The sequence below is a fragment of the Oncorhynchus tshawytscha genome, linkage group LG22 (assembly GCF_018296145.1).
Source record: "Oncorhynchus tshawytscha isolate Ot180627B linkage group LG22, Otsh_v2.0, whole genome shotgun sequence".
Lineage (NCBI taxonomy): Eukaryota > Metazoa > Chordata > Actinopteri > Salmoniformes > Salmonidae > Oncorhynchus > Oncorhynchus tshawytscha.
Window position 1 is genome coordinate 21,556,031 of NC_056450.1, and position 64,128 is coordinate 21,620,158.

General features: G+C 44.8%; 5 protein-coding genes across 17 annotated transcripts in view; 2 read left to right on the forward strand and 3 right to left on the reverse strand.

Annotated features, from left to right (window-relative positions):
• pcmtd2a (protein-L-isoaspartate (D-aspartate) O-methyltransferase domain containing 2a) overlaps nucleotides 1-4,700 on the forward strand; it is a 7,354-nt gene extending 2,654 nt beyond the window's left edge. For all 6 annotated transcript variants that reach the window (XM_042303923.1, XM_042303924.1, XM_024384663.2 and 3 more), the window contains 2 exons: nucleotides 2,273-2,396; nucleotides 2,954-4,700. In XM_042303923.1, the coding sequence (XP_042159857.1) occupies nucleotides 2,273-2,396; nucleotides 2,954-3,393 (564 nt within the window). In that variant the 3' untranslated portion in view covers nucleotides 3,394-4,700. The remainder of the gene's footprint in view (nucleotides 1-2,272; nucleotides 2,397-2,953) is intronic.
• Nucleotides 4,701-4,825: 125 nt separating this feature from the next.
• Nucleotides 4,826-23,740, reverse strand: LOC112222063 (polycomb group protein ASXL1). Of its 4 annotated transcripts, none has more exons than XM_024384631.2 (13): nucleotides 23,132-23,740; nucleotides 19,820-19,902; nucleotides 17,705-17,707; nucleotides 17,435-17,552; nucleotides 17,073-17,283; nucleotides 16,327-16,457; nucleotides 16,028-16,112; nucleotides 14,997-15,119; nucleotides 14,125-14,291; nucleotides 12,322-12,418; nucleotides 9,428-9,533; nucleotides 8,299-9,280; nucleotides 4,826-7,989 (listed from the first exon to the last, which is right to left on the reverse strand). In XM_024384631.2, the coding sequence occupies exons 1-13, from the start codon at nucleotides 23,186-23,188 to the stop codon at nucleotides 5,302-5,304; spliced, it is 4,851 nt and encodes a 1,616-aa protein (XP_024240399.1). In that variant the 5' UTR covers nucleotides 23,189-23,740; the 3' UTR covers nucleotides 4,826-5,301. The 4 variants fall into 4 exon arrangements, with proteins under 4 accessions (XP_024240399.1, XP_024240400.1, XP_024240401.1 ...); XM_024384632.2 differs by having other exon boundaries at nucleotides 17,124-17,283; nucleotides 23,132-23,737; XM_024384633.2 differs by lacking the exon at nucleotides 14,997-15,119 and having other exon boundaries at nucleotides 23,132-23,739.
• Nucleotides 23,741-28,007: 4,267 nt separating this feature from the next.
• On the forward strand, nucleotides 28,008-32,776 carry LOC112222074 (zinc finger protein PLAGL2). Its single transcript, XM_024384662.2, has 2 exons — nucleotides 28,008-28,162; nucleotides 29,010-32,776. The coding sequence occupies exon 2, from the start codon at nucleotides 29,531-29,533 to the stop codon at nucleotides 30,803-30,805; it is 1,275 nt and encodes a 424-aa protein (XP_024240430.1). The 5' UTR covers nucleotides 28,008-28,162; nucleotides 29,010-29,530; the 3' UTR covers nucleotides 30,806-32,776.
• A 141-nt stretch (nucleotides 32,777-32,917) lies between these two features.
• Nucleotides 32,918-40,314, reverse strand: mylk2 (myosin light chain kinase 2). Of its 2 annotated transcripts, none has more exons than XM_024384646.2 (17): nucleotides 40,135-40,314; nucleotides 39,679-39,988; nucleotides 39,249-39,361; nucleotides 39,010-39,088; nucleotides 38,744-38,925; nucleotides 38,490-38,568; nucleotides 36,326-36,668; nucleotides 35,964-36,151; nucleotides 35,717-35,822; nucleotides 35,500-35,593; nucleotides 35,320-35,429; nucleotides 34,820-34,961; nucleotides 34,549-34,619; nucleotides 34,307-34,435; nucleotides 33,900-34,052; nucleotides 33,669-33,801; nucleotides 32,918-33,451 (listed from the first exon to the last, which is right to left on the reverse strand). In XM_024384646.2, exons 2-17 carry the CDS (start codon nucleotides 39,938-39,940, stop codon nucleotides 33,344-33,346), a joined length of 2,292 nt encoding a protein of 763 aa, XP_024240414.1. In that variant the 5' UTR covers nucleotides 39,941-39,988; nucleotides 40,135-40,314; the 3' UTR covers nucleotides 32,918-33,343. The 2 variants fall into 2 exon arrangements, with proteins under 2 accessions (XP_024240414.1, XP_024240415.1); XM_024384647.2 differs by having other exon boundaries at nucleotides 36,326-36,644; nucleotides 40,135-40,312.
• Nucleotides 40,315-48,462: 8,148 nt separating this feature from the next.
• On the reverse strand, nucleotides 48,463-58,722 carry LOC112222069 (targeting protein for Xklp2). Of its 4 annotated transcripts, none has more exons than XM_024384650.2 (17): nucleotides 58,583-58,722; nucleotides 58,127-58,262; nucleotides 57,337-57,477; nucleotides 57,103-57,238; nucleotides 55,157-55,243; nucleotides 54,993-55,034; nucleotides 54,605-54,709; nucleotides 54,198-54,307; nucleotides 53,186-53,331; nucleotides 52,846-53,017; nucleotides 52,576-52,714; nucleotides 52,029-52,248; nucleotides 51,541-51,807; nucleotides 51,117-51,263; nucleotides 50,805-50,916; nucleotides 50,158-50,324; nucleotides 48,463-49,518 (listed from the first exon to the last, which is right to left on the reverse strand). In XM_024384650.2, exons 2-17 carry the CDS (start codon nucleotides 58,239-58,241, stop codon nucleotides 49,408-49,410), a joined length of 2,217 nt encoding a protein of 738 aa, XP_024240418.1. In that variant the 5' UTR covers nucleotides 58,242-58,262; nucleotides 58,583-58,722; the 3' UTR covers nucleotides 48,463-49,407. The 4 variants fall into 4 exon arrangements, with proteins under 4 accessions (XP_024240418.1, XP_024240417.1, XP_024240420.1 ...); XM_024384649.2 differs by having other exon boundaries at nucleotides 50,158-50,345; XM_024384652.2 differs by lacking the exon at nucleotides 54,993-55,034.
• Between the last annotated feature and the right edge of the window lie 5,406 nt (nucleotides 58,723-64,128).

Below are 64,128 nucleotides of genomic sequence, written 5' to 3' on the forward strand. Positions count from 1 at the left end.
AGACACGTGATCATATACAAATGTAAGCAAGGTTTGAAATGATTATGTCTTTGTCAAACATGATCTGTGTGGGCTTCTTGTGGTCAATTTGCAGTCTACAAATTATTTGTAATTATGTTCCCGACCATCCCCTCAAGAAAGAAATCGTCCCGCGGCTGAATCTAGTTGATGATCCCTGAACTAGAATAAACTCATCTCTTCACCCAGTGCTATTTTTAGAACTTGAATCTATTCTGGTGTCTTGTGGTTTCATCTCCCCTGTCCCTTGCATTCTCTGTTGTAGAGTTTGTGTTGTCTCATCTTTCTTGGTCCTGCTCCTAGAAGTGGTTTTTATACCATTGATACATTTTGACACTTGTTTCCTTTGTGTGTAGCTAATGCTCTGTGCTTCATTTACGACTTGGGTTTAGAGAAAGGTTCCATATAAATGCACCTTTTTCCCCTTCTAATTATAGTGCATTCAGAAAGTATTCAGATCCCTTGACTTTTTCCACATTGTTACATTTTAGCCTTATTCTAAAATAGATCAAATTGTTTCCCCCTTCTCTATCTACACACAACACCCCTTATTGGCAAAGCAAAAACAGGTTGTTAGAAATGTTTACAAATTTATAAAAAATTAACTGAAATATCAGATTTACGTAAGTCTTCAGACCCTTTACTCAGTACTGTGTTGAAGCACCTTTGGCAGTGATTACAGCCTTGAGTCTTCTTGGGTATGACTCTACAAGCTTGGCACACCTGTAATTGGGGAGTTTCTCCCATTCTTCTCTGCAGATCCTCTCAAGCTCTGTCAGGTTGCATGGGGAGTGTCGCTACAGAGCTATTTTCAGGACTCTCCAGAGATGTTTGATCAGGTTCAAGTCCGGGCTCTGGCTGGGCCACTCAAGGACATTCAGAGACTTATCACGAAGCCACTCCTGCGTTGTCTTGGCTGTGTGCTTAGGGTCATTGTCCTGTTGGAAGGTGAACCTTTGCCACAGTTGGAGGTCCTGAGTGCTCTGGAGCATGTTTTCATCAAGGGTCTCTCTGTACTTTGCTCCATTCATCTTTCCCTCAATCCTGATTAGTCTTCCAGTCCCTGCCGCTGAAAACATCCCCACAGTATGATGCTGCCACCACCATGCTTCATTGTGGGGATGGTGCCAGGTTTCCTCCAGACATGACACTTGGCATTGAGGCCAAAGAGTTCAATCATGGTTTCATTAGACCAGGGAATGTTGATTCTCATGGTCTGAGAGTCCTTTAGGTGCCGTTTGGCAAACTCTAAGCGGGCCGTCATGTGCCTTTTTACTGAGGAGTGGCTTCCATCTGGCTACTCTACCATAAAGGCCTGATTAGTGGAGTGCTGCAGGGATGGTTGTCATCTGGAAGGTTCTCCCATCTCCTCCACTAAGGAACTCTGGAGGTCTGCCAAAGTGACCATCGGGTTCTTGGTCACCTCCCTGACCAAGGTCCCTCTCCCCCGATTGCGCAGCTCTAGGAAGAGTCATAGTGGTTCTAAACTTCTTCCATTTAATAACAATTGAGACCACTGTATTTTTGGGGACCTTCTATGCTGCAGAAATGTTTTGGTACCCTTCCCCAGATCTGTGCCTCGACACATTCCAGTCTGAGCTCTGCGGAAAATTCCTTCAAACTCATGGCTTGGTTTTACTCTGACATGCACTGTCAACTGTGGAACCTTTTTATATAGACAGGTGTGTGCCTTTCCAAATAATTTTCAATTAATAAAATTTACCACAGGTGGACTCAAATCAAGTTGTAGAAACATCTCAAGGACAATCAATGGAAACAGGGTGCACCTGAGTTCAATTTCGAGTCTCCTAGCAAAGGGTCTAAAAACGTATTTAAATGTATGTATGTATGTAGTTAGGTAGGTACTGTAGGTCCTTGAGCTGTTCTTGTCTATTGATGTTCTGTATTGTCATTCTGTATTATGTTTTGTGGGGACTCCAGGAAGAGTAGCTGCTGCTTTTGCAAAAGCTAATGGGGATCCTAATAAAATACCAAATAAGGTGTTTGTTTATTTTTGAGAAATTAAGCAAACATTTCTAAGAAACTGTTTTGTTTTGTCATTATGGGCTATTGTGTGTAAATTGAGACATTTTTATTTATTTAATCCATTTTAGAATAAGGCCGTAACAACATTTGGAAAAGGGAGGGGTTCTGAATACTTTCCCGAATGCACTGTAGATGTATTTATTAACCCTGCTTAATACAAACACATTTCAAGTACACATAAACACATCATTGTCCTTCCTCTCCTTAGTTGACCAAGATTACTCGAACAGGCTACAACAGCTGGGAGACCAAAAAGATCATTGCTGTGTCATTTGCCCCACTGGTGTTGCCCAAACACAGAGACAACAGTAAATCGAAAGCAGTGCCTTTACGTAAGTACTGTACGAGCATATCTGTCATATAATTGTCTTTGTAGCAGAGGTAGTTTTCAAAGTGAGCCTTTTGTGTGATGAGTAGCCATGTTGGAGTTCTGTACCCCTATTCGCAAAGCGTCTGAGTAGTGGTGTGCTCATCTAGGATAAAACATTTTATTTTAGATTATAAAGAATACAACAGGGGGACCTGATAGGGGAGGGAGAAGCAAGGCACTTAACCCTAATTGCTCCAGGGTCGCCGTTGATAATGGGTGACCCCATGACCCCACTCTCCGAGGGTGTCTCGGGGGAGTTAGGATTTGCAAAAAATAAGAAATATAGGCACTCTCTAAATTATTATTATTCTAGCTCAGCACTCCTACTCTGAGAGGCTTTGTGAATACAGGCCTTGCAGACTCAAGAGACTGGGGAAGGAGGCAGGAGGTGAAAGCAGCTGAACACTGTTGTCTCAAATGCATGTTGGAATAGTTAGAAAATGAGATTGCAGAACTTCCATCACTTACTATGTGGGGAGGGTGAAATGGTTTCATCGTGTGGTGTTTGTGCCTCCCCAGCGACCATGTTTGAGGTGCGGACTCTGCAGGACTTGGCTCGCATTTCTATCCGCCTGACGTTGAAGAAGACAGTGGCGGGGCCAGGGCCGTTGCCCAGGAGGAGGCTGGCCCACAGCGGGGAGCGGTTCCGACGGAGGCGGGCCCAACACCGTGGCTCCACCCTACTCTCCAACCGCTACGTATTCATGAGCCGCCTCATCCCCGGGCCGATGGACAACAACAACAACCGCTCTGGAACCGACACCGAAGAAGAGCAGGAGGACGAGGAAGTGGAAGAGGGGAACTGCAGGGTTCTAGGAGATCCTGAGGAAGAGGAGGAGAGGAGGGAGGGCGGTGCCCTTCTACATGAGGCTCCAGTGAACCTGCTAAGAGAGAGGATCTTGGGTCTGCCGCTCCCTGAGCCTCTGAAGATGTACCTGCTTCACTACAGAGAGAAGTAGGGAGGGACAGGAGACGTGAAGCTGTGCGCCCATTCTTTAACTTGTTCCCATCCCTATGTCCTTATTGACTCCCCTTTCTGGATTCAGAAGTAATGGATGTGTAAGAAATAGGCTGATAACTCCAGTGGAATGGCTAAAATGAGTTCCTACTATTTTTTATACAGCCTATCTAATAAGTTGCAAGTCAACAACTGGTGAATTTGAAATCAACCCCTAAAAACTTCATGTTGAAGTGAATATCTAGAATAATTGGATAAGTAGAAGCAATATGGTAATGGAACCATCTCCCCCTCCCCTGACAGCCCAGGTAAGCCTATCCAGAGGTGCCTAGGAGGTAACAGTTGAGTTGGAAAAACAAGGATGGCGAGTTAGGGATTGGGAGCTTACTTAGTCAGCCCCAGGGACGTCACCACCACCAGCCTCATAGGACTATCCCAACAACTCCTCTGAACACTCAATTCTCATAATCTCACTCAATTCCCTACCTGTGAACTCCATCTACCCATCTTTTGGGGTATCTTCGGTCTTGTGCCTAACCGGGGCACCCAGTCTCCAAGTCCTTCTTTATTCCCTTTGAATTTTGTAATTGTGATTGTTTGGAAAATTATACTTTTGACTGACCGAACAATTCAGTGGAGCTTTTGAGATGGACTTACAAGTACTAAAAGCCCCAAATGTTGTGAAAATATTTTCTCATTCTGTGTTCATATCTTACTGCATTGAATATACTTGGTGAAAGCAGGGGATTTGTTGAAGAGGCCATTTCTGTTCGGGCTCCAGGCATTAAAGTATAGTAACACATTTTTGCATACAGTAGGTATAGAAATGAAAGGACCACATTGTCAAACAATATTACCCAAATTCACTCGTTTTGTGAATTCTTTCATCACATCTTTTCAAATAATGGGAGACTGTAGAACACCCTTGGATTAGGGGTAAAAAGTGAATGAGTGTGGAATAGCAATTTACCATTGGGTTCTTAATGCAGAACTGTAGTCAAAGTAGTGAAGAATGTATGTATCCACCTGTGAAGGAATTTAAGTACTAATTGGTCTACATTGGAACTTCAGTGTAATGCTCTTTGATGGTGTTTATCGGTTGTTTATAAAATGTTTTGTCTGATGTTCTCAGTGCCAAACTTCTCCAGCACTGGCCGGCTCCAAATGTTTGTAGTTCCGTTCTACAATGTGTCAAGTTGTTCAGCGGAAGTAAAAATTTGTATTTAGAATAAATATCTACGTGTGACAAGATGTTTGGAAAAGAATTGTAGCGTGACTATCATTAAAATAAATTAAACTATACTGCAAGCAAATTAAAAAGTTGTATTGCTTAAGACCAGACTGCTCGATTAGTTTTGAATATTGTGCTTAGCTGCAGAGTAGTCTTCACTTTGTGTGGGAAAAATTAAAAGAAAGCAATTAGAAAAAAAAAATGTAATTTATGCTTGCTTTAATGATTTAAAAAAATATTTATTTGCAAGAAAGACTAGAACAAATTCCCCAGAGAGGAAAACAAAAACAATAACAAAACAGCCACCATTTTCACACTGAACTGATGACAGGTGTCAAGATGAGGTAAATGTTTTTTGGAGAAAAGAAAAAAGGCACAATTTACAAATCAACCGTGCCAAGTAAATTCACATTAATAATTATAATACAAAATAATAATCATAAAGGCATTAGAAAAAATAAGCAACAAAAAATACAGACCGATTGTATAATACAAGGCATCACCCTGCCTGTGTTCCACCCTCTTCCGAGGGTGGAACTTGTCAAAGCCTTAAGTCCCACACCCTTGTTTCTCTCAAGTCCTGGGTGTGTTAGGTTAGTTAACAGTTTATACATGGAGCAGGTATGCTGAAGGTGGCACACCAAACCACCAACACTGTAGCAACGTCAGAGAAAGCGCCTATCTGACCACCAAGCAGGATACACACAGTTTGGAGGGGCCGATGCAGTCGTCGTGGCAGAAGGCCCCGCAGCCCTGGCACATGATCATGGCCTTGAGGCGGCAGGAGCACTTGAGGGCCACCTCCTCAGCGGCGCTGTCTGCAAACGCCTGGATGCTGAGCGTGGCGCTCTGGCTGGCACTGTGGCGCTGACGCAGCTGTAGGACACCATCGGCGATGCTCCTCGAGAAGCCGCTGCCGTCTACCACAGACACGTTGGCAGTGTAGCTGAAGCCGGGGGCCGACACACCGCTGCCCCCGCCCTGCTTGGGCAGCTTACCGTAGAGCTGGAAAGGGAGGGAGGAGATCGAAGATGAAGAGGGGGAGGTGGAAGAGTATTGAGCTTTGCTTTGCGCCTCCTTAGCCATGCGGGCTAAAGACATCTCCATGTTCAGCAGTCCCTCCATAGCCCCACCTCCTCCAGTCAGGTAACCGTCCATAGAGTTCACTGCCTCCTTTTTGGTGACCACCACACCTGGCCCACTACCTACCATGGGGCCAGAGGGGGAGGTTTTGGCAAGAGCTTGACAAGAGGGCCGGGAGGAAACCTCGCTCTTCACATTGAGTGCAGGCGAGAGCTGCTGTTGGTGCGGGGGGTGGGGTTTGGAAGGGTGCCAGTTTATCTTGACAGTGGGGACCACCTCAGAGGGGCAGAGGTCGGGGGTGGCCCGGGTCTGAGCAATGTTGTTGTGGTGCCTCTCTGGAGACTCTCTGATAACGGCAGACTCTTGGGAGTTCCGTCTCGAGGAAGAGGATGAAGAGAGGGATGTGATGACGGGCACGGCCCCGAGGGGCACAGAGCCACCTGGCTGCTGGGACAGGTACTGCTGCATGGCTGTGGCCCGAGAGGAGGCCTCCTCCAGCAGGCAGGCCATGCGGGAGGGCACTGTGCCCAGGGGAGAGGACCCGAAGCTCCGGCTTGCTCCAGGGGAGCCTCCTCGGCCAACAGGGGACTTCTGCTGGTTCTGAGAGGACAACTCAGGGACCAGGGACTCCCCCGTATGGGCCTCTGTGGGGCCCCTGAAGCGAAGGCCCGGAGACCTGGTCTGTTGCTGCCAGTTGAGCTGGGACTGGGGGGCTGGCTGGGGCCCCCCTGGCAGGCGGTTAATCTCTAGCTTGCTGGACGAGTGCGTCTGCGGCAGGACTTTCTCCATCGGGAGGCTGCCTTGAAGCAGCTGGGTGACCAGAGGATTGTTGGCCTCCACTGTGGACACAGGCCGGGCCGAACTAGGGAGCCTCTTGGAGCCAGCGGTGGGGTGCATGGGAGAAGGCTTCAGCCCCAGCCTACAGTTCTCCTCAGCCGAGCCCCGGCTGGACGCTTTGTAGTCATCCATTGGGTCCGTTTTGTGCCCCCTCTGGGTTTGAGAGTGTGGCGCAGCAAGAGTCTGTTGGTCTGGGTGGGGAGTGCATTCAGGCTGTGGCTGCTTTTGGCCTGGCTGTATGAGACTCTGGCTGGGCAGGCCGTTGGGGAAGCAGGGCTGGATGACCGTTTGGCTGTGGCCATGATGGTTGGACACGTGAGTCTGGATGACCGGCTGCTGGATCTGCTGTAGAGGGGGGCTGCAGATCACAGGCTGGCCGTGGGCCTGCTGAGACAACCTTTGGAGGTGCTGGATGTTGCCGTTGCGCTGAGCAGGCAGGCGGTGGCTCCACATGCTCAGGTGGGGCTCTTCCTCCTGGCTCTCATTCTCGCAGTCGGAGGCGGTCTCCGTGGAATCGCTGTGATGCCCTGCTTCGTCCTCTCTGACTGAAGGTGGGAGACGAGGGACGGAGGCTGTATCTCTCCCCCTCTCCGAGGGCTGCGAATGCTTTTCGCTCTGGCTGTGGCCCTCTGTGGCTGGGGTGGGGGGGTTCTCTTGTGGCCCCACGTGGTGGGAACCATGTTGGATGACACCCCCTCCTCCCCCAGCCAGGGACCTGATCACATCCACTCCCTGGGCCCCGAACCTGGGCAGAGAATCTGGGATGGAGGTGGGCGCCAGGGGACCATTTTTGGTCATTGACCTGTCACAGTCATCCCCCTCGCCCCGCCCTCTGAGGTGGCTGGACACCGACTCAGGCTCCAGCAGCGCTGCCTTGTCCGAGAGTCCGTTGGAGGTGCCTTTGATTGGTGGAGGTGTTGTCCCCTCTTCCCCACTCAGCTCCCCTTGTCGCTCCTCCTGGGTGGTTGGGGATGGAGTGGGGGTCTGCGGGGGCTCGGAGAAGGACAGGGAGGGGTTGGAAGAGGTGGACAGGGAGGGGGATGAGGCAGCTGTGTTGGGGGTGGGGGTAGAGGGCTCTAATTTGGACTGCTGTAGTTGTGTTCCAGGCGGATGAGAGCCCGCAGGCGATCCCTGCTCCTCCTCGTCTCCTGCTCCTCCGGGCTCGACGGGTCCTGGGTGCTCTCGCGTTCGTCTTCCACTGCTGCGATCCTGTAGCCCAGCACCAGCCCTGCCCCCGCCCGGCCCTGGTCCGTCCCCAGTGGCTGCAACAGCAGCAGCGGCCTCGCGCTGGGCCCGGGCCTGCTGGGCACGGGCTTTGATGTCCGCCAGGGTGCGCGCCCCCGTCCCTGAGCGCCGCGAGCCCTCGCCGGGGGGCACGATGCGGGGACAGATCTGGTAGGTTGGCGGCCCTTTGACCCAGGGCGGTTTGATTCGGGAGAGTTGAATCTGGAGGGACACAGACAAGGAGAGCATATCAAACATGGATTTTACAAAGGCCATATAACAGACATTCGCATCCATTGCTTTGCTAAGAATCCCACACCGAAACCCAGTCAATCATCACTAATGATTTACCATCTTCAGAGAAGGAAGTTGGTTTTTGGCAACGTGGTTTGACATTTTTGGTGGAGACAATTCACAATAATCAAACTTACTTTACAGATTGTGGATTCCAGGTTGTCAGAAATTGAGTGCCTGCTACTGCACCACTACAGCCACAATAAAGGGTTACAATTACAAATGGTGACCTCATACCCGGATAGGTGGGACCTTGGGCTCCTCTGCTGTCGGCTGCGGCTTTTCCGTGTGAACCCCGTCGATTGTGGTACGAAAGGACTGACGATCTTCCATTCGCGGCCTCTTTTCGGGGAAGCTGCAGAAGGCCTGGGGCTCGTCTGGCCTCCTCTTCTGCTCCTTGGCGGCCTGGGCGGAGGTGGCGATGATGGGGGCGGGACTGGCTGCAGGGCTGCTCTCCCGGCTGCTGGTGGTTGTGCCCCCCGTGACTGAGGTGACCATGGAGGCCCCGTCGTCCAGTGGATCAGCGGTGGCAGCGGCCGTGGAGGAAGAAGAGGACGAGGAGGAAGAATCCAAGCCGGCGGTGAACCCCCCTTGTCTCTCTGAGTTGGAGGAGGGAGATGAGGAAGGGGAGGAGGACGAGGAGGAGGAGGAAGAAGACGAGGAGGAGGGAGAGGAGGTTGAGGCGACGGCAGGTGCAGGCTCTTCAGGGAGCAGGCGGGCGGTGACTTCAGGCTCATCGGAGGCGCTGATAGATACAGGGCTGGGACTGGGGGTCGGGGTGGGCACAGGCATGGTCACAGGCGGGAGCACAGGCACGGGGGAAGGGCAGGGCACGGGCTCTAGGGAGGCACACTGGGCCGGATCCTCCAGTTCACAGTCGGCCTGTAACACCACCTCTCCTCCCTGCACCGTGGTGGCCTCTGGGACGGGCAAGGGGACAGAGGCAACAGAAGCTGCATCTAAAGTGAGCGTGCCTTCCAGCTGCTTGGAGGACTGCAGGGTAGGGGAGTTGGTCTTACAGAGGGTGCGTTGCGCCCTGCGTCTCAAGTCTGCCCGCGTTCGCCGTCTCATCCTGCCATCACGCCTCCGCCTGCCCACATTGCGGCGCTTGGGCGTTCCCGCCGCCACCAAGGCCACCTTGCTGTCCAGAACGCTGGTGGCAGCATCGGCCGCTTCGCTCATTGTCAACTTCAGAGACTCTTCTCGGGTCAGGCCAGACCTGCAGCAAAAGAACATTAGTATAAAGAGTATATACACTGTTATACAGTGGAAATAATCAAGTCAATTTGCAAATGGTCCAAGGAATAAAAGGCAGCTTAAAAAAATAACAGCCGATGTTGTGGCTGTGGATGTTCAGAAGACTTACTTTTGACCGTGGTACTCCTCAAAGAACTTCTCCTTCCATGCCTCCACTTTCTTCTCTTTCTCCATCTCCTGGCGGAATCGCACCTGCATCTCATGGGTGAACTCCCCTGAGCAGGTCAAACAATATTAGATGAACATATAGAAAACTGGCTATAGTTTTATATATATATATATATATATATAATAACTTCATGTATTGACTGATTCTGTTTCCCCTGGTATTTGCATGGTATTTAGTAGGAAGCTATGTGATAGCATCAATGGGTACTTTCTGATACTGAATACCCAAGAGACAGTAATTCATGGGTTATTGTACACCCTGTTATTTCTAGAAAAATACCTGGCAATTTCTGTCGAGTAAAATAAATTGCTAGCGAATTAACTCCTGAAAGGAAAGAGTTCCCCACCTGTGTAGCTAGTCACGCGTTATCAGTGGGCTTCCATCACGTGGATTGGGAGATGTTTCGTATTGCGTCAGACAACAACATTGACGAATACGCTTATTCGGTGTGCGAGTTCATTAGAACGTGCGTTGAAGATGTCGTTCCCATAGCAACGATTAAAACATTCCCTAACCAGAAACCGTGGATTGATGGCAGCATTTGTGTGAAACTGAAGGCACGAACCACTGCTTTTAATCAGGGCAAGGTGTCTGGTAACATGACTGAATACAAACAGTGCAGCTATTCCCTCCGCAAGGCTATCAAACAAGCTAAGCGCCAGTACAGAGACAAAGTAGAATCTCAATTCAACGGCTCAGACACAAGAGGTATGTGGCAGGGTCTACAGTCAATCACGGACTACAGGAAGAAACCCAGCCCAGTCTCGGACCAGGATGTCTTGCTCCCAGGCAGACTAAATAACTTTTTGCCCGCTTTGAGGACAATACAGTGCCACTGACACGGCCTGCAACGGAATCATGCGGTCTCTCCTTCACTGCAGCCGAAGTGAGTAAGACATTTAAACGTGTTAACCCTCGCAAGGCTGCAGGCCCAGACGGCATCCCCAGCCGCGCCCTCAGAGCATGCGCAGACCAGCTGGCCGGTGTGTTTACGGACATATTCAACCAATCCCTATACCAGTCTGCTGTTCCCACATGCTTCAAGAGGGCCACCATTGTTCCTGTTCCCAAGAAAGCTAAGGTAACTGAGCTAAACGACTACCGCCCCGTAGCACTCACATCCGTCATCATGAAGTGCTTTGAGAGACTAGTCAAGGACCATATCACCTCCACCCTACCTGACACCCTTGACCCACTCCAATTTGCTTACCGCCCAAATAGGTCCACAGACGATGCAATCTCAACCACACTGCACACTGCCCTAACCCATCTGGACAAGAGGAATACCTATGTGAGAATGCTGTTCATCGACTACAGCTCGGCATTCAACACCATAGTACCCTCCAAGCTCGTCATCAAGCTCGAGACCCTGGGTCTCGACCCCGCCCTGTGCAACTGGGTACTGGACTTCCTGACGGGCCGCCCCCAGGTGGTGAGGGTAGGCAACAACATCTCCTCCCCGCTGATCCTCAACACTGGGGCCCCACAAGGGTGCGTTCTGAGCCCCCTCCTGTACTCCCTGTTCACCCACGACTGCGTGGCCATGCACGCCTCCAACTCAATCATCAAGTTTGCGGACGACACAACAGTGGTAGGCTTGATTACCAACAACGACGAGACGGCCTACAGGGAGGAGGTGAGGGCCCTCGGAGTGTGGTGTCAGGAAAATAACCTCACACTCAACGTCAACAAAACTAAGGAGATGATTGTGGACTTCAGGAAACAGCAGAGGGAACACCCCCATCCACATCGATGGAACAGTAGTGGAGAGGGTAGCAAGTTTTAAGTTCCTCGGCATACACATCACAGACAAACTGAATTGGTCCACTCACACAGACAGCATCGTGAGGAAGGCGCAGCAGCGCCTCTTCAACCTCAGGAGGCTGAAGAAATTCGGCTTGTCACCAAAAGCACTCACAAACTTCTACAGATGCACAATCGAGAGCATCCTGGCGGGCTGTATCACCGCCTGGTATGGCAACTGCACCGCCCTCAACCGTAAGGCTCTCCAGAGGGTAGTGAGGTCTGCACAACGCATCACCGGGGGCAAACTACCTGCCCTCCAGGACACCTACACCACCCGATGCTACAGGAAGGCCATAAAGATCATCAAGGACATCAACCACCCGAGCCACTGCCTGTTCACCCCGCTGTCATCCAGAAGGCGAGGTCAGTACAGGTGCATCAAAGCTGGGACCGAGAGACTGAAAAACAGCTTCTATCTCAAGGCCATCAGACTGTTAAACAGCCACCACTAACATTGAGTGGCTACTGCCAACACACTGTCAATGACACTGACTCTACTCCAGCCACTTTAATCATGGGAATTGATGGGAAATTATGTAAATATATCACTAGCCACTTTAAACAATGCTACCTTATATAATGTTACTTACCCTACATTGTTCATCTCATATGCATACGTTGATACTGTACTCTATATCATCGACTGCATCCTTATGTAATACATGTATCACTAGCCACTTTAACTATGCCACTTGGTTTACATACTTATCTCATATGTATATACTGTACTCGATATCATCTACTGTATCTTGCCTATGCTGCTCTGTACCATCACTCATTCATATATCCTTATGTACATATTCTTTATCCCCTTACACTGTGTATAAGACAGTAGTTTTTTTTTTGGAATTGTTAGTTAGATTACTTGCTCGTTATTACTGCATTGTCGGAACTAGAAGCACAAGCATTTCGCTACACTCGCATTAACATCTGCTAACCATGTGTATGTGACAAATAAAATTTGATTTGATTTGATTTGATTTGATTTATACCAACCATAGTATATAATTAAGTAAGTAGGTACTAACCCTCAGCAAGCCTTTCCTTCCAGCTCTGGGAGGCGTGAGTGAAGAATTCATTGTTGAGAGCCGAGTTACTGAGGCGAGCCAGACCATCAGGTCCAACCTGGAGAAGGAAGACAGGACATACTGGGTTACATTCACAGACAATATGGCACAGAAATGATGACACATTATGGGCTGGACTAAAAAGGCACACTCCAATGGAGAATCTCCATTGATAAATCTTTTTAGTCCAGGGAAAGGTTTAACCTGGGTCCGGGAATCTGTGTAAGTAGGAAGTTTACATACACTTAGACTGGAGTCATTGAAACTTATTTTTCAACCACTCCACAAATTTCTTGTTAACAAAGTATAGTATTGGCAAGTCAGTTAGGACATCTACTTTGTGCATGACACAAGTAATGTTTACAGAGATTATTTCACTTATAATTCACTGTATCACAGTCAACACTCAGTTGACTGTGCCTTTAAACAGTTTGGAAAATTCTAGAAAATGTCATGGCTTTAGAAGCTTCTGATAGGTTAATTGACATAATATGAGTCAATTGGAGGTGTACCTGTGGATGTAGTTCAAGGCCTACCTTCAAACTCAGTACCTCTTTGCTTGACATCATGGGAAAAGCAAAAGAAATCAGGCAAGTCCTCGGAAAAAAAATTGTAGACCTCAACAAGTCTGGTTCATCCTTGGGAGCAATTTCCAAACGCCTGAAGGTACCACGTTCATCTGTACAAACAATAGTACGCAAGTATAAACACCATGGGACCACGCAGCCGTCATACAGCTCAGGAAGGAGACGCGTTCTGTCTCCTCGAGATGAACGTACTTTGGTGTGAAAAGTGCAAATCAACCCCAGAACAGCAGCAAAAGACCTTGTGAAGATGCTGGAGGAAACAGGTACAAAAGTATCTACATCCACAGTAAAAACGAGTCCTATATTGATATAACCTGAAAGGCCGCTCAGCAAGGAAGAAGCCACTGCTCCAAAACCGCCATAAAAAAGCCAGACTACGGTTTGCAACTGCACATGGGGACAAAGATCGTACTTTTTGGAGAAATGTCCTCTGGTCTGATGAAATAGAACTGTTTGGCCATAATGACCATTGTTATGTTTGGAGGAAAAAGGGGGGTGATTGCAAGCCGAAGAACACCATCCCAACCAGCAAGGGGCGAGCAGCATCATGTTGTGGTGCTTTGCTGCAGGAGGGACTGGTGCACTTCAAAATAGATGGCATCATGAGGGAGGAAAATTATGTGGATCAGTCAGGAAGTTAGAGCTTGGTTGCAAATGGGTCTTCCAAATAGACAATGACCCCAAGCATACTTCCAAAGTTGTGGCAAAATGGCTTAAGGACAAAAATTTGTGGGCAGAACTGAAAAGGCATGTGCAAGCAAGGAGGCCTACAAACCTGACTCAGTTACACCAGCTGTGTCAGGAGGAATGGGCCAAAATTCACCTAACTTGTTGTGGGAAGCTTGTGGAAGGCTACCCGAAACATTTGACCCAAGTTAAACAATTTAAAAGGCAATGCTACTAAATATTAAGTGTGTATGTAAAATTCTGACCCACTGAGAATGTGATGAAAGAAATAAAAGTTGAAATAAATCACTACTATTATTCTGACATTTCACATTCTTAACATAAAGTGGTGATCCTAATTGACCTAAAAACAGGGAATTTTTACTAGGATTAAATGTCAGGAATTGTGAAAATCTGGAGTTTAAATGTAATTTGGCTAAGGTGTATGTAAACTTCCGACTTCAACTGTAAATGATGACTAGGATTATAAATTATGAACAAGCTCCCTCACCTGACGGTCAACCTCGGGGAGGAGCTGCAGGAGTTGCTGTTGGGAGTGGGCTGGGAAGGCAGAGAAGGTGCGCATGTTGATGAGAGCCCTGATGTTGGTGTTGACCAGGATAGAGCCGGGCGTTTCAAAGTCCACCTCCACCCCGCCTCGGCTCCTCTTCATGGGCCCTGCAGGCATACACAACCACAGGCCCGCAAGTGGCTAATGCTATCCAATGGATATGGTTTAAAACTCATTCATTCAACTAACAGCAAGCACAGCATGGCCGTTCCATTGCAAGCCAACAACTCCAGTTAAGATCCATCAACACAGTCATTCAGGCGTTTAGTTTAGCAGCCAACACAATCACAACAGCTATCAGTCAGTGAGCGGTTAAGTATGTCCTGGCCGGGTAGCCAGTGTTGGGATAGCTAGCCGACCCTGGCATTCAGTTAGAAACCTGCAATGCACTGCTGTTCAGTTAGCATTAGTGACCAATGCAACCCTGACAATGATAGCGACCAGCGTACTGTTGGTTAGCTACCAAATCACCCTGTCAGTCTGGGATTGACCCAAAGTCCAGGTTTGACGCTTATTCGTAGACAGCTGGCCTGTGTAGAAACTGAGACATACATCTAATAGTTCTACAGATTGTGTACTATCTTCTTTGACCTCTTCATTTGTGACAGCTAAATTCATAAGATATACAGATTTGTCAAGTTGTTTACAGTTCAGGTTCCATCAGGTATATCTCTTTGCCAAAGGTGTCCTGAACAATGATGAAAATAAACTGGGTTACAACTGGGAGAGTGAGGGGTTGGTGTTTTAGGGTTTACTGGAGGGAGGTTGGTTGGGTTGGTGGGTTTTATTATACCCGGGTCTAACCCCTGTACCTGAGTGGTAGCCACGCAAGCTCTTGAAGTGCTGGGGGCGTTTCCAGCTAGCCAGCTCGGGGCGGGCACGAAGCGTGGGGCCTGGACCCCCCCTAGAGTCTTCCCTGCGCCTCCCCGCTGCTCCTGAGGGGGAGAGGTGGGGGGAGGGGGAGCCTGGTGAGACACTCCGGTCACGTGGTTGAGGGGGACTTACGAGCGGGAAGGCGGGGGTGGGCAGGTCAGGCAGACAAGCCAAAAGGGGAGGCAGCAGAGCCCATAGCACGGGGTGGGGGGGGATTGGGACAGGTGAGCAATACAGACAAAGCAAAGGGAGCAGTTACCCAGTCCCACATTAACACAGAGAGAGGAGAGTGGGGGGTAGGGTGGAGCAGAAATCTCAGAAAGAGCTCCCCCACCTCATAGATAGCAATTGGGTTTACTGGGCAGCTAAATGTAAGGCGGGAGGGAAGGGCTGATATGAGACTGGAATTTCCAGGTGCACACAAAAAGAAGCAGGGAGGACAGAAGTTGTACTCAGACAATGAGTGGCTAGGAGGGTTATTCTGCACGCAGAGACTGACAGACAATCAGCCACAAGAGGGGAGGGTTTCAGGGGATCCTCAGAATGAGAAAGACTCTGGGTGCACGAGGAGCACAGTCAAAACTGCACACAGGTCACATTTCAGTCAACACGACACCTGCAGGAACACTAGCCATTCCTACACTTTCTTCCCATAGAAGCACTAAAACTGTTTTTTAGGCCACTCATGTTTTTGTTACCCAGAGCTTACTGAGAAACTTGTAGAGGTTACAGTCTAAGAATGCTGCTGCAAAAGTAAATAGGCAACACATAAATAAAAAGACTGTCAAAGCAGTAGAGGCCCATGCTGGGTGAGAAATGGTCCAAGCCCACTGTAGGAATATGACTCAGAGGTGTCTGTGTGTGTAATGCCACAAATTCCGCAACATTTTTTTGCCCAGGAAGAGGTTGTGTGTGGGCATAGCGAGATGAGGTTAGGGTAGCAAAGGGGTTAGCAGAGAGAAGTGCTCACCTGATGGGACGTGTTCACCATTGACCTTGAGTGGAGTGAGGACCACTCGCGGCATCATCACAGCCTTCTTCCTCTGTCTGCTCGACTGCAGCGAAATAGAAACGGACATGGTGAGAGGTAATAGAATGCTAAGGTTATCACTAAGCCAGACAAAGGCGATCTGCAATCATTTCCTATGCATGTAGTACTCATAAAAACCTCTTTCGACTCAACCTACACACACTATACACAACCACCTATAATATCCCTATTGAGCAACAGTACACATAGACAGCCCAGTTTGAGGGGGTAAAGTGTACCTGTCTGGATCGACTTAGTCGGGTCTGTGCCTGGGCCTCAGAGCGCACCTGTCCAGAGACTCCAGATCTACTCAGCCTGGTCTGGGGCTCTGTGGAGCATGAGGCACTGGACGAGCTCTCATCTATGGACGCTGTGAGGGGTAGAGGGGGCTATGGTCAGACACCAAATGGTTCTCTTTACTGGGTTCCAAATGGTTTAGTCGATAAATGCTCCATGGACCACTAACACTGACAATAAGGTTTTTCACACTGCACATGTTTTGGTTTCCGTTATCACAATTGGTGGGGTTTATCATCTAGCACTTTTCAGCCATGTACTCAGATAAACAGGAGCTCACCCAAATAAAATGTTTCTTAAAAAAAATAAAGATTTATGCCATGGGTTGGCAGTTTCATGTGCACCCGTAACCACAGCAACAATCACATCCTAAAAATAAGAAAAAATGTCTCTGGTTTGCAGTTGTTTAAAAACACTTCAATTTATTCTATCATAGGCATGCTCTTTCCACCTTTATCACGACACATATTCCTGTGTTGTTTTCAAAGTGCCTTTGAACAGGGCAGTCAGAGAGATTTAATAGTGATGTGTTAGATGTGTGTGCTTAATAAAGACCAGTGATGTAGTGGAATAAACAAACGGTGGATAAACTGTAAAAAGGAGGGTGATAAGATAGGCGGAGAGTAATGTAAACTTCAACAATGTTAATATACAGTGGAAGTAAACACCAAATAAAAAGGGCATTTACTCTCCACGAAATGATCACTGATGAAAGTATGTGGTGAGCACAACCACACACCATCGTTCTCTCCACTGGCTGCAACTGTTTCCATGGAGTCACAGCTCTCTTGCTCCGCACCTTCCGTTGGCCCTGCTGTTGCTGTGTTAGCAGTAGCCAGTGTGCTGGCTTCGGCTGTCTCCGCCTCCTTCGAACTCTTGGTCCACTGCAGAGCGTTCTTCTGCAGAGGGACAGTCAGAAGAGAGATTGCTATCACAAACATGCATGTGTGTGTATTCCAGATATGGGTTTGTATGAGGTTTATTAGGGGTAGGGATTAGAGGTACGTGCGTGTTTGAGATAAGGGTGTGTGGATTGGGCTGGTTCCATACCTTCAAGGTAAACAGACTCATCCTGCCAGGAAGCTTAAAGAAGATGCTGTTTTTTACTCTGTCCCCCCTCACCTGGGAATGCAGCATGGTCACCAGACAGGCCAGAGGGGCTGTGCCACTGGTGGACAGAGAGAGAGAGAGACAGGGTGGGGTGATGGAGAAAGAGTGGGGAGAAGATGACTGTGAGAAGCAGAACAATACCTATGGTATGCAAAGAGACAGCTAAACATAAAATGGAAATATTGTCCCTTTGTTCTTGTGCCATCTTACCTTCTGTTTTTGTTGAGCATATTGTGGATCAGGCCAGGTAGAGATCATGGAAGAATTGTGAAAAATGTGAGTCAAAGTTGAAACATTCCTTTCTCATGGATATTCTCGTAACATATTGACTTATTTTACATAAAACATGAGCAATTCCATTCTTGGTTTTGTTGCTGGTATACATTACCATAAAGATGGGCTTTAAAGGTATAATGGGAGATTCTGGCATTTAAGCCCTTGTTCTACAGTTGAAGTTGGAAGTTTACATAAACTGAGTTTAAATGTATTTGGCTGAAGTGTTTCAATTCCTGACCTTTATCCCTAGTAAAAATTCCCTGTCTTGGGTCAGTTAGGATCACCACTTTATTTTAAGAATCTGAAATCAGAATAATAGTAGAGAGAATGATTTATTTCAACTTGTATTTCTTTCATCACATTCTCAGTGGGTCAGAAGTTTACATACACTCAATTAGTATTTGGTAGCATTGCCTTTAAATTGTTTAACTTGGGTCAAACGTTTCAGGCAGCCTTCCACAAGCTTCCCACAATAAGTTGGGTGAATTTTGGCCCATTCCCCCTGACACAGCTGGTGTCACTGAGTCAGGTTTGTAGGCCTCCTTGCTCATTCGATTTTTCAGTTCTGCCCACAAATTTCCTATGGGATTGAGTTCAGGGCATTATGATGGCCGTTCCAATATCTTGTCTTTGTTGTCCTTAGACCATTTTGTCACAACTTTGGAAGTATGCTTGGGGTCATTGTCCATTCGGAAGGCCCATTTGGAAGACCCACGCTTTAACTTCCTGACTGATGTCTTGAGATGTTGCTTCAATATATCCACAAAATTTTCCTCCCTCATGATGCCATCTATTTTGTGAAGTGCACCAGTCCCTCCTGCAGCAAAGCACCCCCAAAACATGATACTGCCACCCCCGTGCTTCATGGTTGAGATGGTGTTCTTCGGCTTGCAAGCATGCCCCTTTTTCCTCCAAACATAATATGGTCATTATGGGCAAACAGTTCTATTTTTGTTTCATCAGACCAGAGGGCATTTCTCCAAAAAGTATGATCTTTGTCCCCATGTGCAGTTGCAAACCGTAGTCTGGCTTTTTTTAATGGCGGTTTTGGAGCAGTGGCTTCTTCCTTGCTGAGTGGCCTTTCAGGTTGTGTCGATATAGGACTCGTTTTACTGTGGATATAGATATTTTGTACCTGTTTCCTCCAGCATCTTCACAAGGTCCTTTGCTGTTGTTCTGGGATTGATTTGCACTTTTCACACCAAAATATGTTCATCTCGAGGAGACAGAACGCGTCTCCTTCCTGAGCTGTATGACGGCTGCGTGGTCCCATGGTGTTTATACTTGCGTACTATTGTTTGTACAGATGAACGTGGTACCTTCATGCGTTTGGAAATTGCTCCCAAGAATGAACTACACTTGTGGAGATCAGCTCTTGGCTGATTTCTTTTGATTTTCCAATGATGTCAAGCAAAGAGACACTGAGTTTGAAGGTAGGCCTTGAAATTCATCCACAGGTACACCTCCAATTGACTCAAATTATGTCAATTAGCCTATCAGAAGCTTCTAAATCCACAACATAATTTTCCAAGCTGTTTAAAGCCACAGTCAACTTAGTGTATGTAAACTTCTGACCCACTGGAATTGAGATACAGTGAATTATAAGTGAAATAATCTGTCTGTAAACAATTGTTGGAAAAATCCCTTGTCATGCACAAAGTAGATGTCCTAACCCACTTGCCGAAACTATAGTTTGTTAACAAGAAATTTGTGGAGTGGTTGAAAAACAAGTTTTAATGACTCCAACCCAAGTGTATATAAACTTCCGACTTCAACCGTACTTACCCAGAATCAGATGAAATTGTGGATACCATTTGTATGTCTCTGCGAGCAGTATGCTACTGTAGCAATGCTATTGTACCTGCAGACTTCCAGTCATTGCGCTAACACAAGTTAGCAGTAGTTTTGCAAGCCAATGCTAACTTCCTTCATACTGCCCGCAGAGACATAAAATGGCAGTTCATCTGACTCTGGTAAGTGGTAGAACAAGGGCTTAAATTCCAGAATATCACCCTTCCATTAAATGTGTGTGTGGTGGTTGTTGTTTACCTCATTTCCTTGAGCCCCTTGGTCTGAATAACATGCAGGATCTGCTTGGGCGTCATGGGGGCATCAGAGAAGTTCTCTAGAACCTGGAAAAATTACAGGTCAGTCATGAACATGTTATAGCCCATACAGATACAATTTAAGCTATACCTACAACTATACCATACATCCAGTAAGTGAATACAGCAGCTTCAGAAATATCTGGTGAAAAAAGGCAACAAAATGTGAATTCCATACCTTATGAATGGAAGACTCACAAAAGGCAGTGTATTAAACTAGCGTCCATTTATTAAAATGTTTCAAAACGCCTGAGTTAACCACTCAAGCTTCGTCAGCAGAAAGCATGTTGCTTTAATATCCACTAAGACAGTGAAATAGCACAACACACAATACACCCACAACTAGGCCTATCCCTCTAGGAGAACCAATTCATATAAACATACTATAACAATTTAAATAAGTGATAAAAAAATAAGTGGATAAATGCTGATTGCCAGCTGTGGTGTAAGTAATGCTCACTATACTTTCAAAGCATTTTTACGCAAAAGGTGGGTAAACACACATGCAAAATAAAAAGGTGTAAACCATGTTTATCCTCCACTACACCACTAATTCTAATAAAGTGACATCACTACATAGCCTAGCAGCATTTGTGGTTTTAAGTGCCACCTCCACTCCCTTAAAAATACAGTGAATTATTGATTAATTTCCATTAATAAGACCAGAGATAGGTGCTTGAGGTTGTGCGATCAATCCAGAGCCTCTCAGTGTGTCGTCATGACAGGATACATAAGAAGGAATAACACATAATACAGACTGGGTAGTAGAGCGCTCCTTCAAATTAACCCAAGGACACGCGTGCAGGAAATTGGAAGAAGAGGAAAGGGTATTTTGGTCAGGGAGACCAGCAGACAAAGCCGACTCCAAGCACACACTAAAGATGCACATCACAATAGAGCAACAGTATGCACCATGATTCGGTGAGGCGTTGATTACAGAATACCAAGACATGTGGCATTCAATGTAACAATTATGTTGTCCTTGTCCCTGCAGAAAAAGGAAACCGAAAACAGTCTCTGAGGAACTCAAAAGGCCAGATGGTGGATAAGTTAGACCTATCAGGGTTCTCTGCAATCTGTGGAGAAAAGAACCTGCTCAGTCATGCATGGAGAAAACCCATCACACACCACTACCAAACTCCTGATTTAATGCCAAGGCAGATAGATTATTTTGACTTACTGAAGATAGGCCTATATGAAAATGATAATCTAGCCTACACAGACTGTGCTTATGGTTGTCTAGGCAACATGACATTGTTGGTAATAGTATGAAAAGTGTCTTGAAGGTTCTCCTTTTTTGTATGTGGTGTTATGCAACCCTAAATGGATTTGTTCCATATGGTGGTGTGGGTGCAGTCGAAGCGTGTTCCTCTATCTCGTTGAAGATACAATTTCACACCGGCCCATCCCCATTTATCTGAATGCGTGAGCGTGCAAACTAGGTATGCGTGTTTCTCACTGGCGGTTCTCAGAACACGCTTGAAAGTCTGTATTTTTGTTTACATCTCTTATCACTAAATCGATCTGTTATTCCTGTATGCCCCAGAGAATAATGAGTAGCTAGCATGGCCTAGCACAAGTTTCGGAACACACTGGACTCACCTCAGCCTATGAATATTGTTTAGGCTCCCCAAAAGCTAGCCTAGCCAAAACATTCGCACCACAAGGATCTGCAGTGACATATGGGCTTCGGTTATAAATACATGCATTCCCCACACAGTGAAAACCAAAAATGGCACTGAGCTATGTAGCGCTGCCGTGGTGTGCAAGGATGCTGATAGGCAGGGAACAAAAAAGTAGGGTCTGGCAACAGAATAGAGCCCCACCCTAAGATTTAAGTAACTTCCACACCCATATTAGAAAGGAGAAATTAGCCGAAGTTGAGGTATAATGCATCTGCAGTATGCATGCACAATATAAAACATGGTAGGCTTTATAGCTATGTGTACTGAATAAAATGTGTCATTAACTGCATCCAGTTCTAAATCCTCAAGAAACACCAATGATACTGCTATGCAACACAGCCTCATCTGGCAGTTGAGTCGCAGAAGAGGGGTCTGCTTACCATTTAAATTAATGGACTGTTGCCGAATGCAGACCGTTTACAGCAGTAAATGGGCACTATGTGTAAGGGTTCTGCATAACTACACGATGTAGGTGCCTGATTATCCTACTCAACATCAAGACACAGCTCTGACTGGCAACCTCATGACATTCCCAATAGTATATCCCTTTTACACACAATTTTAATCCAAGTACTCTCTGATACAATATACATAATTTAATCTACCTCATATAGTAGACCTGTATATTTAGACCACTCTACAAAGCATAGAGAATAGGGTGTCTGTCTTGTTGCGGAAAAAAACCATAATGGAAAACTGAATTACAATAAAATGTTGCAATGGTCATTGAAGAAAGCCAAGAGGACTTGCATTACACAAGAACACAGACATGATTTGTATACCATTGGGTAGTAACGTTAGCTGGAAGCCTACAATAAACTTCTTAGCTGTCTTATTTATCAATATGGCTAAATAAAAACTTTACATGCATACACCAGCTTAGCTATCCAATAACCATTATGATAGCTACATAAAGACAACTGTATCCAACTTTGAATGGTTGTAGCTAGCTACCACCTAGATAACATTAGCTAAGGCTTGGGGTGGTATTCCCCTGACCCTTGCTCTGACCATAACCAGAGGGACCTGTCTAAATGTGTTAAAATATGAGCAGATAGTGTAATTAACGTTAGCTTGAGTGGATAACTCTGAAATAGTTATTTGTTTACATGTTCAGTGAATGGTGGCACCACTGGTAGTCTGGCTAATTTACCAATACAGTGGGTTATGCTAACTCGCTAGCTAGCAAACAAAGGGTCAAACTGGAAGGCAGACGTACCCGTATGTTAGCTATGCTCCTGTCAACAATGAGCGTTAGCTTAGATACAACCAGAGCCATCTAAATACACGACTCTAGCTACAACCACACTTAGAATGAGAAACGTTAATCATTTGAATAATAAGAGTATTTCGTTATCAGGGGCTCAGTGCATTTACTAATTTCACTGTTAATTAACATGCTGGCGATTTAGCTAAATTAATTTAGGAGATTAACCGAGCACTCCCTGCTAGCTAACGTGCAGTGCCAACCAGACAGCCCAGGCTCCGACTAATATGCGTTTGGTTGCTGAGTGTTCCTCTTCCGTCAGTACATTAGCTAGCTACTATATTACAACTAAAGATAGTATTACCATGCGAGCCGCCTCAGCCCACGTGCGTTCCTTCTTTCTCTTCTGTTTGTCCTTCATTTCCTCCCCTCTAGTAGCTAGCAGTTATCGGTTGCGCCTCCAGCAGCAGCCTAGCTTTTTAGCAAGCTAAATACGGTCGGTGGATCAAGAAACCCCGAACTAGCAAGCTAACGTTAGCTGAACTGTTTCTCTCCGTTTCGCTAGCCTTCCCACCACGTAGTTGCTAGTTCTCTCGCTCGTCTGGTGCTCGGTAGGCACGCCTCTTGTTGAGCTAATTCATTTAGCTATATAAACTATTGTTGTTCTACGCTAGTGCACGGTAACGCGCCTAAATGCTAGTAAGACGCTAGCTAGCTAATAAACACATACGGGGGGCGCCTCTCGTCTTGAAGCTACTACCACAGTTTCTAACCTAGAGGGCCCAACATCGCGATACTTCCCAAGACTCACTCCGTGGACTCAACGGACCAGACTGGGGTTTGGGAAGTGGACGATTCTTCCTTAAATTGTTAATTTTCTCGATTTCTGAAGGCACAACTTTAGTAGCTGATTGTGTTATAATTCCAACCTCAAACTGACACGTTTTAATTTTCGTCAAAAATGACTTTATATCGATGGACCGTTAGACCTGATGACGTGTTTCTGCGCATGAGCTTAGCTAGCGTCGCATACTAAACCATATTGTTGTATTAATAGTGGTTCACGGCGAAGCTATTGCTTATCTCTCCTGTATTCTTTTATTTTATTTTTCTTGACATGTCGAATAACTCAAGCATAAATGTGTAACTTTTTCTAAATTGGCACAAAGTAACTGGCACAGAGTAATTTGGTAAAAAATAATGTCACAGATTGGCCTACAGGTGGTGCTGTTATAAACAGTCTCACTTAACACACTCCAGCACAGTAGGTGGCGGCATGCAGACTAAACATTTGTTTGCTGACCGACATATTGAATGAAGAAGTCTCACTGAAACCGAAGATAGAACAATGAGCCAGATGTTTCACTGTAAATCTGAAGCATCCAGTTGGCGTTTCCACTCACCACCAAATATGGTGATGAGAGGAAGCCCAGTGGCCTGCATTGGAGAAGATGGCGCCAGATGGATTTTGGCCGACATTCTGCAAATGTTCTCATCGATGAAACATTTGATCTCAATACAGTTTTCTATTCCCAAAACTAGAATATGCAACGAACAGAGTGGACTACGTTTTGTAGACTTTACCCTTTGACAAAGTTTTTTTTTAAATGGCATTGTCTAGAAGGAGTGCACAAGCGAATTGAGTTATTGCACAGGAGCACTTCACAGACTAGGCTTCCCTAACGAAATATGCAAATACATGCTAGAACGCGCAAATAGGATCTCGCTTGCTCGTGCTTGGCTCTGCCTACCTCCTTGCCCACTATGATTCATTTGCTCGCATCGAAAAAATAGGCTGTTGTCTATCTTGGGTTAGTTATACAGACATTTGCTTAACCCAGATAAAACAAGGGTTAGTGCTATACAGTTTTCTGTTCACAAAACTACAATCTGTTACAAAAAAAAAGTCAAAGGGTCACATCTACAAAACTTAGTGGACTCTGTTCGTAACAGATTGTTCGTAATCAGTGTTGGTTTAAATGGGAGCAAATTAAGCATAGTTGTCAGAACAAGCAAGGAGGTGGGCAGAGCCATGCACGAACTAGCGAAAAACGATTGGTGTGTTCTAGCATGTATTTGCATATTACCACTAGGGAAACCCTTCTCTGTGAAGTGCGCGTGTGCACTCCTTGTAAACGATGAAACGGAAATATGCAAATACAATGCAATACAATTCTGACAACTATGCTTCATTTGCTCCCATTTAAACCAACACGGGTGACTAACTGTCTTGGGTTAGTTATAAATATCTTTGCTTAAACCCTCATATCCGTCACCCCATTTGGCATAGCCCAATAATGGATTTAAGAAGCCTAACGTTACTCCTTATTATCCAAGGATCTTACAAGTTCTGTTGTTAAGAGGCGAATTGGCTGTCAGCCAAAACAGCCAAATACTCCATCTAAACGTGAATCAATTCTCAATTGCGGTAAGGTTCTAAAAACTTAAAGCACTCTACTTTCATAACACATCAACAATAATTTCACAAATGCAAAATATACACTTTAACCGGTTTTAATAGTTGCAACCGACAGTATTTTTCAGTGACATCACGTTTGGGGTGTCTTCCGTTCACACTAATTAGCACAGGTAGTCGACTCTGTCTCCCGTCGTTTTTCCGTAAACAAGCACTGTATCATGGAAATATGGCCATGTGGAAACCATAACGAAGTTGGAGAAAAGCAAAGGGATTGGTTAAGAGATGGCGGAGTCATCAGGAAATCAGATTTTTACGCGTCCATTTAAATCCTTTGTAAATCCACTCCACAATGGCTTATCTACTTGTAACGTTTTAAGGTCATCAAAACCATTATCATGATGAACCGTGTTAAGTTTGGCATTGATATCTTAAAAAATAAGGAAACTATTAACAATTCACTTTTTTGACTATGTAACGCTAATACTTAAAATAATCATAAATAATATTATTCTCATGGACTAAATGTCAGATTCACTCCAAATCTGTTTTTTGGACTCATTACAATAGTCCCTAAAGAGTTTGCATTCAAAGTTGGCCACACTATACCAGTTGATGCATATTAGCACATGTGCAAAATATACATAAATCGAATAAAAAACACATTTGGAATTTACTAATAAAGGGATTGATCACAAGATGGCTGAGATATTGACAAATCAGATTTTACATTTCAATTTAAAACACTGTAAATCCACTCCTCAGTGGTCTTTCAACTTGAAACTTGTCATCGCCCTCATGGACGTCCCTAAGATTGACCACACTGGTATTGATAAGAAAAAACAAGGAAACTATGAACTTATTTTTTGCATATGTAATGCTAATGCTCAAAATCATCTGCAATCCTCTTCTCCTTTAATTGTTTTGAGAAAAAATATAGGTGCTGCATTCAAATATCTCGCACTGTACCTATAGATGCATGTTAGCACATAAGCTAATGCAACGTCTAGTTTTGATTTACATTCGGTTGAGCTTTCAACTAACGTGAAACGTCATTGGCTGTCCTGTAGGTTAAAAGTTGGGTGATTTTTTTTTTAAATGCCCGTACGCTGATTTTTTTGCAAATCCAATCAGTTTCCCACTTTGATTCAACGTCATCACAGGGGGGGGGGGGTGAAATGACGTGTTAACAATGTTGATTCAACCAATTTTTGCCCAGTGAGTCACTTTGGAATGCAAGGCAACAGAACACAACAGTGAGGTCAAGGGTCAAAACACTGCAGGAATGAAACACTAAACAACTCTCCCTACCCCCTCTCTCTCTCTAGTCACTCTACAAACCAACGCTAGTGGGAGAGAATTGACAGAGATCAAGCCATTCTGGCTCTGCTATCTGCAAAATTAGCCACAATCAGTGTTACACTTGGACTGAAATAGGTGCTGGAACTCATTTTGGGTGTCGGTACTCTCTATATTTAGGTGCAGAAGCTCCACAATACTTTTGAGCTAATATTCTCTAAGAGGAACAGGAGCTCAAGCAGTAGAACATTTTAGGTGCCGGTATTCAGCTCCAAGTCAAGCACGGGTCACAATGGCATCATGTAACCTGTCCATGGACGAACCTGGCCGAGATCAACCTGAAGGAAAACATGGAGAGGAAAAATCTTAGACCACCCCTGTGGGCACAGACGTCAATTCAATGTCTATTCCACGTTGGTTCAATGTTATTTTATTGAAATGACATGGAAACAACTTTGATTCAACCAGCGTGTGTCCAGTGGGACATTCTGTTTTGAGATTTTTAAAAATCCAAGAATAAATAAGATTTTTCTAGGCTACTATTTAATTGCATAAAGACATAATGGAACATAATTATATTTACTACAGCGTTAAGAATAAAATCCTAGGGCTAGCCATATTTTTCATTGTTGTTCCAGGACTCTAGTTTTCTTAGGGTGTGCAGTGCTGTTCAAATGACAGTGCCTTAACTGCCTATTTATTAGTGCACACAAAAATTGGGGTAAGGGGTGAATAAAATAATTTCGCTTATTATCAAACAAACGGATTATAGTCTGTAAAAAATTGAGTACTAGTCATTATGATTGCCTATACCCCCAAATAAAGTCACACAGAGAACATACACATGAATAAAAATAGGTACAATCTTGTCATTTCAACAGCCTGATCCTGCCACATTGTTTGGTGAACTGAGGGATGGGGCTGGGGAAATGTAACCACACATTTTGCAGCTGGAGCTATGAATGCAAACCTTAACAGACAGTCTGTGAGATTGACATGATATAGTTTGAAGCTATTGGTACAAGACAAATGACAAAAGCAGTAGGCTATGTAACCTTACTCCACAATCAATGCAACCTAAATCCATGTTTCAAATAGTTCCTCAATGAAGGAACTGTTTGAAACATGGATTAAGGTTACATTAGGATTTTTGGTCATTCTGAGACCTGACCAGAACCAGATAATGACCAGAAAATCTGATGGAGATGAGCATCTTCTCATACCAGTCGTAAGTGAGTCCGCTACCTCCATCCTCCTCTCTTCTTATATAGTGTCATGATGTGGGACCCATATGGCCATCCTCTTGTTTTTTGGGCGCACAACACCTTCAATTTAACAGTTTTAATTTTCTACAGAAAAAAGGAGTATATGCAATGATGTTATGGAATTCTCTTTTTCTAAGTTTTAAAATATTGTCCCATGTCTTAAGGTTTAATATGAAGTATGGCATACTAGGTCGCAGTGTTGGTGAACCTTATTTAGTTGGCAACCTCTACAAAAGTTTGTCAAAAAGTGGTGTGTCTGACGTCACACTCCCATAATGCAAGCGCTCTGCAACTCCAGCGCCGCGGAGGAAAAACCCAGGCCCCGAAAATAATAAAACTTTAAAAAATTGGAAAAATAGTTTTACAAAACATCTGAGAGAAAAGGACCAAGAACCGAATCGTGAAAGTTTTAAAGGTACGTTTACGACCATTTTTAACGGAAACGTCCCAAATATACGCCTGCCAGGCTGATAGTAAAAATCTAACGTTACTCATACGGATCAAATTCGGTGACATGAACTTGCTGAATTTCTTCAGCACTTTTCAAATAGTAGTGCAACATGTACATTTATTTTCATTACTTTATGTAATTAAGGAAAACATAACTGTTTTGTTAGCGCTCAACACATTTTCAGAATACAAACGTTTAAAAAAAATGTTTTTGAATGTTATCATCACGTCCTTATTTTCGTATTACGTTTCCCCATTCATTATTTTTCAATCATTGCTCATGAATTACACGAGTCTATTTATTGAGTTAAGTTAATTTACTTTGTGTTTTTAAGTTACTACGTGAATACGTTTTTGTGTGTTTTTGACTTCATATACATGCTGATCAGCGCGAGTTGATGATGAACCATATGTTCGTTGTATATAGATTCTTCCAAGTGAAACTCTCATACCTTGCTTTTCATTGTTCAGATCAGAGTGTCTTTTGTACAGTTGCCCCATCAAATGGTGTAAAAAGGATACTTTTCTAATATAGAATACAAGGCTCATATCATGCCACCCCAGGTTTCACTTGATTAATATTGATCTGCAGCACTTGCACAATTAGCCTAACCATAGTAAATCTTCAACTTTAAAAGCCAAGTAATATATATATATATTTTTAATATTACAGTATTGCCAAAGTTAAAATAATGTAAAGTGCATCGCTTTGGATGGGTGCTATACATGGGGTGTGTCCGGCATCAGCTTGACCCTGGTAATTTCATCACACAACAACTGTAGGCTGATCTTAACCTTGTGCTTCTTTATAGGACTGTGGTCATGCAAAATTGCCACTCACGTTCAACCGGTCCTCTGGGTCGTGTGGCTGGATGAGACAGGGAGAAGAAGCACACAACTTTGGGCCTTACCCAAGAATTACCCTGCGGAGACACGCACACATACACACACAATAACATAAAACTCACACAAGCTCAGGGATGCTCACCCATATCTAGTCCGAACCTTAGCAACTGAGTGAGTGACTCTGCTCTCTTTGCCCAGGCCCTATTGGGTTGCTATGGCAGCTGCTGCTGCAGAACCCCCCCATCTGATAGAAGCTCGTACTGGAAAGGGAGACAGGCGGACAGATCCTCACCTGGAGAGAATACGAAACACTCCACTAGCAGCATTCAGCAGCATTCAACACCCTATTCTCCATTAACGGTGCAGCCAATGGTGTCAAGTTTGAAGGTCCTCTCTTAAAATACCCCATGAGTGTTTTGTCCGTCTGCTCATGCTTATGGCCCGTCGCCCTCTGCAGAAGACCCAGCGCCGTTCCCTCTGCTAGAGCATGTTCCAACAGAAGGAGCACCTGAAGAGCCACTTGCAGGCCCACGACGCCAACAGGCAGGTGTTCCACTGCCAGGAGTGTGGCAAACAGTACAGCACTCAGTTGGGCTACCGGCGCCACCTGCTGGCCGCCCACGCCCCTGCCTCCAGCGCCACCATCCCTGGGGAGCTCCATTGCCAAGAGGGGGCGCCTGCCCTGCTGGAGCAGCTAGGGAGCCACACCGACAGGCTTCCGCCACTGGAGGTCACCGCCACCGTCAGGGAGAGGAAGTATTCGTGCGAGCGCTGCGACCGGCGCTTCTACACTCGCAAGGATGTGCGGCGTCACGCGGTGGTGCACACGGGCCGCCGTGACTTTCTGTGCCCGCGCTGCGCCCAGCGATTTGGTCGCAGGGACCATCTGACGCGCCACCTGAAGAAGAGCCACGTCCAGGAGCCCACAACCACCACCCCCACACCAGCCCCCACCACACCTGGGCCCGTAAAGGAAGAGCCAAGTCCGGTGCAATGCAGCATGGGACCCTCCTCCAAGGAGCATGTAGAGGCCTTCCCCATTGACATGTACAGCAGTTACCCCCTGCAGACCATTTCCAATCCAGGCATGGGCCATCAACATCACTCCCTCATGCAGGGCTCCCTGTCCACGGCCATGGGGGTGGGCCTCCACATGCCAGGCCCCTCTCCCCATCCCCACCACCACCTCCCCCAGCAGCAACAGCAGCCTTATGGCCACATATCCAGGTATCAGCATGGATCTACCTCATATCCCCGCACTGACATGGAGAGCTTCCTAATGGACCTGCAGAGCGGGCTGCCCCCACACCTGACCACAGCCTCCTCCTCTACCTCCTCCTCTGCCTCCCCTCAGAGGGAAGTGCTTTCAGAAACCCAGGGTGGCCCAGTGGCTGGGGACCCCCACCTTCTGTCCAGGAGCCCCGCTCTCTCCTCAGCCGAGCTGTCGTGCGCTGCTAACATGGACCTGGGTCCTCTTCTGGGCTTCTTGCCGTTCAGCCTGCCTCCCTACAGTGCTCATATGAGTATGGGAGGTCTGGTGATGGGCTACCCGTCTACCTCCACCTCCACTGTGCCGCCCTCCTCCTCCAGCCCCCTACCCTATCAGGCCCCAGGAGGACTCACCTTCCTGCAGCCCCCACAACTTCACGCACCCCAGGTCCCCGGAGCCCACAACAACAACCAGCTACCTCAGGGGTTCAGCAATCCTGGAATGAGCACTTCCACCTCCCTACCTCGCTACTACCAGACCTTTCAACAGTGAGCAGCCTGATACCATGTGACCCACGTGACCCCAGCACCAGGCCAAGGAACACTCCAAATATTCTTGAATAAAACCTCCCATAAAGGACGAGTGTCTCGAAAGTCTTGAATATACGAGTGATACATATAGGCATCCAATGTGCTTGCATTTATTTTTTTTATGGAAAAAAAATGGGAATTGTATTTTTTTAATGATGCTAATTAAGCTTTCAGTAGCAATAGTTTTTGTTATGATGATGTTGAACACAAAGAACCACTTCATCAGTATTACCTCATCCGATAATAAGAAACTTGAGCAGAAGGAGAATAGAAAGTGTTTATTGAAACCTGTTAGAAATAGGCCAAATGGTTGCACTTTGTTCAGAAAAGACTGCATAAGGTCTGTACAATGTGGACATAAGTGCTGCATGACACCTGCCACTCATCTTGTTTTCCAATAATGTTAGTCACTTATATGACAATGGTCATGTTAGATATTTAACAGCAGCTTACGTAAAAGTGTACTTGTGTTATCATGTTCTGCTTATTTATACAAAAACTAGAGATGTTTGATTTTTAAATCCCTTTAAAGCAGTTTCCCAAACCTCTATCCAGGACCCCCATTCCAATTATTTGGTCTGTTCCAGACAGTTATTAGCAATCCTGATTCAAGTAATCAAGAGCTTGATTATTAGTTGACCAGTTCAATCAACTGTGCTTGTTCTGGAATATACCAAGTAAGTGGAATGGCAGGGGGTACTTGAGGAGAGGTTTGTCAAACACTGCTTTAGAGAGTGTTACTGAAATGGGTTTCATATTACTGCATATCATTGACTGTATCCTTTATTCAGTGAAATGTTGCACCGATGTCTTAAAAAAATGCTACTGTTGTGCCTCTTGGGTGTCTACTCTATTGACTGGGTTTAAGCACTTAAGACATTATGAAAGGATAGAATTGATGTCTTATGAAATGTTTTGTTCCTTTTACCTCAACAACATGCTCTCCTAGATGAAGAGATTAATACAGAACTCTGTCCTTTGGGGTTAGGGTATATCATTTTAATCTCTTTCCTAGTTACTTTGGCTCTAACTTGTGCCATTAGATCTAAAGTGAAAATGTAGATTTTCTTAATCAAATTGCTTGTTTTGTTTAGATACAACAGACAGTGACATTGATTGACCCATAAACTCTCTACCTCTACCTTATCCTATTACAGTACACGTTTCTTTCTTTGCGTGGAGGTAACTGTTACGTAAAAATGAACAATCAGTACGGAATAACATCTCTCCTCCTTGAACATTGTTGTCTCTTTTACCAGTACTTATGTATTGTATCCTTTCCTGATATGTAGAGATCAGTTCCTCCATGCCCATGATGATTGTATATTTGTTGGCAGCGTTTTAGACAGACTACATTGCAGACGCCTGCCAAATCTCACAACACCTTCAGGTGTTTTAACATATCACCTAACCACATCATATGATATAGCAATCTGAGGCCTGACTGCGCAGTCAATTAAGTAGCATGCAACCATTGGTTGATGCAATGCAACTGTCTGAAATGTAGTCAGCCTGGAACGCGTCCTTTGACTACCTCAGAAAAGAGCAACTTGTAATTGCAGAGAAAACATTTGTGTAGAGTTTATTTTTGTCAGTTCAACGAACGCACACTATAGTAATAGATTTGTATTGAGGTTAGCTTAGCATATTGACGAAAGGATGTTATGCCCAATAGTTAAGTTCCCATCATATTGTATTGAATGAGGATTCCATTTAATTCAATTGCATTGTTGCCTGCAGTAAAATTAGCTGGAAGCGTTACTAGTATGCAGGCATCACATCCTCGTTAGCTCTTAGGACAAGGCTCTAGCTGTTTGTTCCATCACCCTATAGAAGAAGATACAAAACAAGAATTGCTGAACTGCTCTTATATTATCTTTGAAGCATTTTCTTATTGTATGAATGTAAACAATAAAGTACCTATTAGATTGGATTGGTTTCTCGTTATTGAGTTGCGCAGCGGTCTAAGGCACTGCACCTCAGTGCTTGAGGCGTCACTACACACACCCTGGTTCGAATCCAGGCTGTATCACATCCGGCCGTGAATGTGAGTCCCATGGGGACACAATTGGCCCAGCATCGTCCGGGTTTGAGTGAGGTAGGCCGTCATTGTAAATAAGAATTTGTTCTTAACTGACTTGCCTAATAAAATAAAGGTTACGTTTAAAATTACAAAACAATTTCACTATTTCCTTTATAGATGTAGTGTCAAATCTTTTGGCATGAATCCGCTTCCATACATTTCCACACAAGAAAAAATATTAAAGTACAAAATTGCTGTTCATTTTATGAGTGAAATTATGTTGTGTAGCCACTATTTATTCACACACTGTGTCCAGTTTTGTTTACACAGACAGACCATGACAAGAGTACCTTCTCTGACTGATTATGTGGGAGGTCTTTACAAGTATGCAGTTTGTCCAGTGTAGGTCAGTACAGATTTCACAGGGGTGACATTGTAAGGCGGGCAGTGCAGGTACTGTATTAATGGGTGACATTGTTACGTTGCTATAGGTATTGTATCCGTCTCCGTATCCAGAGAGGTCAGTTCCCCACCGCTGCTGATCTTCTTGAATCTGTTGGCTGCTGCTATCGCAATGTAGTTTTTCTGTCAACAAGCACAGAAGCACATTTACAACAAAGTGAGCAGGGCAGGAAGGTTGGATGCGTCTCATCAACAATGGTTGGCCGGAAACAATTGACATGACACAGCTGATTGCAGTGCAAAGAGGATAAAACTACCATAATGTGAACAATGTGCCTTCCAACTACAAAACCAACTAAATTAACCACACTGTGTGGTGCAGGAATTCTGTTTAACTGACCTTCCATAGTTTCTTGGCCAGGTATTTCTTCAGCAGGACCTGGGACTTCAGTACTATATTGCTGCCTTTGGCCTTCTCTGCAATGTTGTTGAGCCACGGATGTCTTAGACACTGTAAAGCACTCATTCGCTCTCTGGCCAAACAGGGAACATGGTAGAAGTATAACTAATAAACTGTAATAATCATCACAATCATGAGTGTTATGATCATTATTTCAGCTTTGGCCCTCACCCCCTCTCCTTGACCAGAAGGTGGGAGATAAAGTCCTTGGCCTCTGCTGAGATGTGCTCAAAGGCCTCATCCTCAAAAGAACAGTTGGCAGAGAGGACGTTGTTGAGGGTCTGGCTCTCATCATCACCCAGGAAGGGTGAAAGGCCACTTAGACTGCGGAGGATGAGAGGAAGGAAGTGCCGCATGCACATACACAGGGAAACAGGTCACAATGAAAGAGCATGCATGGTAGGGACATGGGGGGGGTGAATCCTAACTCCCACTTAAGTCACATTTTTACTTAGTCATGCATTGATGTCAATGGGACACTAAGTAATAATGTTACTTACGTGGAAGTAAATTTGCCCCATACAACTTACGGTTTAACTTAGATGTTAGGGAATATGAGGCTTATATTTTAGACTCACAGCATATAAGTGACAACCCCTAAGGTCCACATGTCTGTGGGAAAGGACACAAAATCAAAGTTGACCACCTCTGGGGCCAGAAATTCAGGGGTTCCAAAATTGACTCTGAGCTTCTCCCGCGGCCTGTATCTGATTCCGAGGAAGAAAGAAAATTATTTTTCAAGGTTCGTTTTGAGAAAGCTGCTACCAATGCTCACAATAAATCCCCCAAAATCACACCCACAGCTGAAGAGAGGCATTACCTTCTTGCCAGCCCAAAGTCGATAATCTTCACCTGATGGCCAGTTCGATTCACACAAAGGATATTCTCCGGCTGTGAACATCGGAGGGTGCAAATTCATTTGGATAAATTAACCATTGATTACTTTTCTTACAACAACACACATATGGATGCCTTTAAGTTACAGTGAGACTGACCACGATGTGCTTCAAGTGGTAATTAAAATGTGCCTGGCATTTGTGACGATGGTGAGCCTTGAAATCTGGAATGCACATCCAGTCCACCATACTCACTTTCAGGTCGAGGTGGAGGACGTACATCTGATGCATGTAGCTGACCCCTTCACAGATCTGCTTGACAAACACCATGGCGTCCACCTCGGTCAGTGGTGCGCTCTCATCCACAATCCTGTCAAACAGCTCCCCGCCCTCAACACTGCCACACACAGACATCAGGTTGACCAACTCCACTGCTCCTTTCTCCCCTTTCCATTGTGTACTTTTGATTGAGGAATACTGTATGTAATGCACTTTGTCTTTGTTTTAATAATGTATCCCTATTTGTGGTGATTCCGTGTTCCGTATCTATGTCTCAGAGTGTCTGTACTTTGTACTTTAGTGTCTGCTGCCAGCAAACCAAATCCCTCCTCAGGAGATCATTCAAGTATATTAATTAATTGTTAATGTATTGATCCCTGTTAAATGATTTGTAGAATGTTTAGAAGCACTACAGTGTAATGGAGATCTTGCTAACCAATGACACTGAATAGCAGAGTGGAATATGAGCCACTTACTATTCCAGAATTAACACCAGCTGGTGCTTGGCCTCAAAGGCCTCGTAGAGCTGGAGGATGTTGGGATGACTCAGCTGGTTCATTGCCTGCACCTCGTTATTTGCCCTTTCCTGAGAGAACAACACAGGCAAATGTGTATGTGAACATACAAATATGTACCTCACTCACTCACTCACTCACCTTTTCTTTAGCAGTTCGTGTGTTGATTATCTTAGCTGCAAGCTTTAGTCCAGAGGATTTTTCAGTGCATTTGTGCACCTTGCCAAAGCGTCCGCTGAGGGAAAAATATGTTTTTCTTAACTCATTAACACACAAACCCAATAGCTAGTAGATAACATCTGGGAGATTACTAGTTCTACCACTATTCCAGACCAGTAGGCTACAGATGTCAGTTTACCTCCCCAGCACCTCTCTGGTGTGGATGATGAAGGTGTCAGATGGGGGGTTGGATCGCAAAGACACACAGCGGTGAAGGAAAGGAGCTGGCTGCGGGGGAACATCATCTGAGAGATAGATCGAGAGAGAGAGATTGGGAGGGCAACACTCATTAGCACAATGTCAGTACATGTCTTTGTATAATAGCATACTAATCCCAAAATTATCAAACACTCTAAGGCCTTTTGTGCACGGAAGTCAACAATCACCTATGACCTTATGGAAAGTTTTGGTAGGGGACTTGGGCCAGGTCCTTTCTGCTGTAGTAGGGACTACTATGATCTGTATTCCACTGGCTGCAACTGGACTAGCCCCTCCCAAAACACTGCAGGTCTTCCCAACAGCAGGTCTACGGGCAGGGCAGACAGACTGGGGCTTGGGCCTTGAACTCTGGAGCCTGGACCAGAAAGAAGGCCAGCACAATCAGAGCAGAGTAGCATTTATAATTTGCATGGTGGAAAGCAATGTGATTGAAATTGGTGGTGGATGTGTTTTTCACATATAGATCCGATATCCAATCATTTATCATTTTTATTAGTATGTATGTTAGGTGATGAGTAAGCGCCTTTACCTCTGCAAGGACTCTGGACAGCTGTGCACTTGTCTGAGGGAGGAGCTTTCCACAGTTGGCATAAGGACAACCGACCCAGACTGCTTTTTTGGTGCGGGGGCGGGACTTGATGGAGCAGCTGCTTGGTTCTCCGCCACTGTGTTCCTCATCTCAGTCCTTGGAGTGTTCGCCATTGATGGGACAACCGCTACAGCTGGAACCTCTCTCATCCAACCCCTTTTAGTTTCACTCTGTCTGTGGGAATCTGCTGCCATTGGTTGACCTCTGACCCCCTGCTGGTTCCCTCCAATCCACTGCTCTCCAACACAGTCTCTTTGCTCTGCTCCCATACCAGCAGACACCCCTTAATTAATATACAGTTATAGTCGGAAGTTTACACACTCTTAGGTTGGAGCCATTAAAACTCGTTTTTCAACCACTCCACGTTTTTTTGTTAACAAACTATAGTTTTGGCAAGTCGGTTAGGACATCTACTTTGTGCATGACACAAGTAATTTTTCCAACAATTGTTTACAGACAGATTATTTCACTTATAATTCACTGTATCACAATTCCAGTGGGTCAGAAGTTTACATACACTAAGTTGACTGTGCCTTTAAACAGCTTGGACAATTCCAGAAAATGATGTCATGGCTTTAGAAATTTCTGATAGACTAATTTACATCATTTGAGTCAATTGGAGGTGTACCTGTGGATGTATTTCAAGGCCTACCTTCAAACTCAGTGCCTCTTTGCTTGACATCATTGGAAAATCAAAAGAAGTCAGCCAAGAACTCAGAAAACAAATTGTAGACCTCCACAAGTCTGGTTCATCCTTGGGAGCAATTTCCAAACGCCTGAAGGTACCACGTTCATCTGTACAAACAAAATTACGCAAGTATAAACACCATGGGACCACGCAGCCATCATACCACTCAGGAAGGAGATGCGCTCTGTCTCCTCGAGATGAACGTACCTTGGTGCGAAAAGTGAAAATCAATCCCAGAACAACAGCAAATGACCTTGTGAAAATGCTGAAGGAAACGGGTACAAAAGTATCTATATCCACAGTAAAATGAGTCCTATATTGACATAACCTGAAAGGCTGCTCAGCAAGGAAGAAGCCACTGCTCCAAAACCACCATAAAAAAAGCCAGACTACTGTTTGCAACTGCACATGGGGACAAAGATCATACTTTTTGGAGAAATGTTTTCTGGTCTGATGAAACAAAAATAGAACTGTTTGGCCATAATGACCGTCGTTATGTTTGGAGGAAAAAGCGGGAGGCTTGCAAGCTGAAGAACACCCTCTCGACCATGAAGCACGGGGGTGGCAGCATCATGTTGTGGGGGTGCTTTGCTGCAGGAGGGACTGGGGCACTTCACAAAATAGATTACATCATGAGGTAGGAAAATTATGTGGATACTGTATATTGAAGCAATATCTCAAGACATCTGTCAGGAAGTTAAAGCTTGGTCGCAAATGGATCTTCCAAATAGACAATGACCCCAAGCATACTTCCAAAGTTGTGGCAAAATGGCTTAAGGACAACAAAGTCAAGGTATTGGAGTGGCCATCACAAAGCCCTAACCTCAATTCCATAGAAAATTCGTGGGTAGAACTGAAAAAGCGTGTGTGAGCAAGGAGGCCTACAAACCTGACTCCGTTACACCAGCTCTGTCAGGAGGAATGGGCCAAAATTCACCCAACTTATTGTGGGAAGCTTGTGGAAGTCTACCCGAAATGTTTGACCCAAGTTAAACAATTTAATAGAAATGCTACCAAATACTAATTGAGTGTATGTAAACTTCTGACCCACTGGGAATGTGATGAAAGAAAAGCTGAAATAAATAATTCTCTCTACTATTATTCTGACATTTCACATTCTTACAATAAAGTGGTGATCCTAACTGACCTAAAACAGGGTATTTCTACTAGGATTAAATGTCAGGAATTGTGAAAAACGTTTAATTGTATTTGGCTAAGGTGTATGTAAACTTCCGACTTCAACTGTATGTCTATCCATTCATATGGCAATGCTTTATGTGTTCCTATCTATCATATAACTCATAAACACCCATCGAATCCATGAATGTTGGTCAGCTCAATCTAGCCAAATGTAGGTCTTGAGCTCACAGAGTATGACATGACTATAGTCATACCACTAAAATGGAAGTGAGTTACCTTTCTTTGCAGAAGCGATAGGAGTCTGTTGCTTTGTTTCCTGGTGTCTGTTCGTCTCAAACTGATTCAGGGTCTCAGCCTGAGCATGAGAGAAACAGAGGCAGCTTGAGCATATCACAAGGTGTGCCACTGACCAATCATCAACTAAAAGGCTTGTTTTATGTTTTGCCAATTAGAGATATGAAGTAGACACATATCCAAGCAATGTATACACAAAACCATTGACACAATGAAGAAACATATTATAAGAGTACCTTTTCCGTGCTTAATGAATCACTGACTGGCAGAGATGCTGTCCTAAGTGATTCCTCGATGGATGTCAACGCTTGGTTCTTCGTCACTGTGGTCCTTGTCTGAGTCAAAATCTTTTGAGTGTGCGCCATTGATGGGAAAACTGCTACTGCCAGCCGTGTCAATGTTTTCTTTGCATCCGTCTCTATCAAATAACACACCAATTGAATCCACCCTGGATTATGGTCACCTACATTTGGTCTGGAGCTCATTGAGTATGAATAGTTACCTTTCTTTGCTGGGGTGGTAGGAGTGTGTTGTGTCTTATCCTGCTGTCTGTTTGTCTCCAACTGATCCGGGATCTCATCCTGACCATGAGAGAACATAGCACCGGACAGACTAAAACAGTTGCTTTATGTTTTGTCATTTAGATATACATGTTTCCCTTGTTGACATGTATCAACATGGAAAAAGACAATGCAGTGTATACACAACCATTCACACAATAAGGAAACAGACTCAAAGTACCTTAGAAGTGACTAGTGAGGTCTTGGCTGGCAGATATACTGTTCTAGGTGATGGCTCAATGGGTGGGGCTGGGGCAGCTTCCTGGCAGGTGTGGGGGTTACTTTGCGCCAGACCTCATTTACAAGACAAAATGGAATTATCCTCAAAGGAAATTGGACACAATTCCTACAAGCCTCTGGCATCTTCACAGTAGCATGGATGTTGTTGTAACATCAACATTGTGTGAGCAAAATCATTGTAATTCATGTCCACTTCACAGTTATCAATCTCCTTTGAAATGCAGTTTGAAACTTTAATGCAGATACACGGTATTGGTTGAGACATTGAAATACTAAACCATGGGTCAATCCTGTAGTGAGCTCAGTCAAACTTAGCTTGTCAATAACAATACAATACTTCCATGTGTCATTTCAGATCGACTGAACGTTACCTTTGGCCAGGGCCTCTAAGGTCCTCTGCATCTCACCGATCTTCCTCTCAAAGTTCTCTAGCAGCCTGGACTGGGCCACAAGCTGCCTTTCTGTTGCCTCTGGCTGGCCGCTGTGCAGACTGCAGGTGGAGCAGATGGAACAGGAACCTATTTGTCTGGAGAGGAGCTCATCTAACTTGTGACTCAAGTCATCTACTTTGGCCTCTAGGACAGGTAGGTTTGTGGGGAGTGGGACAGGTGGCGTACACCGCACGGAACCCATGATGAACAGTGGTCCTCAATAGGCCTCCGCAAAACACAAGCCTCTAGACTAGAAGACATAGGCAGAGTTATCCTCAAGAAATGAAAAGGCTGGTTACAGATTATAAGTCAGTACAGTTGGTTACAGCTCCCTCCAAAAATATAAAGGTTGGCACTCTTCAGGCCTCCTCTCAGAGCTCTTAAAATTGTACCTACCTCTTAGATCAATGAAAGCTGTAGAAGGCAGAGTAGGAAGAATCTCAGATCAAGAAAGACCAGTATTGGTGAGAGTCAGAGAGTAGGGGTTGGTCCTGTCCAGAGAGCAGAATGCCGCAGTGAGCTGGTTTGCTCTGTTATCTCTTCCAGTGACAGCCTCATGGTCCAGAAATAGGCAAGCGAGGGGCAAGGGCGCTGAGGGTTGCGAAACAGTAGCAGATAATGAAGGTATGCATGTCAGGCCAGACAGACGTCAAGAGGACATACGCAGTTCCTCTGATGAAGGAGAGCATGTGCACACAATTCTTTTTTTATTTGGGCATAGAAGGCAGTGATCCAAATGTCTGGGTCTTGGCTAATCAAGTTGCAACCAATCCTTTCCAGGCTTGGACCAGACTCCTAAGTTGCATATTTATTGGCGTGTTAATAGTCTCACTAAAATATCAGATACTGTTCCCCAATTAAACTATTCCCAATGAGCTGATTACTGAAATGACACAGTTTGGCCTCCATCCAACCAGTCTCAACCTCTGGTCCCCAAGATGGTTAGTCTACCCAAACTTTTTATAGTCCCGTACCCCTTCAAACATTCAACCTCCAGCTGCGTACCCCCTTCTAGCACCAGGGTCAGCACACTGTCAAATGTTTTTTTTTGCCATCATGGTAAGCCTGCCCCACACACACACACTATACATTTATTAAACATAAGAATGAGTGTGAGTTTTTGTCACAACCCGGCTCGAATTGAGAGATCTTATTGGACCAGGGCACAAATAATAATATAATAATAATCAATAATTTTGCTTTTTATTTAGGCATCTTACATATAAAACCTTATTTGTTCATCAAAAATTGTGGGTGTGCTTGAAAGGATGCACATAAATCATTTTCCACACACAGTCTGTGCCTGTATTTAGTTTTCATGCTTGTGAGGGCCGAGAATCCACTCTCACATAGGTACGTGGTTGCAAAGGGCATCAGGGTCTTAACAGCGCGACTTTCCAAGGCAGGAAACTCTGATCTCAGCCCTATCCAGAAATTTTTCAATTCAGTTTTCACAGAACCGCTTGTTGCAATTTCGATGAGGCTCTCTTGTTCAGATATCAGTAAGTGGACTGGAGGCAGGGCATGAAAGGGATAACGAATCCAGTTGTTTGTGTTGTCCATTTTGGGAAAGTACCTGGGTAATTGAGCACCCAGCTCACTCAGGTGCTTCGCTATATCACATTGACATTGTCCGTGAGCTAAGTTAATTTGCACACAAAAAATCATGCAACGATGAAAAGACCTGTATGTTGTCCTTGTTAATACAGACAGAAAAGAGCTCCAACTTCTTAATCATAGCCTCAATTTTGTCCCGTACAGTGAATATAGTTGCAGAGAGTCCCTGTAATCCAAGATTCAGATCATTCAGGCAAGTAAAAACATCACCCTGATAGGCCAGTCGTGTGAGAAACTCGTCATCATGCAAGCGGTCAGACAAGTGAAAATTATGGTCAGTAAAGAAAACTTTAAGCTCGTCTCTCAATTCTTTAAAAACGTGTCAATACTTTGCCCCTTGATAAAAATCCAATCAAATCAAATCAAATTTTATTTGTCACATACACATGGTTAGCAGATGTTAATGCGAGTGTAGCGAAATGCTTGTGCTTCTAGTTCCGACAATGCAGTAATAACCAACAAGTAATCTAACTAACAATTCCAAAACTACTGTCTTATACACAGTGTAAGGGGATAAAGAATATGTACATAAGGATATATGAATGAGTGATGGTACAGAGCGGCATAGGCAAGATACAGTAGATGGTATTGAGTACAGTATATACATATGAGATGAGTATGTAAACAAAGTGGCATAGTTAAAGTGGCTAGTGATATATGTATTACATAAAGATGCAGTAGATGACATAGAGTACAGTATATACGTATACATATGAGATGAATAATGTAGGGTATGTAAACATTATATTAGGTAGCATTGTTTAAAGTGGCTAGTAATATATTTTACATCATTTCCCATCAATTCCCATTATTAAAGTGGCTGGAGTTGAGTCAGTGTGTTGGCAGCAGCCACTCAATGTTAGTGGTGGCTGTTTAACAGTCTGATGGCCTTGAGATAGAAGCTGTTTTTCAGTCTCTCGGTCCCAGCTTTGATGCACCTGTACTGACCTCGCCTTCTGGATGATAGCGGGGTGAACAGGTAGTGGCTCGGGTGGTTGTTGTCCTTGATGATCTTTACGGCCTTCCTGTGACATCGGGTGGTGTAGGTGTCCTGGAGGGCAGGTAGTTTGCCCCCGGTGATGCGTTGTGCAGACCTCACTACCCTCTGGAGAGCCTTACGGTTGTGGTCGGAGCAGTTGCCGTACCAGGCGGTGATACAGCCCGACAGAATGCTCTCGATTGTGCATCTGTAGAGGTTTGTGAGTGCTTTTGGTGACAAGCCGAATTTCTTCAGCCTCCTGAGGTTGAAGAGGCGCTGCTGCGCCTTCTTCACGATGCTGTCTGTGTGGGTGGACCAATTCAGTTTGTCTGTGATGTGTACGCCGAGGAACTTAAAACTTACTACCCTCTCCACTACTGTTCCATCGATGTGGATAGGGGGGTGTTCCCTCTGCTGTTTCCTGAAGTCCACAATCATCTCCTTAGTTTTGTTGACGTTGAGTGTGAGGTTATTTTCCTGACACCACACTCCGAGGGCCCTCACCTCCTCCCTGTAGGCCGTCTCGTCGTTGTTGGTAATCAAGCCTGTTGTGTCGTCCGCAAACTTGATGATTGAGTTGGAGGCGTGCGTGGTCACGCGGTCGTGGGTGAACAGGGAGTACAGGAGAGGGCTCAGAATGCACCCTTGTGGGGCCCCAGTGTTGAGGATCAGCGGGGTGGAGATGTTGTTGCCTACCCTCACCACCTGGGGGCGGCCCGTCAGGAAGTCCAGTACCCAGTTTCACAGGGCGGGGTCGAGACCCAGGGTCTCGAGCTTGATGATGAGCTTGGAGGGCCCTATGGTGTTATGCCGAGCTGTAGTCGATGAACAGCATTCTCACATAGGTATTCCTCTTGTCCAGATGGGTTAGGGCAGTGTGCAGTGTGGTTGAGATTGCATCGTCTGTGGACCTATTTGGGCGGTAAAGCAAATTGGAGTGGGTCTAGGGTGTCAGGTAGGGTGGAGGTGATATGGTCCTTGACTAGTCTCTCAAAGCACTTCATGATGACGGAAGTGAGTGCTACGGGGCGGTAGTCGTTTAGCTCAGTTACCTTAGCTTTCTTGGGAACAGGAACAATGGTGGCCCTCTTGAAGCATGTGGGAACAGACTGGGATAGGGATTGATTGAATATGTCCGTAAACACACCTGCCAGCTGGTCTGCGCATGCTCTGAGGGCGCGGCTGGGGATGCCGTCTGGGCCTGCAGCCTTGCGAGGGTTGACACGTTTAAATGTTTTCCTCACGTCGGCTGCAGTGAAGGAGAGTCCACATGTTTTGGTTGCGGGCCGTGTCAGTGGCACTGTATTGTCCTCAAAGCGAGCAAAAAAGTTATTTAGTCTGCCTGGGAACAAGACATCCAGTGCACTTCTGTACGTTGTAAAAGCGTTACATGGTCGCTGCCCATATCATTGCATAATGCAAAAAATACACGAGAGTTCAGGGGCCTTGCTTTAACAAAGTTAACCATTTTCACTGTAGTGTCCAAAACGTCTTTCAAGCTGTCAGGCATTCCCTTGGCAGCAAGAGCCTCTCAGTGGATGCTGCAGTGTACCCAAGTGGCGTCGGGAGCAACTGCTTTCACGCGCGTTACCACTCCACTATGTCTCCCTCTCATGGCTTTTGTGCCATCAGTGCAGATACCAACAGATCTTGACCACCAAAGTCCATTTGATGTCACAAAGCTGTCCTGTACTTTAAACATTTCCTCTCAGGTTATCCTGTTAAGTCTTCCTTAACCCATGTGTTGTCTTAAGGGTAAAAAAAATGATCCGCCACTAAGTTTAACAGCAGAAAAAAAAACTAAATGATATTTTTCAACTTAATATTTGATTACTTTTCCTAGAGTGACCCCAACATTAGAAAAAGTGAAACATTGCCTTTGTTCATATTTCCATGAAAACTGTGCACCACCAGGGTACAAAGTAGAGGTCCACCGATTAATCGGAATGGCTGATTAATTAGGTCTGATTTTAAGTTTTCATAACAATCGGAAATCGGTATTTTTGGGCACCGATTTGTCAATTTTTTGTTGTTGTTTTTTTATTTTGTTTTTATACCTTTATTTAACTAGGCAAGTCAGTTAAGAACACGTTCTTATTTTCAATGACGGCCTAGGAACGGTGGGTTAACTGTTAACTGATTCAATCTTGCAACCTTACAGTTAACTAGTCCAACGCAATAACGACCTGCCTCTCTCGTTGCACTCCACAAGGAGACTAACTGCACGTTACGCGAATGCAGTAAACCAATGTAAATTGCTAGCTAGCATTAAACTTATCTTATAAAAAACAATCAATCATAATCACTAGTTAACTACACATGGTTGATGATATTACTATATATTATCTAGCGTGTCCTGCGTTGCATATAATCTCACTGAGCATACAAGTATCTGACTGAGCGGTGGTAGGCAGAAGCAGGCACGTAAACATTCATTCAAACAGCCCTTTCGTGCGTTTTGCCAGCAGCTCTGCGTTGTGCGTCAAGCATTGCGCTGTTTATGACTTCAAGCCTATCAACTCCCGAAATGAGGCTGGTGTAACCGAAGTGAAATGGCTGGCTAGTTAGCGCGCGCTAACAGGTTTCACACGTCACTCTCTCTGAGCCTGTGGTTGTTCCCCTTGCTCTGCATGGGTAACGCTGCTTCGATGGTGGCTGTTGTTGTGTTGCTGGTTCGAGCCCAGGGAGGAGCGAGGAGAGGGACGGAAGCTATACTGTTACACTGGCAATACTAAAGTGCCGATAAGAACATCCAATAGTCAAAGGTTAATGAAATACAAATGGTATAGAGGGAAATAGTCCTATAATTCCTATAATAACTACAACCTAAAACTTCTTACCTGGGAATATTGAAGACTCATGTTAAAAGGGTCCACCAGCTTTCACATGTTCTCATGTTCTGAGCAAGGAACTGAAACGTTAGCTTTCTTACATGGCACATATTTTACATGGAACATATTGCACTTTTACTTTCTTCTCCAACACTTTGTTTTTACATTATTTAAACCAAATTGAACATGTTTCATTATTTACTTGAGGCTAAATTGATTTTATTGATGTATTATATTAAGTTAAAATAAGTGTTCATTCAGTATTGTTGTAATTGTCATTATTACAAATAAATATAGTTTTTTTTAAAAAATCGGTCGATTAATCGGTACCGGCTTTTTTGATCCTCCAATAATTGGTATTGGTATCGGCATTGAAAAATCATAATCGGTCGACCTCTAGTACAAAGATTGTCTTAGGGTCATTTTTGACCCGGCAGTTATAAAATAATTTACACACCACAAAAACACACACGCACAATGAGAAATTTAGATTATGTGTGCTACTGATTGAACTCAGACAAAACTAAAACTTTCTTGTGCATGTGCAGCACCTCCCCTCCATGACCCCACACATGACCCAAGTTCACAGACAAAATAAAACAAAATTTCCTTGTCACCATATGACAACCAGGGCAGGATGGCAGCACAAAATGTCATAAAGATGACCCCAGGGCCCACAAGACATGCAGTTGCCCATGCCCAGGACATCGCCTCAACATTCTACATGTTCATCACACTAGCCATCAAAAAAATCATCCTGGAGATTACAGATATGGAGGGTTTCTGTAAATATAGAGACAACTGGAAAAGGATGGATGAGATTGACCTGCATGCCTACATAGGGCTGCTAATCTTAGCGGGTTTGTATAGGTCCCAAGGCAAGGCTACATGTAGTCTCTGGGATGCCGAGTGGAAGGGCGATTTTCTGTGCCACGATTCCACTGAAAGTCTTTCACACTTTCTCAAGAATGCTATGATTTGATAACTGTGAGACAAGACCTACAAGACGTGAGATAAACTGGCGGCCATAAGAGAGATCTGGGAGAAGTGGGTGGAGTGTCTGCCATACCTCTACAACCCTGGGCCTGAAGTAACAGTGGATGAGCAACTGGTTCCCTTCAGAGGTACATTTTTATATCTGTAGTGTAAGTGATTGTCATTGTTCATTGTATTATGTATTGCTGTAATATTATTGATTTATGTGATTGTTTTCTGTGACACTGATACAAATTACTGATAGTAATCTCTTTTGTCAAAAGGTCACTGTCCTTTCCAGCGGTATATGCCCAGCAAGCCAGCAAAGAATGGCATCAAGATATGGGTGGCCTGTGACGCGCAATCCAGGTACACTTGGAAGATGCATTTCTACACAGGGAAGCCGACCAGTGGAGGCCCAGAGAAGAACCAGGGGATGCAGGTTGTGCTTGATGTGACAGATGGACTGAGGGGGCACAATGTCACTTGTGACAATTTCTTCACCTCTTATGAACTCAGCCAGCAGCTCCTTAAGATAAAGATCACCACGGTTGGCACAGTTAGAAAGAACAAGCCTGAGCTCCCCCTTCACTCCTCGCAACAAGGGGGAGAGACCTTCTCATCAAAGTTTGCCTTCACCCCCACCAATCTAGTTTCTTACCTCCCAAAGAGGAACAAGAATGTGGTCTTCCTTAGCACACTGCAGAAATGGCTGAGATCAGTGATCGTGAGTACAGGAAGCCAGCCATCATCCTGGACTACAACCACAACAAAGGAGGTGTGGACAACCTGGACAAGGTGATTGGAACTTACAGCTGCAGGAGGATGACTGCCCGCTGGCCCCTGGTCATCTTCAATAACATCATTGATGTGTCCTCATACAATGCCTTTGTGATATGGAACAAGACCAACCCTACCTGGATGCCTGATAAGAGGAACAAGAGGGTGTTCCTGAAGCAGCTGGGCACGGCACTGGTAACCCCACACATTCAAAGAAGGGAGCGCCTCCCTCGCACAGCAGACTCTGCAGCGCTTGTGAAAGCTGTTCAAGGTGTTGAATCTTGCGCTGGTCCACCTGAGGCTGCAGCTGGGGCAGGCAAGGAGATGCCAATTCTGCCCCCCAAAGGACTGTAAAACAAATACTATGTGCTGCAGAAATACATCTGCAAAGTCCATGCACGCACATTTACATACTGTCCTACATGTGCTAATTAGAGTTGATTGATTTATGTTCTTCACGTTTTTGTTTTGTATCTTATTCTCTTTTATACAGCTTGTGGGTGGGGGCAATGGTTAAAATAATGGAAGACTAGTATTTTGTAGTTGAATTCCTCATTGTACAGTATATATCACAATGTTGGCAACAAAGTTCAAGACTGTTGTTTCCCTTCAATAAAATGCTTTCAAAACGACTGCTACTTTCTTAGGCTATACAAGTGCTCTCTCTTGCAAAAAAATGTTTACACCTATGCAGTACCTTTAGCAATAATAATAATCCTCTACTTTAAAGAAAACAATGACAGGTGTGATGTAATAAATTAGTGTCCACTGATTAAACCCAGCTATTCAAAGTTTGATGAATGACAGGTTGTTTCGTCATACAAATTAGATTTGGGGTTTAACATTCAATTAATCCGCTTTATTTGAGGGGTTTAGTGAAAGGTCATTTTTGACCCTTAGGACAAGGAGAGTATACAGAATCTTTAGACTATACAGGGTTAATTGACGCCCCATAAACATAAACGGACATATACCAGGAGCTGTGCCCGGCCGGCCACGTCCGTCGTCTCATCCAGCTGTAACGCTTATAATTCACTGGCTTGTACACGAAGCAGTAATTGTTTCAAAACATCTCCTGCCATGCCCCCCTCCCCAGCATTGTCCCAGCCATATCCGCAGCAGCAGGAAGAATGAAATCCTCCACAATACTATGGAGCTTGTCTGTCATAGCCGCTCGGTAACTCACCGTTAGACGCTTCTAGCCCCTTACTAGCGGTATCTGTAGTTTATGACTTGTCTGCAGTTTTGCCACAACACAATTCCACAGACCTCTCATAAGAATGCAATTGGCATACTGACTGCAGGAATGGCCACTAGACCCGCTGCCAATTTAATGATAATTTCTGTACAAGTCGGTCATTAAGTTGGCTGTATGTCCAACCGGCCTCAACCGCAGTGCACGTCTATGGCGTCATATGGGCGAGCGGTTTGCCGATGTCATCCCATGGTGGAGGTGGGGTTATGGTATGGGCAGGCATAAATTACGGACACAATTGCATTAGTGATGGCACAGTCAACGAACAAAAATACCGTGACAACATCGAGGCCCATTTCTTTTAATGCACTGTATCTGTGACCAGATGCATATCTGTATTCCCAGTCATGTGAAATCCATAGATTAGGACCTTGTGAATAACATCTCATTTGACTGATTTGCTCATGAACTGTAACTCATTAAAAAAAATCTATGACATTGCTTTTTAAAATCTGGTTTAGTATGCAGATATTACTTCAAAAGATAGTAAGGATGTCAATTCTGGTGTATGAACTAAATCTTTACTACATTAAAAGTAAAAACTTTATTATACATAATTGAAATTGGACAGTAAATCAGAACAGGCCACGTACAATTAAGATGGGAATGAGAAATTAGTAACTACTTCTAATCCTTCGCTATACAATAACACGTTTGTGAATAGTCCCATAATAGCGTTACACTTTGCCTAGTAGAAAGGGGCCAGAAGCACATTTTCAAAACTTGTTCTTGACAATACCTTACTTCCAAATTGAGCACAAAAGCATATTGTTCAGTTGCAGGCGGTTCTCCAAAAGCAAGCAAATATTCAGAAAGATTACAACACATGTATTTTACATCACGCGAGAAATGCCTTGTGTAGAACTACGTGGCCACGTCACATAGAAATGTGTCATTCCATCTGAGGTTAGGAACTGCATGTCTGGTAGCTAAAATGGCAAGGGAACTCCTCACTAAGGGCAAAAACATAGGATTTCACCAGCTCTTGGGATTATTTTTTGTTAAAAACCACCTGCAACTGAAAACGTGTCAAATGTACTTTTCTGAATCAAGGATGAAAGTAGACAAGAACAGGGTCTGAATCCATTTTTCTCAACCTTTCGACGAGTCAAGGTATAACACTAGTGGACAAATTCACAACCGCAGTTAAATGTACAGCTACAAACTAATTAAAAAGGCAGACTAACTAAACAGAGCACAGAGCTATATACACAAAATCTTTCCCTCAGCCATTACATGCGGAAACGGTCAGAAAAGTTGGGGGACTGGGGCACAGTGAGTGTGACGTCGCTCTTCTTCAGCTCCAGCAGTTTGTAGCGTCTGATGGGCTGGGCTTTGTGGACCTGAGGGACAGAGGGGAGATTAAGACGCAGTTCAAACACCCACGCACCCGTTTACATCAAGGTCCAAGCAGGGCTTCTGTTCCAACAAGTCAAACATTATCACCTAATTCAACTATATCAAAGGGCCAAAAAGGCAATTAGTTGTATCAAGTGTTGGTGCTGGAGCAGACACCAGAGATGTATTAATTAGGGTAAACATTTAGTAACAGACAACTGTTTCATGAAGAGGTTCAGGTAGTCCCTCCTAGATTATACCCTAGCTTGTGCCCAAGGAATAATACCCAGGAGTGTGTGCTGGAACAAAAGCCAGCACCCCAGGTAGAGAAAATGATTAATTTCAATAGCTCTGGTTTATAAATGGTCTATGGACACCAAGTGTTACCACGCTGCAACAATTTTTTCCTTCTGTTTGGATTCCCATTAGCCATTTTACTGTAAATTGGACTAATAACCGGAAGGTTGCAAGATCAAATCCCCGAGCTGACAAGGTAAATATCTGTTGTCCTGCCCCTGAACAGGCAGTTAACCTACTCTTCCTAGGCCATAATTGAAAATAAGAATTTGTTTACCTGACTTGCCTAGTTAAATAAGTGTAAAATAAGTTATTGTAAGTGCCTGGTCTAAGGTTTTCGTAGTTACCTGCTCTTGGCGTAGCCTGGCCATTTTCTCCTTCTCGCACTCCTCCAGCTCCATCCGCTGCGCCTCCTCCACGCGAGCCCTCATCGCCTCCTTTTCGCTCACCGCCCGCTCAAACTCCAGCCGCTCCTTGGCACGGCGCTCTGTGGATAGCTGGAAGACCTCTGGAACTACGGAATTATTAATGTCTTCTAAAAGAGTGCCAAGGAAAAGGGTTTGGAATAGAAAGAGGGTGGGGGTGAAAAGGGTTTGGGTGGTGAGGTGTTCTCAAAGGTGGGAGAAAAATTGGAAAGAAAAAGGTGGGAAGCAAAAAGAAAAGGGTTAGGGGTGCAGAAGACAAGCTCAGTGTTTCCCAAACAAAGCCCATGTAAGGGAGTAGGCAACCCTGATCCAGCAATTAGAGACTTAAGAAAAAAAAGACAGTTATTTGTAGGGGTGGAAGAAATATGCTCCAGTTCAACTGATACATGAGCAGTTCTGTTGGATCATTACCCAGGGTGACAAATTGTTAGAATCCCTTAAATTAAAAAAAATGGTGGGAACTTTTCAGGGGTTGAATAAAGAAGTCTAACAGGTTCAGGACCAGGGTTGTCCATGGCCACCATAGTGCAGAAAGCAGAGGTGCGCAAGGCAGTTGTGGTCATACGTACCCAGGACTGAGCGGTTCTCTTTCTTGGGAATGAACGGCTCTTTGTGAATTGCTGTGTTTGGTCGAGCTTTGAAGGTGGCTGCCTCTGCCTGGTGCTTCTGTTCCTCCTTCATCTGAGAACAAAACAGAGGAAATACTGTATGGGGGGCAAGGAATAGGATTTTGTACTATTTGTTGTAAACATGCATGAAGACTGACACTCTGGTGCCAGAATCAAACAAGTTATTCCTTGTACTGTATACAGTCAAAGTATGAAAGCAACAGCATGACGTTTCAAACAGAAGATCATGAATTCAATAAAGAGTTGTCTTACCATCTGCTCCCAGCGGTCATTCTTGGCAGCTCCCCGCTCATCGAGGAGCAGCTTGAAGGGCTCAGGCTTGGTGGGCTCAGCCACCTTTTTCTCTGGCAGGACCACCGCATGGAAGTCTGGCAGTGGCTGGGCCTTGAACGTTGGCACCTGAGGGGTTAAGAACATTAATTAACAGACAACCATTTAGGCTACATTGTCAGACCAACACCTAGTTAGGACAACATTTCCTAGCTCTACAACCTGCAGCAAAAGGCTATGATTCTTTATCCCAAACAAATGATTGAGAAGTCTTACAAAGAGTTCCAAAATAAAAACCTCACCGCCATCAGTGACATCATTCATCAGGTCTACCCATAGATAGAATGTAAGGCAAATGATACGCGAGGAGAAATCTGAACAATTTTAAGGCAGTTAATGGGGCTACCTCTTCGTGCCTCAGCTCCTCCAGCCTCTTCTCTTTCAGCACCCGCCTCTCGCGCTCCCGCTCTTCAAAGGAGAAGGGGCACACCTCCACCTGGGTCTTGTCCTGGAGCTTAGGCAGAAAGGGCAGGCCAAAGTGGGGCACAGCATGGGCCTTGAGCGGGGCTGGGAGTTTCACCTCCTCCACCTTTCTGTCCATGCACTTCCTCTTCAGGGCCCATGCAGGGGACTCTGGAACAGTGGGACACTGCACCTTCTTTTCCGGGACACCCTGTGAACCAAAAGGTGTGGGTAGACCATTAATAACGGAGCCATCACATCTTATATACAGTCAGTGTTACACCAGTGCTAGAACGCCTCATACTACTAGCCTGGGTGCCCTTCTTCGGTTCTCCTTTGCTTGAAGAGCAGACATGAAACAAACTGTACAACAAATCCAGTGTAAAAAGTCATGACAATCCAGTAAAAACATGTTGGTCGTGTAGCTCTCACCACCACCTCCTCTAGGATCCTGACAGGCAGCGGGCGGGAGTGGAAGGTATGCTGCTCCTCAGGCTCATCTGGCTTCTTGCTGGCTTGCCGCTCCGCAAGTCTCTTGTCCATGTGCATATGGAATACCTCTGGGTGCGTGGACTCCTTCACAGTAGGCTTCTTGGGGTTTAGTGCCCCCTCCAGGATCTTCCTGTTCAGCCCCAGGGCCTTGAACTTAAACCTGGAATATACAGGACAAGGGTGGATTAATTTATTAAATGACAGTGTTCTGAACATTGCAAATAGCAATAGAATAAGTAGACAACTCCCTAGTCGAACAATCATATTGGTTCTACACAAAGTATTACTATCTGAAAGTTCTGTCCTTCTGAACAGGCCTCAAGCTGAAGGTTGTTGGACTATGGATGAGCTGGAGCACCAGTAAACATTTTGGCTTTGTTCAAGTCTCATTGGGAGTACACACAGGTAAAAGTAACCCAACAGTCTAATAACTACTATGCAGAGGGTAGAAGGATAGAGTGTGAAGAAGCCATAAGTGTGGATTCACTGTTGGAGTTTCTGGAGCTCCTCGGCCTCCAGTTCAGCGCTGCTCTTGACCGCCGTGGGACGGCTCCTCTGTCGGGTCATCAGCTGAGGGGTGTGAGGGTGGGTGATCTTAAGCTGCTCACTTTTCACAGGCGACGGGCCTGAAGGAGATGATAGATTGTAATTTGTTGCCACCCCCCTCCCCAACGTCACACTTCTCATGAATCCCAGCCATGCTATGTGAAAGCCACTCATCTGTAATGTACAACAATGCCAAAGCTACCATACGCACCCCTCTCTTGGCTCTGTCGACTACGAAGGTGGTAGCGGGTCGGAGTCCGTTTCTGGAACAGCTCGATCTGTTGGGCCATGGGCATGAAGGGGACAGGGTCCTCCACCTTCTTCTTGCTGCCAGTGGACAGGTTGAAGGGCTTGGGAACAGTGGCACCCTTTGGCGCCTTGGTCTGAGAAGGAAATAATTCAGGAGATGAATTAAAATAAACAAATAATCCAAAATATGTCTGGTGAATTATCAACCTAGGTAAGTGGAAAATTATATATTTGCTTGTATGAACCATCCTTTTTTAACAGCCATAGCAGCGATGTGGCCAAACAGAAGGCTAGCTACTTACGGGGGAGGACGGGTGCTTGCGGAGCTGAGCAGTGAAGTCCACCTCCCTGTCGGTTGATGCAGTGCCCGCCTTGACGCGTCCATCTGTGCTGAAGTTGAACTCTTTGGGTACGGTGGTGGCCAGAGCCAGCCTCTTAGGGAGCTGACCTGAATGACAAGATGAAATCCCTCTTAATAACAACTTCGGGATAGGGGGCAGCATTTTCACTTTTGGATAAATAGCATGCCCAAATTCAACTTCCTGCTACTCATCCCCAGAATATAAAGATATCTACTAATATGCATTTGGATAGAAAACACCCGGAAGTTTCTAAAACTGTTTGAATCATGTCTGAGTATAACAGAACTTATGTAGCAGGCAAAACCCAGAGGACAAACCATTCAGAATCATTTAAGTCACTGTCTATTCAATGAGTTTATTGGGAAACCAGATTAAGGGTATGCATTTGCAGTTCCTACCAAAAGTAGTTTGAAATGTTTTGGCAAAGTTTACAGGTAACTTCTGAGATGTTTTGTAGTGACATTTCGCAAATTGGAAGCGGTGTTTCTCTGGATCAAACCCGCCAAATAAATGGACATTATGGATATATTGCGACAGAATTAATTTAACAAAAGGACCATTTGTGGTGTTTATGGGACATATTGGCGTGCCAACAAAAGAAGCTCGGCAAAGGTAAAGCATGATTTACACTTTATTTATGCGTTGTCGCACCTGCAGGGTTGAAATAGGCTATTCTTTGTTTACTGTTGTGCCATCATCAGATAATAGCATCTTATGCTTTCGCTGAAAAGCCTTTTTGAAATCTGACATGTTGGCTGGATTCACAAGTGTAGCTTTAATTTGGTGTCTTACAAGTGTGAATTAATGAAAGTTTGATTTTTATAGTCTTATTTGGTGCTCTGCATTTTCCCTGGCTACTGGCCAAGTGGGACGCAAGCATCCCGCCTATCCCAGAGAGGTTAAGTCAGGAAGACTTGCAACACTTCACTCGTAGTAAGAAAGGGTTACTTACTGCCTGCCAAGGCTGCCCTGTAGCTGGCCATGTTCCTCTTCCGCTTGTCAGCCACCTCCTTCTGAAGAGTCTTGATGGTCACCATCTCCTGCTGCTCAGAGCTCTTATGCCTGGGTGAACACACAATCTAGGGATATTAACCTTCAAAGGCAGTATTCTACATTCCTGGTCCTAGAGAACTACTGGTTGTGGAGGCTTTTGTCCTAGCCATATGTGCAAACACTTGGTTAGTTGCATAAGGTGTTAATGCTAGGGCTATAACACTGTTGGATGTGCCCAGGGAAATGTAAACTCAAATTCCTTAACGTAGCCATGGACGAAAGGACTGACAGGCTTGTCGTCACCAATGTCAGGTCATGGTGCCTCCTTGGCTAATTGCTGAATCCATTAGAGATAGAATGCCTTACTGTGTGGTGTTTGCGGCAGCGGGCCGGGCCTGGTTGGCTGCTCTGGGGTTGAGTCGCACACTAGAACGGACACCACCACTGCGTCTGGGGGGTAGTAATAAGCTCCTGGGAAACGGACAAACCAAGACAGTCGGGTTACTTTTCTCCACAAGACAATTGGTCAAGGTTAATTATTAAACAGTCCTTACACTAAAAGCGTATTCCATGCAAAGGGGACAAAACTATCTGCATGTGAAAAAGCAATACATTGGCACAGTCATTATTGACCAACAGCCAATGTTTGTTGATAATGCCAATCCCAAAAATGAGGAGTTTCGACCATGCTGAAATAGCCCCCCCTAAACATTTTCACCATGGTGGAAAGGGGGAAGACCCTCCAGTTGTTTACCTTCGACGTGGGCGAAAGGTTCTTACAGCAGTTGGGTTTGAGCTGTAAACAGTTAGACTGATGACTACCATGATTACATCCAGGGCTGGATTTAATAATCCTAGGCACAAAGTTGCTCATGATAACAATAGACAGGTGGCAGGATAGTGCAAATGTTTACAGACCTTTTCAGCTTCTTAACAGGTGGTGCGGCTTCAGGGGCCGTGTTCTGTCCTTCCTCATTGCTGGCTGCATCTTTGCGTTTTAACACCCTTCAGTGAAGAAACAGGATTGCCACTTGGAAGCATACAGTTGGTCTAATGCTGACTAGTTACAGTGAGGGAAAAAGTATTTGATCCCCTGCTGATTTTGTACGTCTGCCCACGGACAAAGAAATGATCAGTCTAATTTTAATGGTAGGTTTATTTGAACAGTGAGAGAGAATAAAAATCCACAAAAACACCTGTCAAAAATGTTATAAATTGATTTGTATATTAATGAGGGAAATAAGTATTTGACCCCCTCTCAATCAGAAAGATTTCTGACTCCCAGGTGTCTTTTATACAAGTAACGAGCTGAGATTAGGAGCACACTCTTAAAGGGAGTGCTCCTAATCTCAGTTTGTTACCTGCATAAAAGACACCTGTCCACAGAAGCAATCAAGATCCTAAACTCTCCATGGCCAAGACCAAAGAGCTCTCCAAGGATGTCAGGGACAAGATTGTAGACCTACACAAGGCTGAAATGGGCTACAAGACCATCGCTAAGCATTTTGGTGAGAAGGTGACAACAGTTGGTGAGATTATTCACAAATGGAAGAAACACAAAAGAACTGTCAATCTCCCTCAGCCTGGGCCTCCATGCAAGATCTCACCTCATGGAGTTGCAATGATCATGAGAACGGTGAGGAATCAGCCCAGAACTACATGGGAGGATCTTGTCAATGATCGCAAGGCAGCTGGGACCATAGTCACCAAGAAAACAATTGGTAACACACTACGCTGTGAAGGACTGAAATCCTGCAGCCCCCGCAAGGTACCCCTGCTCAAGAAAGCACATATACATTCCCATCTGAAGTTTGCCAATGAACATCTGAATGATTCAGAGGACAACTGGATGAAAGTGTTGTGGTCAGATGAGACCAAAATGGAGCTGTTTGGCATCAACTCAACGTGTTTGGAGGAGTCGGGAATGATGCCTGTGGCCCCAAGAACACCATCCCCACCGTCAAATATGGAGATGGAAACATTCTGCTTTGGGGATGTTTTTCTGCTAAGGGACAGGACAACTTCACCGCATCAAAGGGACGATGGACGAGGCCATGTACTGTCAAATCTTGGGTGAGAACCTCATTCCCTTAGCAAGGGAATTGAAAATGGGCCGTGGATGGGTATTCCAGCATGACAATGACCCAAAACACACAGCCAAGGCAACAAAGGAGTGGCCCAAGAAGCACATTAAAGTCCTGGAGTGGCCTAGCCAGTCTCCAGACAGTAATGCCATAGAAAATCTGTGGAGGGAGCTGAAGGTTCAAGTTGCCAAACTTCAGCCTCAATGACTTAGAAGATCTGCAAAGAGTCGGACAAAATACCTCCTGAGATGTGTGAAAACCTGGTGGCCAACTACAAGAACCCTCTGATTTCCAACAAGGGTTTTGCCACCAAGTACTATGTCGTGTTTTGCAGAGGGATCAAATATTTCCCGCATTAAAATGCAAATCAATCTATAACATTTAACATGCGTTTCCTGGAATCTTTTTGTTATTCTGTCTCACTGTTCAAATAAACCTACCATTAAAATTGTCAGTGGGCAAATGCACAAAATCAGCAGGGGATCAAATACTTTCCCCCTCACTGTCAGTCAAAGACAACTAGAACTTAATTTATTCCTGGACTGGTCTACAGCTAAACAGGCAGAAGCTTTTTTCGGAACAGACAATACATTAGAGTAAACCTTTTTATCCTTGTGATCTTTCCTTTTAACTTTTGCAATAAACAAAATATTCTGAACACCCGTAAATGTAGCAGGATGAAAGCTGCAATAAATGATCTATGGGTTTGTGAAAACTCAACGTGGAGCCTCACAGAACTCTCAAACAAGATGTTAGCCAAGTGTTCTAGAAACAAAATACCGGTGTGTTCGGGCAGGCGGTCCCTTCTTTGGTGGGGCAGCTACCGGTGCTGGCCTATTTCCCCAGGATGTGACAATGTTGGAGTACGTGCTCTGAGCACCTGCTGTGGCGGGTACTGAGGACGTGCTTGGGGCTTCTATTGTGGAAACATGAGTAATTAGCACATTACACAATAGTCAGTCAACTTGTGAATGTATCTAGCCTAGATAGATCACAACTGTCTAAAGTACCAACCCGAGTCTGAGTTCTCTTTCACCCTGGGAGAGACAATCGCCCTGGGCAAGTGTGCTTTGGGGGTCGCACCAAATGGTATGTTGTTTCTGTTTGGGGTGGCAAGAAGGCCAAACAGTCTCTCATCCTGGCCAGCACATTGGTCTGCAGAGCATAAAATGATTCAGGAATACATTGTGGATATTCAAGAATTTGGCAAGTTTTGCCACTTCAAAAGCATGTAGTCAGGCCCCCATTGGAGCATGCTGACAAACATTGAAATACATGCATTCATCCCAGGAAGCACCATTCTTACTAGCCTGGAGACCTGAAGTTGAATTGCATTCAGTCAGCTAAAGTTCTCTCAAGACCTCTACAAGCCAGTATATTGGATAAAATGGTTAACTTAATTGACTGAAGTCCTTGCAGTTGGTCCTTCTGCAGGTAGGATTGTGAGACCATATTTCCACCAGAAAGTGTAATTACTTAAACGTTTCAAAGCCTGGTAGGTCATTAAGACTGCGATCTCCTGAAGCATGTGTAGGAGCTCTACACCCATGAGGGTGTCTCCTGCATGCATTTTAATCTTGTGCTCATTGTCTCATTCCTACCTGAAAAAGGACCAAACACACGCAAAACAGGTAAAGTGCAAATATAATTTTATTCAACTTTGACTTGAAGTCGTTAGAAGAAACGTTCCTGAGCCAAACGATCACTTGTGCCCTGAGTTTTAATTTAATTCTACTTGAGGCCCACGTAGAATTAAATGACATTCCAAATATTGTTCACAAGCACAGGTTGCTAACCATCTTACCAAACCAAATATCTGCGTTGTCCTCCGTATCCAATGCTTGGAAATCAATGACATGTGACGGTGCATCGAATTCGTAGTGACTAGCCGATTCACTCTGCGCCGTCTCAGCATCCATCACCGCACCTATTGTCTCCGCCTAAACAAGCAGATTAGATGCATGTTGTGAGTTGTTCAAATGGGGCTATCAAAGTTAGTTAGCTTAGGTTATTCATTCACAAACACATTTAACTGCGTAGCGACAATACACGTTATTACAGTAAACACGCGAGGGCTATATAAAATCCAAATTAACACCAGAAATTGTGTATTGAAGTTACCTATGAAAAGTAATGTTAGTTAGCATTAGTCGACCAGGTAACGTTAGCTAGCTATTGTAAGTTTACTGCTGATCAAAATTCTCTGGGTAAATTAGATACAAAAGAGATGTCCATTCAAATACAAAATATTATAACGTACCTCTTAAAAACAACCAACGCGTAATGGAAATCGAGTGAGCAGTCAGCTGAACTGCAACGTCGCGAGCGCAAAATAACAAATGAGGGTTGGCGTAACCGTTTAAAGTTTCTCGCCATTTGAACCAGCCAATCAACAGCCTCGTCCAGATCAATCGGTTTTCCATTGGCTTCCGGTTGTCCACGTCACACTCAAGTTATATTTCCTGTCACGTGAGGAGTTTCTGTAACTTTTGTATTTATTTACGGTTTAGGAACAGTGGGTTAACTGCCTTGTTCAGGGGCAGAACGACAGATTTGTACCTTGTCAGCTCGGGGGTTCGATCCTTCAAACTTTCGGTTACTTGTCCAACGCTTTAACCACTAGGCTACCTGCCGCCCCAAACTTTAAAACAATCCATCTCTGGCCGTATTGTTTAGTTTTTTTCTCTACCCACATTCTATCCTTTTTCATTTAGTTATATTTTGCTCATTTAGGAGACACTCTTATCCAGAGAGTGACCAGGGTTGGGGAATAACCTCTACATCTGATTTTAAAAAATATTGTAATCTGAGCACAAATATTGTAATCAGATTACAGATACTTTTGAAAAAGTAGATGATTACTTATTGGATTACTTTAAAATTCAGAAAGGATGTTTGTAAAAAAGAAGAAAAACATTGACACCTTTCTGTTTTGTCAATGACATTCAATTCAGCATTCCGCATTTTTTTTGTCACTTGTCTTCACACAATAACCCATAACGTCAAAGTGGAATTCGGTTTTTAGATTTTTTAAAACTAATTAATTAAAGATTCACTATGAAGAAATCTCTCCGCCATTTCCTGATTGCTAAAATTCAAATAGTTTGCCTAATTTCAGTGTATGTGACAAAACAAGCAAGTATAGTGTGGAGAATTTCTGTCTAAACCTCTGTGAAATATCTTTTCATTACCAAAAATATTGTATTTTCTAACTGTTTGAAGCTAGTGTACAAATCCATTAGTAAAAGATGCCAAAATGAAACTTAAAACCGGCAAGTATAGAAATTGTGTCCATAGAACAAATCGACCATTCCTTAGACTTACTTTCAATGAGAATGACATATCTATAAAACACATTTCTATGTAAATTTGATCAGATCTCCCAAAAAGTTACATATTGGAGGTTTAAAAATTAGTATTCAACGTCTTTGTTATGGCAAACCTAATTAAGTTCCGGAGTAAAAATGTGATTAACAAGTCACATAATAAGTTGCGTGGACCTAGCACGCCCCCATTCTCATCGACGGAGCTTCAGTGGAGCAGGTTGAGAGCTTCAAGTTCCTTGGTGTCCACATCACCAACAAACTAACATGGTCCAAGCACACCAAGACAGTCGTGAAGCGGGCACGACAAAACCTATTCCCCCTCAGGAGACTGAAAAGATTTGGCATATGTCCTCAGATCCTCAAAAGGTTCTACTGCTGCACCATCGAGAGCATCCTGACTGATTGCATCACTGCCTGGTATGGCAACTGCTCGGCCTCCGACTGCAAGGCACTACAGAGGGTAGTGCGAACTGACCAGTACATCACCGGGGCCAAGCTTCCTGCCATCCAAGACCAGGAGGTGTCAGAGGAAGGCCCTAAAAATGGTCAAAGTCTCCAGCTACCCTAGTCACAGCCTGTTCCCTCTGCTACCGCACGGCAAGCGGTACCGGAGCGCCGAGTCTAGGTCCAAGAGGCTTCTAAACAGCTTCTACCCACAAACCATAAAACTCCTGAACATCTAGTCAAATGGCTACCCAGACTATTTGCATTGCCCCCCCCCCTATCCACACCACTGCCACTCTCCTGACTAGAACCAAAAAAATGGATCATATTACTCCAGTGCTAGCCTCCCTACACTGGCTTCCTGTTAAGGCCAGGGCTGATTTCAAGGTTTTACTGCTAACCTACAAAGCATTGCTGCTCCTACCTATCTTTCCGATTTGGTCCTGCCGTACATACCTACACATATGCTACAGTCACAAGATGCAGGCCTCCTAATTGTCCCTAGAATTTCTAAGCAAACAGCTGGAGGAAGGGCTTTCTCCTATAGAGCTCAATTTTGATGGAATGGTCTGCCTACCCATGTGAGAGACGCAGACTCGGTCTCAACCTTTAAGTCTTTATTGAAGACTCATCTCTTTAGTAGGTCATATGATTGAGTGTAGTCTGGCCCAGGAGTGTGAAGGTGAACGGAAAGGCTCTGGAGCAACGAACTGCCCTTGCTGTCTCTGCCTGGCCGGTTCCCCTCTCTCCACTGGGATTCTCTGCCTCAAACCCTATTACAGGGGCTGAGTCACTGGCTTACTGGTGCTCTTCCATGCCGTCCCTAGGAGTGGTGCGTCATATGAGTGGGTTGAGTCACTGACGTGACCTTCCTGTCTGGGTTCCTGTCTAAGTATGCTCTCTCTAATTCTCTCTTTCTCTCTCTCGGAGGACCTGAGCCCTAGGACCATGCCTCAGGACTACATGGCATGATGACTCCTTGCTGTCCCCAGTCCACCTGGTTGTGCTGCTGCTCCAATTTCAACTGTTCTGCCTGCCTGTTCTGCGGCTATGGAACCCTGACCTGTTCACCGGACGTGCTACCTGTCCCAGACCTGCTGTTTTCAACTCTCTAGAGACAGCAGGAGCGGTAGGGATACTCTAAATGATCGGCTATGAAAAGCCAACTGACATTTACTCCTGAGGTGCTGACTTGTTGCACCCTCGACAACTACTGTGATTATTATTATTTGACCATGCTGGTCATTTATGAGCATTTGAACATCTTGGCCATGTTCTGTTACAATCTCCAACCGGCACAGCCAGAAGAGGACTGGCCACCTCTCATAGCCTGCTTCCTCTCTAGGTTTCTTCCTAGGTCCTGGCCATTCTAGGGAGTTTTTCCTAGCCACCGTGCTTCTACACCTGCATTGCTTGCTGTTTGGGGTTTTAGGTGGGTTTCTGTACAGCACTTTGAAATATCAGCTGATGTAAGAAGGGCTATATAAATATATTTGATTTGATTTCAAGTTCTGAACCGCACGTTCTGCTAATCCATTTGAAGATGGGTGAAAAGGGGATGACGTTACATGCTGAATTCCATTTTGCTTCATGAAACTTGTGTGCTTGTAAAACAAGTAGCATTGTCGCTAACCAACATTTGAGGCAATCCCATGACACTGAAGCTTTATCTCAACTTCTCAATCATAGCGTGCGATGGTGATGTGCTCATGGGGTAACATTCATCCACTTTGAATGAGAATTGATCAGCACAAGGAATATTTTTCCTAGGAAGGATCCAGCATAGTCCACATGTAGTCGTGTCCATGGGTTTCCTGGCCATTTCCATGGATGTAATGGCACGGTGGGGGGTGACTTCCTGTTACTCTGACAATCTGTACACAGGCTGACCTCATTTTCCACATCCTTGTCCATCTTTGGTCACCTCGCTTGGCCTTTCATTCTCGATGTACCTGGATGCGACCGGTGCAACAACTACAGTAGCATACTCCGCCCTTGTGGTGGGATAACTACTCTTGAACCCCATAGTACGAACACACCCATCTCGAACACTCAAGGCCAAGCGGCGAGCGTAGTAAGGCATTATCTCAGGCTCTGTCACTGTAGGCATTCCTTTCAGGATAAATTCATGCACTTGTGATAGCGTTACATCCTTTAAAGTCCATTGCCTGATTTGTTCTGTGTTCACCAGTGCATCATCCAACACATCAGTCATCAAGACTTGCTAATTTTTTCTTTCCTGAGCGATGATTTCTGGAACGGGCAGTCTACTCAGAGCATTAGCGTTCCCATGGTATCTACCTTACTTGTAGATTATTCTGTACACAGCCCAACGATGAACTCTTGGAGATACTATTTGTGGTACTGGCTTTTGTTCATGGAACATAGAACTCAAAGGCTTATGGTCGGTCACAATAGTGAATGTAAAGCTCCATTCTCCATCTGGTGTGATAGAACCTCCCCACACCATACGATGATGCGTCACACGATAAGATGAGGTCTGTCTGCTGAGTTGTGCCCCAGTATGTGATGTACTGGGCCGTCAGAGGCCGAGCAGTTGCCATACCAGTCAGTGATGCAAACAGTCAGGATGCTCTCAATGGTGCAGTTGTAGAACTTTTTTAGGATCTTAGGACTCTTGCCAAATCTTTTCTTTCTCCTGAGGGGGAATAGGCTTTGTCGTGCCCTCTTCACGACTGTCTTGATGTGTTTGGACCATGAAAGTTTGTTGGTGATGTAGTCCACAATCATCTCCTTTGTCTTGATCATATTGAGAGAGAGGTTGTTATCCTGGCACCACACAGCCAGGTCTCTGACCTTCTCCCTATAGGCTGTCTCATCGTTGTCTGTGATCAGGCCTACCACTGTTGTGTCGTTGGCAAACGTAATGATGGTGTTGGAGTCGTGCTTGGCCATGCAGTCATGAGTGAACGGGGAGTGCAGGATGGGACTGAGCACTTACCCCTGAGGGGCCCCCGTGTTGAGGATCAGTGTGGCAGATGTGTTGTTACCTACCCTTACCACCTGGGGGCGGCCCGTCAGGAAGTCTAGGATCCAGTTGCAGAGGGAGGAGTTTAGTCCCAGGGTCCTTAGCTTAGTGATGAGCTTTGAGGGCACTATGGTGTTGAACACTGAGCTGTAGTCAATGAATAGCATTCTCACGTAGGTGTTCCTTTTGTCTAGGTGGGAAAGGACGGTGTGGAGTGCAATAGAGATTGCATCATCTGTGGATCTGTTGGGGCGTTATGCAAATTGGAGTGTGTCTAGGGTTTCTGGGATAATGATGTTGATGTGAGTCATGACCAGCCTTTCAAAGCACTTCCTGGCTATAGACGTGAGTGCTATGGGTCGGTAGTCATTTAGACAGGTTACCTTAGTGTTCTTGGGCACAGGGACTATGGTGGTCTGCTTGAAACATGTTGGTATTGCAGACTCAGTCAGGGACATGTTGAAAATGTCAGTGAAGACACCTGTAATCTGTCTGGCCCTGCGGCCTTGTTTACCTGTTTAAAGGCCTTACTCACATTGGCTATGGAGAGGTGATCACACAGTCGTCCTGAGCATCTGATGCTCTCATGCATGCTTCAGTGTTGCTTGCCTCGAAGCGAGCATAGAAGTAATTTAGCTTCCCTTTGTTGTCTGTAATAGTTTGCAAGCCCTGCCATATCTGATGAGCGTCGGAGGACAGATGATTTTTACGCACTACGCTCTTCTTGATCTTGTGTGGCCTACTACTTGGCGGCTGAGCCGTTGTTGCTCCTAGACGTTTCCACATCACAATAACAGCACTTACAGTTGACCGGGGCAGCTCTAGCAGGGCAGAAATGTGATGAACTGATTTGTTGGAAGGTGGAAATAGCCGAATCCACTCATTTGAAGGGGTGCCCACATACTTTTGTAGCGTATATTAGTATCAATGTAGTGTATATTAGTATCTTAGGATACTTCTTAGATCGATGACTTCGGACACGTAAGTACCATTTAGTATTTAATTGTAACTTAAAAATAACATTACATGAATGCACCTGGCGTAAGC

Coding starts and splice junctions, on each gene's coding strand:
- LOC112222063 (XM_024384631.2), bottom strand. CDS start 23,188: ATGAAGGACAAACAGAAGAGAAAGAAGGAACGCACGTGGGCTGAGGCG. Junction 9,281..9,427: donor GAGGAGTACCACGGTCAAAA/GTAAGTCTTCTG, acceptor CTTTTGCTGCAG/GTCTGGCCTGACCCGAGAAG. Junction 7,990..8,298: donor CCAAGGTCCCACCTATCCGG/GTATGAGGTCAC, acceptor GTGTCCCTCCAG/ATTCAACTCTCCCGAATCAA.
- mylk2 (XM_024384646.2), bottom strand. CDS start 39,940: ATGGGTTCCGTGCGGTGTACGCCACCTGTCCCACTCCCCACAAACCTA. Junction 36,669..38,489: donor TATCGCTTCTGCAAAGAAAG/GTAACTCACTTC, acceptor ATATTAATTAAG/GGGTGTCTGCTGGTATGGGA. Junction 34,053..34,306: donor GGGGTTGTCACTTATATGCT/GTGAGTCTAAAA, acceptor CATCCTCCGCAG/TCTAAGTGGCCTTTCACCCT.
- LOC112222074 (XM_024384662.2), top strand. CDS start 29,531: ATGTTCCAACAGAAGGAGCACCTGAAGAGCCACTTGCAGGCCCACGAC.
- LOC112222069 (XM_024384649.2), bottom strand. CDS start 58,241: ATGGATGCTGAGACGGCGCAGAGTGAATCGGCTAGTCACTACGAATTC. Junction 57,239..57,336: donor GAAAGAGAACTCAGACTCGG/GTTGGTACTTTA, acceptor TTTCCACAATAG/AAGCCCCAAGCACGTCCTCA. Junction 52,249..52,575: donor GAGCTCCAGAAACTCCAACA/GTGAATCCACAC, acceptor TGTATATTCCAG/GTTTAAGTTCAAGGCCCTGG.